At 42.4% G+C, this 72,089-nt stretch overlaps 2 protein-coding genes across 2 annotated transcripts; both read left to right on the top strand.

Moving 5' to 3' along the window:
- The first annotated feature begins 42,082 nt into the window (after positions 1 to 42,082).
- Positions 42,083 to 63,204, top strand: LOC128711928 (serine/threonine-protein kinase MARK2). Its single transcript, XM_053806820.1, has 6 exons — positions 42,083 to 42,204; positions 55,841 to 56,404; positions 57,633 to 57,827; positions 60,102 to 60,767; positions 60,843 to 62,273; positions 62,730 to 63,204. The coding sequence occupies exons 1-6, from the start codon at positions 42,083 to 42,085 to the stop codon at positions 63,202 to 63,204; spliced, it is 3,453 nt and encodes a 1,150-aa protein (XP_053662795.1).
- Positions 63,205 to 66,835: 3,631 nt separating this feature from the next.
- LOC128711840 (ADP-ribosylation factor GTPase-activating protein 1) lies at positions 66,836 to 68,991 on the top strand. The gene is made up of 6 exons (XM_053806726.1): positions 66,836 to 66,895; positions 67,006 to 67,580; positions 67,648 to 67,762; positions 67,828 to 67,938; positions 68,189 to 68,248; positions 68,395 to 68,991. The coding sequence occupies exons 1-6, from the start codon at positions 66,836 to 66,838 to the stop codon at positions 68,989 to 68,991; spliced, it is 1,518 nt and encodes a 505-aa protein (XP_053662701.1).
- Positions 68,992 to 72,089: the final 3,098 nt, after the last annotated feature.

Here is a 72,089-nt window from a genome sequence, read left to right as displayed (position 1 = left end):
ATTTCTGTTGAAGACCACTGCTGCCCTCACCACTCATGAGAGTGGTTATTATATCACTGGAGGAGTTGGTTTGATTTTAGTGTCGGCAATGAAGAAACGCTAACCTCGATCATCCCCTATATGAAGCAATTGGGTCATGATCGTTCTCTAGATTTGTTTGATGCACTTATTTTTGAGTACTCAGACATTCTACAACAGACGGGTATTGCACTGCGTATCGATTTCCTTATCAAGCAACTTCTACAGAAAACAATCCGACATTCTTCAAACTTATGTCTTCCACACCGAATAAACCTGTTCCGTTGTCATTTTTTATCTGTTCTTGAGTTGCAGTTGTGCACCCCTAAATTCCTTCGTCGCTGTATTCGCTTTCAATGGGTGGGATTTCCCTAGTTACCTGAAGCGTTTGACGTACACATTAATGTGCATCACTGCTTGGTGCGAGATGCGATTGTTTGTCCGTGTGTGAGTGGGTTGTAAAATGGACAGTAAAGCCCGTCTTCCTCCACGTAGCCACACAAACACACAGACTCCGCCTAACGACGGTAAATGGTAAATATTTCGAAGCATTTTTTCTGTTGCAATTTTTGCGTGTTCATGCTGCTGATTGACGTGCAGAGTCTTCTTCCAAAGCGCATAGCTAAAGACGATTTTTATGTAGTTGCCCTTCTGCTCTGCCCTGGAGGCTCCAACCAGCCCATATAAGAGGGAAGTTATCGCTTCGAACGATGAGCTCTCCGTCTTACTGCTTGACCATACATATATAAATGTATTGGACGGCGTTCGGTTTTATGGTTTTCGTACATTTTCGTTACGTGCGAGATACGTTTTCTTCGTCTAGCGAGTCAAAAGGTTCTTGGTGGCGTTTTATGGATGTTTTGTGTTTCGACCGTTTTTGGCCAAGTGTCGAGTGGTAAGAGGGTTTCCTTCATTCGGGGTGATTTTCGTGAATGTAAAAATACCGAACGGGTTTTTTAGTGTGCAGATTTCTATAGGGGACTAAGGGGCATGGTGTGCTGTACACTTGTGAAATATTTTTAAAATCTTTAAATTTAAATTTAGAAAAAATTGAAAAATTTGAAAAATTCTACATTCCTATAAATTCTAAGGCGAGTTTTGAAAGGAGTTGATAAGTAAAAACGTATTTCATGGCTTCTTCTTGTGCATGAAAAGTGAATAAATTGAAATAGAATATGTGAGGAGTGTAAAGCAGGCTATCAATCTATAAAAATAAGCAAAGGATTTAATTCTGCATTGTAATCACTCATTTTATTTAGTATTGATAATTATAAAATCTTCCATCTCAACTCGTAATGAGGTATGATGTTTATTGATGTAGAGATACATTATAAATGTAATGTTAAATAAATGTAACTTACCAGACTAGTACGAATGACGCTGCGCATTACTTGGCCTGGAGTCGCTAAAACAGCGGAACTGTAATGCGCAGAGATTATTTATTGCTGGGCTGCTTGACTATCGAATTGACTCGCCGACGCTGCTCTCCAGACTGAATCTATACGTCCCAGCTAGAAGGCTCCGTGCTAGGATGTTACTTGACGTAGAGGAAAGTCATAGTCGTTTCGGTTCCTCTGATCCGTTTTTAATTATGTGCCCAGAGTTTAATGCTGTTTGTGATCGTTACGAACCTGACATGTCGCGTTATGCGTTTTTAAACTGTATTCGTGCTGTGCGGTCAACTTCTGTTAATTTGTTTTCTCATAATCGTCATCATAATTGTAAAACTAATCTTAAAATGCTTCAAAGGGGTCACATGAGGCCCATTGAATTTAAAATAAATAACAAATAACAAATAACAATGACCAACGTCACATGCCACGTGATGGTGGATGGTAAATTCTGAGAGCCTTTTGCTACCACCAAGATGCGCCAAGGAGATGGGCCATACGTTGATGACATAGACATCATTGGTTTACGGATCTCCTACGTAGCGGATGCTTAACAAAGGATTGAGCAGGCGGCAGAAAACCTTGGGTTGGAGATTAACGAGGCAAAACCCAAGTTGATGGTGGCACCACCAGCGGCCCTGCTAACAACATCAATAACTTTGATGTTTGATAATCAATAACTTTGATAACTGGCTACCAACCGGTCATACTACAGTCTGAGGAAAATTCTTCACTTAAAACACCTGCTGCGACGAACGAAGCTGGGACTATATAGAACTTATATAGTTCCAGTACTCACATACGCCTCTTAGACATGGGCTATGTCCAAAACTGACGAAACCCTCTTGGCCGCGTTCGAGAGGAAGATGCTCAGCGTGATTTTTGCCCCCGCATGTGAGGAAGGACAATGGAGGAGCCGCCACAATGACGAGCTTTATGAGGCTCCGATGGGCTGATCACGTCATGAGAATGACACTGGACGTCCCAGCCCGTAAAGTCATTTTAGGTTGTGCACATGGAATAGGCTGTCCACATACAAGTCACTTGAATATCGTTTTCCGCTTCACTGGTAGCATAACCCGTTGGTCATTGGCGTCCTCGGCCAGCATAGTCGAAGACTCATATTCGTAGTGTACTGCCGGACGTATACGTATATGGACGTACGATATATGCTGAATTTCATGTGTTGATGAAGTCTTCTGGATCTTGGAAGTTTGTGAAGCGGCACGATTCCCCATCACAATGCGCTTACGGATTTTGTACCGATCGTACCAAGGTATTAGAACTCTTCTATAACTCAAAATCGTCACCGTCTACTGATAATCTGCTCCCCAGCCGGACCCTATAAATAAAGCCTCCGGCAAGCAGATACTTTGTGTTTGTCGCATTGATCCTCAATTCAATCTTATCGCACTCGCGTTTCAGTCGGGTGTACGCCTCGCAACCGCAGATGTCCGTCCGATGATGGCGATGTTATCCGCGAAGCCTAGGAATGGGAGAGATCCGCTGTAACAATATGCGATAAGATGAACATGTATGAATATGAATGTGAAAATATTTTACGAATAATGGATAACAGTTACGGGGTCACTTTGCTCCCCTATCCCATACATGTTTAAGTGTTGTACGAATATTTTTGCAAAAATATAATATTTTTATACTTTTTTATATTTTTATTTTTATATTTTTATTTTTATATAAAAATATAATATTCCTTCGTTATTGTTGGTACCGGAACTCGACAAAACAGTGTGTATTTAGACCTATAACTCAGGTGTTATAAATATTCTGATATTATTTGGTATATTAATTAGTGACATTTCACGGTTCAGAAACGGTTTCACGGTTCCCCTGGGTTGTGAAATAGAAGGGGTATATCGTTGCGTTGTACCATTGGTCCAGTAGAATCAATTCCACCTTCACTACGGTTTATGGTTGATTGATTTGAAGTGCCCGTTTACAAGATTAAAAACAAAACCAAACCGATCCAATGCCATTGCAAGGAAGTTTTACATAACAAAAAAAAAAAAACAAATGAATAATAATAATTACCTCGAAACTTAATGATTTCTAGTGCCGTATGACGGCACTTGCGCACAGTAAGACAGTTGGGGGAGCAGTTAACTCACCACTGGCTGATCGATATCGGCTGCAGGCACAACTCACTAAATGTGTGCACCGAAAGCGAATGGGAGATGAATGGGCGGCGGCCTCTGGGTATTGCGTGTGCATCGTTTTATATTTGATTGAGATTGATTAGCGAGTAACCAATGTGCACCTTCCATTCCGGAGACCCACCATCATTGAACCGTGGAAACTCGGGTGCAATTTGTGTCCGTGCCACGATCTCTTCCGTGCCTCCAGTAATGGCCGGTAGAAAAGTAAAAGTGTTCTAGTTTTTTCAAGTCAAACAATCACCATGCAGTTGTCTCTTGTCGAATGTGACTCGATTCGTAAGACGGGTTAGGTGTAGTATCAGTAATAGCAGCCTCCACACCATAGCCCACCTCTCAACAAGCATATCCATAGAGCGTTAACAGCGAAAATGAATATTAAATACATTTTCTAATAATAAAACCCCATCGGTGATCGGTTTTGTGGGGTTCGGTGTGTGGTTGAGTTGGAATGTAGTTTAGAATGTGACTGTGTGGAGAGGAAGGCTTCGTTCGTTCTCTCGGTGTAGTGCGTTTGGGGTCGCAAAAACTGACTTCGCTCAACGGGGTAACAGCCGGGAAAGGAAACGGGAAATTTAACACACTCGGGGCCGTTTCAGGGTCGGAAGGGTTTTGCAGGAAGAGGAACGACGTGTGTGTATGTGTCGCGCTGCGCTTCATGGCAGTTGTTTTTGATAGAAAATCAATCGACATTTGATGGCAATCGATTTGCTTTGTTATGGACGACCTGTTTCTACAAGGCGGTTCCCTGCGGTGTGCATTATCGCACGGCGAGGGTGTGTTTTCAAGGTAGTGCTTGTGTAATATGTGTGGTGCACCCGGGTGCTTACTTTTTGTTTCTTTTTCAATACGCACCCGACCCACAATCTTGCTCAAGTGGATCATGATTTTGATTGCAATTTGGCTTAATTCATTTCTTGCTTAATGTGGTTCGATTGGTAGCGTTGTGTTGTTAAAATCTTCGATTTGTTTACATTATTGTGCCCAAATGAATTTCGTTGAAAGTTCAAGCTCGGCCGAAAATAAAAAAAAAGGAACATTTAACCCCTATTCTGCGCTGTACGGGCGCAGCACAGCAATTGTGAACCAAAATGTTTGTCTCTCGAACGAACCGTATTTACATATTGTTGAATTTTATTCTCCCTTGTTTTCCTGCTAATGGGTCTTAACTTGATGTGGAGTTTGCGTTTGTATTTAGCACCATGCTTTGCTGCGGCTTTCTGAACATCTATCGCGATGCTTCACGATGGTCCAGGAAACATCAGTCCACACCAAGAAGAACTCTTCAATGAGCGTGGAACAATGGCTGGGTGTTTGTACAGCACAACAGAAGCTTTAGCTGATATTTTGAAAGTTGAAATGTTATTTCCACCCTTCTCCTCGCGCCATTGGATTTTATGTAAATAAAAAAAACAACACAACGATATTTATTGTCCGATCGTACAATGTATGCTTGAATGAGGAATATTTTTATCCTTACTATTATGTCGAAACTTGTGTAGAAAATAATTAAATAAGTTAAAATATAGCAAAAAAAAGCAAACTTTTCAATACTGCGGACCACTTGAGTTCAACATATGCTTATTGCGGCTCACATGTGCCTGGCTATGAGCAGTGACGGCCTAAAAATAAATGGCGAAAGATTGATGAAAGTGTCAAATCAGCTTACGATTATTTGCTCTGGAGAATAAATAAGTATGTTAGTGTAAATTAAATCCAAAATTAAAATTAAAGTGCTAGCGATCGGTTCAACGACCAAACAATTGTTTCCGCGGATCACTATTACTCTCACCACGGACCACTGGTTGGAGACTTCTTTTTCTTCATCCGCACAATAACCTCAAGAGGTCTAGGTTTGCCCTTTCTGGCTTTCTTTGACTTTATTTACCCGTAACCGGTTAGTCAGTCCTGCGTACGAGGGATTGGTCTGGATGGGTTTTTGGGCCGGTCCTGTCGAGTGAAGACCGGCGCCGTTACTAACCAGAAACACAACGCTACACCACCCAGAAAATTAAACTTCAATAATAAAGAATATTTTTAATAGAAACGATTTTTAAAATTAATATCATGAAATAGTTCCTCTGGGCTATATCTGGGCTATAGTTCCAATGGCTAATACTTAGTTACCTACTTACTTATCCGGCGCTACAACATCCGGCGTCCGTTGTCATTCTCATGACGTGATCAGCCCATCGGAGCCTCATAGAGCTCGTCATTGTGACGGCTCCTCCATTGTCCTTCCATACATGCGGGGCCAAAAATCCTTCTGAACATCTTCCACTCGAACGCGGCTGAGTACTGGAACTATATAAGTTCTATATAGTCGCAACTTCGTTCGTCGCGACAGCTGTTTTGAGTGAAGAAGTTTTTCCTGTAGTATAACCGGTTGGCAGCCAGCACCCTAGCGCGTATCTCAACATTGCCTTGGCTAATGGCTAATACTATTTGGTTAATATCATTTGTGCATAACGACACTACAAATATTGATGCTACATTTCAAAAGTGACACAAGCAACTAATAATCTGTCACAGACGATATCCTGCTGACCTAGAGGTGTTCAACTGCTGCTGCTTGACACGATTGTGCCAAAACCCTGGCACCCTGTATGCTAGTAATGATAAATTGCATGTACTTTGGTGTGTGAGTAAAACCAGCCTGCACCCAGTGGTATCTCCCGATTACGAATTTGAGATCCTTTTCCCAGCCAAGGCAACCTAATGGAAAGTTCCTCGATGCCTGTACGGTTGTTGATGTTCTTGTGTGCCTTTCTGCTCAGGTATTGTTGTTATGCGCAGAAAGTGGGTGAGAAAAGCTGGTGCCAAAAATTCTTTCGCATCACCTCGTTTGATCTTGTGCTTGTGCGTGTGTATGTGTACCTTTCGGCGCAGGCCATCCTCACCCAGCTGGGATGGTCGGCAGTGCTAAGGTACACCACTGCACACCATCGGCAACGTAAGCGCATCAAGACGGTTGGGCGATATCTGATCAGGTGCCAATCGTTCTTCGCATGTCAGAAACAGAAATCCGAGCAGGAAGGAAAGCGATCAATCGCCCAAAGGATGGACGAGGTGAGGGTCGGTGTAATTATTTGACAGCAGGAATCTCTAGGCGGGGAGCACCGATTTCTCCCCCCCATTCGTGTCCTTCTTGTCATCTGATTATATCGTACTGTGTGTAAGTGCTACTCAGCCATCAAAGGAAGGATGGCGAGTTGGATATCACTGACAAGATGTCGTTGTTTTTTCTTGTTTTGTTTTCGAAAGAATGTACGTCGGGTGATTTTCTTCCACCCTCTCTTTCTCTCTCTAGATCGCCTGCTGCCCCCATCAACACCAGTGGGTGAAGCACCAACATCGGCGACATCACGTCGAGGGCTGGCAGGGCTTTGACTCTACCCGCTTAATGTCTTGTGACAAAGGGTTACAAATCGGCACCGCAGAATGACGCGTGATATGAGTGTGCGTTTTTGTTTTTTGGGGTGCATTCGTAGTACGTCAATTTTGACAGCGATACGCAACAATTTTTGGCAACTTGTCAATAGTTGATCTCATGTGTAACATGATGAGCGAATGTGATTTAGTTAATTTTCATTGTTTTTCAAAGAAAACGTTTAACATCCCAATGTTATGTGTTAGGTAAAACACTTAACAATTGGAATTTGTTATGAATTAAGTCGTATTTATTTAGTCGTGATTTCTGAGTTAGATTTTTTTTATGCATTACATACTAAAAGTCCATTGCTAACATTTGATCGACAAAATGTCGATCACAGTGATCGTTTGACCTGCCGTCCAATACCATAAAAATTTATACATTTAAATAAAATGCATTTCAAAAGAAAATTTCTTTTATCCTTCAATTATTTTCACTCGTTTCTACGCACTAGTAGAGCACTCTTGCGTAGATGGAATGTTGAGCTTGCGATACCGTGAAGAACAATGACGATATGGATTTGTAACATTTTGTTAAATGTCATGATTCTGTGATGTTATCTGAGGCTACAGCTATTTCGTTATTTGTCATTACGCCAATGGATATCAGTATAGTGAAATCAAGTTGAAACCTCTTTGATATTTTAAGATATTTCAAATGCTTTACTATTTTATGTAAAAATGTATTGTGCTATATAAATTTCTTTGAAATTATATAAACTTGCCTTAATAGCATTGCTTTTATTTGTTGAATTGTTTGACAGATGTTGGCTTTAAATTTTGGTTTCAACTTAAGTGGTAATAGATCTCTATATTGGTTTCAGCGGTACTTCTTGAATGTGCATTTGATGACGCTTGCTATTGCTGTAAAAGGGTTAGACCTTTCACTTTTGGCGCTTGTTTTGTGGTGCTTCTTTATTTTTGAACGGAACATGCTGAGACGAATGTGACCTTTTAAGTTTCTGCGTTCAAACATCTTCATAATTCCTACCTAGGATATTATTGAGATTAATTTGTGATAATTTGTAGGTTAAACTGTTCCATTTCGTCTAAAAATAACATCTTTGAATTATAAGAATTATTTCTCAAACTGTGAACAGAAATTTATATTTTTGAAGTTAATTACTTCAATGCTCTCAAGCAGTAAATAATGTTCTTTATTTTATTGATCATATTTTTCTAGTCTTGTATTGCATAAACGCATACATTTGTAGCGATGCTTCAAAAACCACAGCGGTACTCTGGTGATGGTAGCTTTTGTACGTATCACGCAACCATCCTCCAACTTCGAATGTCAACTGCGTGTGCAGTAGAAGAAGAAAGGGTTGAAACTAGTGATGGGCACAAGTGACAAAAAACTGGAGCTGATTCCGAACGATTCCAAAAAATTTTGAAAGCAGTTCCAGAAGGTAGGTACAATCAGTACCTACAGTCGGAACCGCTTAGAACCGCCTGGAATCGTCCGGAGCCGTCGGAAACTTCCGGGACCGCCGGAATTGCCTGGAATCGTGCGGAACCATTCGAATCCGGACCATTGGTTGCGGACAGTTCCGACTGTTTCAGACGATTCCGGACGAAACTGGCGGTTTCTTTTTTCCCGAATCAGATCCGGAGTCACATTAGTAGGAACCGGATCGGAACTGTGGGTGCGTTCCGGAGAACCCATCACTAGTTGAAACACGGTTAAATATTCTGTGATGGAAACGGATCGAATTCACACGATCCATCGCAACGGGCATAACTCGTAAATCTGTGTGGCAGGCGATAAAATCTCCCGGAGATGATCGCGATCTCTCATTTATGCAAGTCGCTTAGCAATGCATTTGCGAACACAAAAGAAGATGATCTTGGTGCGTTGGAGTAAAATATTGGGGCACTTTTTTTTGTATTGGTAGCATAGTGCAAGAATTCGAGTAGAATTTTCTGTTGTTGGTAAGCATTTGGCAACCTTTTGAATTATTTAATTTTTGCATAACAGGTTTTTGATGGTGGGACGGAGTTTTTCTGCAGCAGCGATAGCATTAATGCACCATAACTAAGTCAATTAAAAACCTGATTTTCTGAGAGATACTGTGTTTTGAAAGGTGATGCATGTTTTGTATTCTGTTTCTGCTAAGTCTAAAGGTTGGCTGACAAACCACCAAGATTCGTCGACAAAACCAAATCCTCCAACCCCATCTACACGGTCTGGCAGAGTTTATTTCGCTGTGTGCGGTTTCTATTGGCCTATGTTGTACATATTGTCAAATAGAAACTTCTCCGTTTACGTGTACATGTTTTGTTGTTATTCATTTGCCGGACAACAACAAACAGGATTGTTGGGACCTTCTTTTTAGTCGTTATAGGCCGCCGATAGGTGATCTTTCATATTTAAATGCCAAACGCAATATTGGGAAGCAGCGAGCGAGGATGGTAGTTGTCTTTTTTCGGTTAGCTCTTCATTTTTTTTCTCCTTGTGCAAGAGTTGCGAGGAGAGATTTTACTGATGTTGCCAATTTTTCCATCAATGACCCGAATTATGAGCTGGTTTGATCCAGTAAGATGGAAAGAGATAGCTAGTGAGCGAGAAAGAGACCGAGAAAGAAGGCCACATGCGAATAAACCTGTTATGTTTCACCCCGAAAATGGATTTAATGATGAAATAGTAGAGGTAGCAAGTCGCCACTAACACTTCTTGGAGGTCTCCTGGGTATTTGTCTGCCTTTTGTTCACGCGTGGACAGTTGTGATTAGAAAAGGCAGCAAAAATATTGCACTGAAAAAAAAGCCATGCTAAATTTGGATTGGCCTTTTTTCGGCTTTTCGTCTGTGTTGTTGAGCCACCGGAGAAAGGCCGATGGGTTATTTTAATCCTGGAGGTTGGAAGTAAATGGATCTAAACGGGTCTAAGAGCTGGAGCATATCTGATTTGATTTGAAAATGATGCTCTATCCACACGTCGGTGCCGAGATTAGTGACATAATATGCTGGAAGAAATGGCTCTACTTAAAGCATGTGTGTGTTTAAATATTGGTTTTTAATGTTCTTTTTCTTATCGTTGTAGATATGCTAGAAACGGATGTCGGTAGAAGCAGTATAGATAGGGATGAAGTTGACAGACCAATAAATTGGAAGAGCTGCCTATTGCATTGATCCAATTTTCAGTGATACTGTTTTATTCTTCAAAATTCCGTTTTTTTGTTGTTATCAAACAATTAGATAATGCTCCATGTTCCCTGTACAAGCCACGATAGACAAGTTCCTTAGGGAATGTTTCTGCTAGTATTAATATCTTTATTAGACGCGGCAGGATACATTATGTATGCTGTTCGTTCACCAGTCCCGCACGCACTTCTCAACCATAACGTTGATCTTATTGTAAATTTAATAGCGATTGATTAGCGATCGGCTGGGCCCGGTGGCATTGACATCGTCTGAATTGATTGAAATTTTGACGCATGGCTAATAAAGCTTTACAGTTGTGGCAAGAAAGAAGAAATAAGAAGAACCATTCAAGAGCAAGAGCGGCATTGCGTGCGGCCCCGATGATTAGAAAAACCTGTCTCATTAGCACCGGTTGTTTTTCTCCGATTTCTACACCACCTGTGTACCAACAATCGGGAGTGAAGGTCTTGTTGCGTTAAAAAGCTGCTGGTCGAAAGGTGTGTATACCGCCATGTATCGAACCAAAAGTGTAAAAGCGAAGAACTTCAAGACTACCGTTAAAATGATGACCGCTCCGTTGTTGGTTGTGGTGGTGTGGAAAAGCGGAACAACCGCCGGGAATATGGGGTGGCATAGGTAAAGGCCAATGGCCAATCCAAAATCACCACCACCACCATCCACGTTCCCCTTGCGCGTTGCTAGTGAGCATCACGGGTGTGTTGTGAATGTGTTTGAAAGTGGAGCACAGTTATGTTGTTTTCATCATTATCGGCTTATTCGGAAATATGTTGCAGTTTTTTTACCCCCCCTATTCGCTTACTTGACTTCGAAGATGTATCTTCCCATGGATCTTTCGCATGGTACAAAGTTGCAATGTTTGCATGGAAGAAACAACATCAGGAGAGGTTTTGTTTGAGGAAGTTAGACAGTTTAAACAAACTGCACTAAGGCAGATGTATTTGGTCCGAATGTTGTGTGTAACTCATTGTCAAATCTCGATAGAGTTTATTGAGAGTCGTCCTGTTATAAATATGCCGATCTTCATGTGTTGTTACAGTTGATCAGTTGTTGATCAGTCCAAGTCGAGATTTGAACTTAGACCGATCTTGGCCTGTTGAGTCATACTTTACCGACCCGACCGTTTGGACCGGCTTATACCTTTTTGCTCACACCAATGCAAATGGTCAAGTTGGTCATCACATCTCCATGGTTTGTCGCTGCCTTTAGATCGCATGATCTTTTCATGCATTTTGTTCCAACGAAGAACGGCACCACACTCAACTGCATTAAAGCGTGGTTATTGCATCTAGAGCGAGAACTCTAGTGGGGATGAACTTTCGTTCACCTCTCACTGATTACGGACAAAAACTTGTCGGTATGATCCCGACGTGTCTGCTGCTCTATACGTCATAGCGCTACCCCTTGGCCCCATCTCCTACACCGGTCGTCTGTGTCTATAGTTAGGTTATGTCATCGGCTACTTGCCGCCGGTCATTCTCAATCGCAAGCGCGCGCGCGCACCCAGTGAGCGCTTGCGTGTCTGTTGTTGCTATTGTCCACTCACACTAGTGCGTGATGGTGTGCGCTGTACCCAACCCCTTACCCCAGAAAGGTCTTTCTTCCTCCATTGGGCTGGCATGCGCGAACGCTTCGACCGATTGGCGAACGAAAATAACCTGCGAACTCTCTGTCGCACATACCTTGCCTCGCGTGTCGTTGCTTCCATGTGTCCATTCCGTGTACCGGGTTTAGTGGCCACCGTCCCGAGCACACCGCCAACTGTGCGCGTCTTGCTATTTCGGTTCACTTGACTGTCTCGTTGCCTGGGGGAAAGGAGGGGAGTGTGCGGGTTCAGTATCCCTTCACATCCTGCAATGGACGTGGGGTTACCGTGAAGACAGTCGCACGACACCTCCATCTTGCACGCCGTTTGCTGTGATGACAGATGGCAGAAGCAGCCGAACTGAGACTTGACCGATTGAGTTCAACTTCGAAGTCAGTCAGTCAAGGGGTGAGGGGGGCATAGAGGTGGTGTGTGTACCAGTTGGATACAGCAGGCAAAATAAAAAATAAAAAAAAAACATCTCCGTACTTTGGGTCCCATGTGTCGCGTTGGTCTCTCGCAAAACTGACGGCACCCACAGGCATGGGACGGTAAAAGCAGATTTGGATCGTTCGAGTTTGATGATGGCGTTGTCCCCCACGGAGATGGGGCTACGTGTGCCACAGGCGCTGATGCTGTCTTACTCGGAATTAGATCTTGGACGAGCGCACTGCTGGGGAATGTTGGGCTTGGCAAGCAGTTGCAGGTAGCAAAGGTTTCAGTTTTGCGCAAACTCCTCCCCAACTTGTGGATGACCTCCAGGAGGAGTAAAGGAACTGGGCTTTTTATTTTGAAAATAACTCTGATTCTTGGTGCAGTTATTTATACTATAAATATACAAAATATTTAAGTATATTTCACCTTTGTGGATTGATAACAAACTTCACAAGTAATTAATATTAATATAAATACTAAGTATTGATGAACGGGTTATTCTAAATCTTGTAAAATTCTTGTAGTTCTTGTATTGACTTTCGTTACTATTAGTTCTTCCTCTATCGGAGACCGTCTGAATGGCAAAGTGCCATCCAATTTAGCCGAAAACTATACGAACACAAACATACAGTTAAAGTCTTCCGTTTTCCACTTGCCATTCCACATAGGAAGTACTCTAATGAATTATTTATGAAGTTCTTTTCGTGCGCACCTTCGTTTTGCTTTTGACGACGATAGATAGTATCACAAATGTTCGAAAAGCGGAAGATTAGTTCCCGTTCTGTCAAAACTATGAGGCGACGATGTTTTCGAGGTTCCCAAAACCTTCTGATCACTATATTCCGTTTACGATATTGCTTAAAATTATCAACATATGTACCATTGCCAGGCCGAGATTCTGTAGAGTCAGTCGATTGTGTCCGGCCGTTATCGTGTTTCGACCGTCTTTCATCTTCAATGCAAGTTTTTCTTGTCTAGGAATTGAACAATTTGAGTAACTCGCCTCTGCTGGATTGTAAATGGTACCTGACGCAGTTGGTACAAAATAAATCGAATATAGACAGGCACTCCTCTAGCACTACGGGTTAGCGAAATTGCATACTATAAGAATACTTTATCATTCGATGATCTAAATACATGTTTTGCCAATAATAATGTGCGTGCCAAATGTTCTTCGCTATTGATTGCTGTCCATTTGGACCACCAGAGGCAACTTTCGATTGCCAAAGAAGTTTTTTTTCTGCATGTAGCCTTTGGAGTTTTAAAACTTCAGACGTTAGCACACCAGACATTATTGGTCTCTGACATTGAAATATCAATTGTATAATGTATATCAGGACAGATGGAGATCCTACACCATCATACAATCAAGTTAAATAAGATTCTCTGTTCAAAATGTACCACAGCTTGCAGTTGCAGCGACGGAAAGCAATTCTTTTCACGATTCGGAATTGAATAAAATTGAATGGTTAGGGAAAGGAAGTAAATTCAATTACTTGCTGTTGGTAGAATCTATAAAAAGAGATAAAGAAATGAGTGCTATTGGATTTCGCTACACATCATGCAAGATGCGATCAATACTGACTAGTTCGGAAACAGCTTCATTTCCATTAATTGTGCCGATTTTAATAGATTTTCCGTTTTGTCTTTTCTTCTCTCAACCGCAGGCTTCGTGCTGATGAATGGTGGTGACAACACAACAGGCAAACTGTCCGCAAACGTTTCGACAGCGATTTATTCAGCTCCCGGTGTGGGAGCGGTCGTCGCTACAGCCACCACACCGACAGCAGCAAGCACAATCATAACGAGCGGAATGTCCAGTATGACGATCGTTTCCCAGCAGCAGCAACAAACACCACCAGCGACGGTGGATTACAGCACCCTGAACGGAACCGGAACCACCACCACGGTGGGTGTTGCCGCGAATGAGACACCTTCGGCCGCCGCCACACCTGAATACTACGCCGAAGGAACCACACCGACAGTTGGCAATGCTACGACGCCCGTTACCAATGCTGCAGCAGTAGCCGCGGCAAACCCTAGTAATAATAGTTATAGCACTCCCGCCCTCGTCAGTAGCCATCCGCCGAGCAGCAACAATAATGGCGCCAGTAACAGTACGCAATCAGCGATGGTTGACGGTGGTAGTGCGATAGTCACCACCGCCGGTGTCAACGCCACCGACGTCGGTAAAGTGATGTGGGACGGCGGGATGGTGCCACCGGCACCGAACAGCAGTGGCGGTGGCGGCAGTAACATTGTTTCCAGTGATAACAACAATCCTTTAGAGATGCCTTTAGATCAGCTGAAGAACCTGTTGCAAACCCAGCTTGATTACTATTTTTCGCGGTAAGTCGATCTGTTGTACGAAATGGTGTGTAGGTGTTACTGTCAGCGGCATCCTTTTAAGAAATGGTCCAATGGTTGCAATTACCATTTTCCAATGGTTGCGGTTATTCTCGAAGTGAGATTTTGATTTGATCTCTTCTAGTATCAGATGGTTTAAACTCCATCAAGGAGTTTTACATTGACTTGTCCGAGGTTCTCTTATATTCTTGTTGCATGTGGACAATTTCTTGTGGGCATTTCCTTTGTGATACACTGACTACTCGAAGATTTTCCTATCTTTCCGATACCAGTATGAAGATATCATTGATATACCTAATAAGTCTTAAGGTTTAGTGCGTATAGTTAAAAAACGCATTGATCGTTCCTTCATGTATAAGCACTCTGTTTGTAAATCCAGTCCGTCCTATCATGAAGTTTGTTTTGGTTGTGTGATGTCCGTGTAACGATCGTTGTATCAAATGCATCGATCAAATGCTAAAGAAATATGTCTAGATATGATATCAAGGCTTCAGGCTCTTCACATGGCCAAACATTGCTCTGTTATTCTACTTCACGCGAGATGTGATTCAATATAAGGTTTGAAAGCATTAGATACAATTGTCTAACAGGAAACGGAAAAGCAACATAATTTTTGCCAATACGTTAAAGATAGATATAGAGTCGTCACACATACTTAAAAAAGATGAAAATCCACGTACCTCGAAGTAGCTTATCAGTATTTACAAGGTGAGCATTGCATCGATAGATTTGTGGGCATTATGCCATCGTCTGCAATGGCCAATATTACACGATTTTTTAATGTGCCGACATTCAATGTTATTGATGTCCTTCGTTTCGTTGTGATTGAGTACATAAGGAGACCTAAGTAATTAGTCGGTTTTCGTGTGGGCTCCTAAGAGATGGTAAAGAATAATCCTAAATAAATTCCAATAAAGCAATTTTTTAATCAATGGGTTTACACACCCACACCCGTTATCATTGCAGAGAAAATCTTGCGAACGACACATATCTCCTGACACAAATGGACAACGATCAGTACGTGCCAATCTGGACCATTGCGAACTTCAATCAAGTGAAGAAGCTTACTAAGGACATCAAACTGATAACGGAGGTGCTGCGGGCATCGCCGAACGTACAGGTGGACGATGAAGGTTTGAAGGTGCGCCCGAACCATAAACGGTGTATCGTGATACTGCGCGAAATATCGGACAACACGCCGGTCGAGGAGGTTAAGGTAAAGGTTGGAACTACGGCGTAGTTAAAAATTAGTGTACATTTACAGAATACAAATTAACTGTTTACTGTTTCTGTTTTGTATAATTTTAGAACATTTTCCAAGGCGAAAATTGTCCGCGCTTTATTTCTTGTGAATTTGCCCACAACAACTCTTGGTACGTTACGTTCGAATCGGACGAAGACGCCCAGCGTGCGTACCGATATTTGCGCGAAGATGTTAAGGAATTCCAGGTTGGTATTTGACTCATTTATTGATTCTTAGGACTTAACTCAAAGCATGTGTTTTTAAAATTACCATATTTCATGTTAACTTTCAGGGCAAGCAAATTATGGCGCGAATAAAGGCCAAACCAATGAACCGGTTACCGATCACCCCGGTTGGTGGTGTACCAATGAAAAACGGAATGAACGGTTTCAGGACGACACCGCCACCAGGGGCACCAGTTTCGGCAGTGGCCGTGGCTGGTGTCATTCAGCCGACGGCAGCTTCGGCGGCGGCTGCAGCGGCCGCAGCTGCAGCGGCAGCCGGCGTGTCTACCGCAACCTACGATCCGGTAGGATCTGCGGCAGTTAATGCATTAGCGTACTCCGGCACCCAGAGATACATACTGCAGCACAATGCTCCGTTGCAGCCGGGTTACAACCCGGCGGTTCATATGTTTGTAAGTTGACTTTTTATCGCCTGACGTTTTCATGTGCCTGCGCCTGTGCCATTTGTTTATTAAGAAGCAACAATACCCTATAGAACTGAAAAAAATACATAGAACGGCGGGAAACTTTGGTGAAGGTGGAAACTATCAATATTACGTGTAGATTTTTAATCGAATGTCTTTTTCACATTACAGCCATTCCAGCAACCGCCATTGTATAGCGGTTTTATGCCATCGTGGCAGCCCGCCACGGGCAATTATTTCGAAATGAGCCCGTACATGACTAATGGAATGCAGCCGGTGACGGTGTATTCAACCGGTGGAAGCACAAATGCGGGAGGTGGGGGTGGTGCGGCCAGTGGTGGTAAACAGCAGAACGGCAGGTATGGTGGTGTGCCGGGTGGTGGTGGTAGTGGCGGCGGCCACCGTCAAAATCCTCGCAACAAACGCCAATCACAGCAGCAGCACGGAGGCCTTGCCAATAACGATGGTCAATCGGTTACAACGAATAATAGTGTCACCGGTTCAACCGGTGCTGGTGGCGGTATGCATCGGCAGCAGTCGAACTATCAGACGCAAAGCGCAGGTAGTACTGGTGTTTCCTCTTCCGCCGGTGTGCAATCGCAGGTAGCCACTACCTATCAAGCATCTGCGGGAGCTGGCAAAAGTGCTGGACTGCTCGGCGGAAAGCCAGCCACGGTCGGTACGACGACCGGGGCGTCCATGACGGCAATACCGGCTATTAGTGGCAATACGGTATTCGTACCCCAGTACCCGCACTACGTTGCTGCACCGTTGCAACATCAACAGCAGCAACAACTTTACAGTGGCCAACAGCAACAACAACAGTCTGACGGAGGGATGGAGCTACTCGTGCGGGATATGCAACGAGCGCATTTGTACGACGAGGACGGTGCATCCGTCGGTGCCAACACGGTACTAGTGTTGCCAACCTATGCTGCCAGTGGTGGCAGTGCTGGTGGTGGCAATGCTGGTGGAGGCAGTGGAGGCGGTGGAGGTCGTAAAAATTCCAACACCAACCCGACGAATGCTACCATACTGTCAATCGAGAGTTCCCAGCAGCAACAGCAACAACAATCATGGGTACCGAATCAACCGCGACGGAATCCTCGCCGAAGGAAGGACGATATGATGATGTCAATAGAAGGTGGTAACAGCGGTGTTGCAAACGTTACCGGCATGTACGGCACTGGTGGCGGGAGCAACATGCGCCACACTACGGCCTATAGCAGTAGTAGCAGTAACAATAATAACGGTAGCAGCAACAATGGTGCAGCCAATGTGAATAATACCAGTAGCAATAAGGTTATCATGCATACAACTAGTCTCAACCAATTGACGCCTTCCACCGGTGGGGGAGGAAGTGGTGGCGGTGGTAAATACCAGGGCCGCGGGGGTGGTGGACGCGGCAGTGATAATAATGGATATGCCGGTGGTATGATGGTCCCGGATCATCACGGTAGTGCCAGTGGTGGTGGTGCATACCACTCGCAAGCACATAACGCAACTCACCATCAAAGTCGGAATGCGGCGGGATCGTCCGCAACGCCATCTGGCGCACTGCTTGATTCCAGTTCTTCCTTCCAACAGCATGGTGCTGGCGCCGGAGGAGGCCACAATAAGCAGCAATTGCAGGATATGATGCATCATCAGCAGCAGCAGCAACAGCAGCATCAACAGTATCACCAACATCAATTGAATCAACAACCTCACCTAAGCCATCATCAACAATCGCAACAGCTGCAATCGCACCATGCATCGTCTGCTGGTGCGAGCAATCATCAAACGCAGCACAACAGCAACAGCAACCACGGCCATCATAATCAACAGGGAGTGGGACAATCGCAGTCCCAGCATCACCAGCAACAGCAACACCATGTGTTGCAGCAATCTGCTCATCCAGTGCACACGCAGCAACAATCCCAGGCCGCTGCTTCGCACCATCCTCACCATTACCAGCAACAGCAGCAGCAGCAACATCAGCATCATCAACAAGCCGTGAGTGGGGGTGGAGGAGGTTCGTCGAACGTTGGTAGTAGCAATGCCAACAGTGGTAACAGTTCGGCCACCAATTCCAGCAACACAAACGCCTCTAACGCCTCCCACAGTAGTACCAGTGTTCAGTTCGATCTCGAACCAGCGGCATTTCCGCCCCTTCCGGGCCACGAAGGAAGAAGCATCACTTCCACAGGGACGTCCATAGGTGGCGGTGGTACTGCCGGAAACAATACCACTGCAGGTTTAGGACGTTCAGGCTCCAAGGGAGGAGGAGGTGGAGCAGGAAATGGTTCCTCTTCGATTCACAGCCAAACGGCACATCACCATTCTGGCGGTGGTGCTATCACAAGTAATACATCCGGTGGAAGTTCCAGTGCCAGTTCCTCATCTACCGTTGCCCATCGGAGTGATGGGCAGGCGGAAGGAGGACACATCCAGTCATCCAACATTGCCGTAACTGGTGCGGGTTCCGTGGTTTCCAGTGGTGCAGTACCATCAGCTGCCGGCGCACCACCACCACCGCCAGTCGTATCGGCTTGGGGTGAAAATCATCGATTAGCGGATGTTGTTAAAGGTACGGCGAAGGGCGTCCGGCCGTCAGGTACCGCAACGGCAGCGGCAATCGTGGCCGGAACTGCCACTGTGCCGGTGGTTTCCGCCAACAGTAGCAGTAGTAGCAACGAGCTTAGCCTGGGTAAGAATAGTGCGGTGGAGGCGAAATCAAACGAATCCGGTCCAACGAATGGCGCTTCTGGTGTGTCGGGAAACACTAATAATCAGCATCAGAATAATCATCTACCTGTGATAAAGGGCAGCACGAATGTCTCAACGAATGGTGGCAGTCAAACTGCTTCCTCCGCTACGACACCTTCGGTTGCCGCCAATACTTCTGTTTCAACAGCTGCAAACACCGCCGCCGCTGCTTCTACAGCTGATAAATCTACAAAGACTGACGTATCGTTGTTGCAAATGGCACCCGCTAGCACCGCGTCAACGACGACCCGGGCTACTTCCACTACTACGCTAGACGCTACTAGCGGATCGTCCTCCGCCTCAGTAGTAAAGGGAGAACCAGTGACTGTCCCTGCACCGCCCACGACGGCCAACGCGGCCACGATGACATCGACTGATTTCACTACCACCTCCTCGACCTCCGTTACACCGTCTGCAACGACGGTTTCGTCGAAAAAATCGACATCATCCGCTGCCACTAACACCGTTCAGCATCAGCAGGGACCCAACACTGCTGGAAAATCGTCCAACACCACGGTACCACCTCCACCACCGCCGACATTTTCACTGCAAAACCACCCGCCGTTAGTTCCGCACGACAGTGCTATGAGCAGCAGCGCCGGTACGACCACTGTCGCCACTCCTCAGGTACGGCTAAGTTATGCACAGGTAGCGCAGCATTTGGCCGAGCAAAGCAAGGACAAGGAACAGCAGCAGCACGCTGTGACTCTTTCGTCCCATAGTCATGGTAACGATAAGGCGACTGTCTCTGCAATGGGTAGCACTAACAGCACCCCCACCGCATCAGTATCGGGTGGAGCGGAGAAAGAGAACAGTAGTAGTGGAACCGTCGGTAGTTCTTTGTCGATCGCAGAAAGTAATGGTTCGTCGTCCGGAATGGGTCCCACAGCAGCGGCATCATCTACCACTGGTGCTACCGTTGCGCACGGTACTACGAGTGGTAGTATGGCTGGTGGTGCAGCAGGGTCAGCGAGTAACAATTCCGGAGGATTTATCGGAGTTGGAAGCAAGCGGAAAGATTCAGGGTCTAGGGGCTCGGGTCCGGGCACGACAGCGCACCACCATCACGGGGATGGTTTTCGAGAACAACGAGGTGAGTTGAGGGTCGTGTTTGCTTTTGGGTGGTTGCCTACTGCAATGGTGATTAAAAATGGACTGTTAACGATGCCAAATTCTGTTTGTGCATACTAGAATAGCTATCATAAACGATGCCCAGGTGGATTCATTATTAGCGATAGGGAATGAGAATGAAAGAAAACTCCATTTAGTTCATTAAGTTAAGACCATTTTCTAATGCATATATTATGCTATGCATTGCGAGTTATAGAAGCGTTTTGTTGTTGGTTAGCTAACACGAAATTTAACTTTCCCTTACAAGCGTTAGGAGGACAATTTTCAAACATTTCATGACACTTGCATAATCATAATATTAATATACTTTTGTCGTTTTGTAGATACGCGCTACAATCAACAACACGGTGCAGGTGGAAACACTAATGCACGCAACTCCAAAGATTACCGTCAGTCTTCCGGTGGTGGCAGCCACACCAATGCCGTCGGATCTTCCCTCCACGCGGCCGCCGGAGGCGGTGGGTTGAGAAATGCCACTGCAGAGCAAAACAATAATAACCACTCGCAGCATCACCAAGGTGGTGGTGGCGGTCGAAGTGGCGGAAGTTTGGGCAACAACAATAATCATCATAACAACAACAATAACGCCGGAGCAGGAGGTACTGCAAAGTCTCTTTCTGCTGGTGGCGGAGGTGGTGGTGGTGCCAGAGCGGTACGCTCACATCAACTTAAAGACTATCAGCCACACCAGCAAACCCACCAGACACACCCGCGCAGTCCCAAATGATGGCGCTTAATATGGATCTAAACGTGGCACCGAAGAACTTTCTCTCACTCATCACAACACAACGCGCAGCATGGTGGTGCGTGCACGGTAACATGCATCACCATAGGAAAAACCTCAAATGGTACAGTTTTGAGCATTGTTTGATGAACCTCGACTCGGTGGGTCTGTATGAAAATCGTATCCTCTTTAGTGAGAAAGTAGCAATATGGTAGTGTATGTGTGTATATTGCGGGGTTAACCTAAATTGGCTAAGAAGCAGAGCACGATGAGGGTGTACGTGTACTGAGATCGCGTACTTTTCTTTACCATATGTTTAGCTTGCCATCACGGATAAAAGTAAATCATAGCTTCATGGTTTCTCAGTAGTTCGTATGTGTGTGTGTGTGGCAAAGTACGGTTGGCAATCTCATAGACGTACTGCAGCATTATGTTTTCTACCAGCAGGCAATTTTGTGGTAGGACTACACGATCAAATGACTATGAGATTAGTAATTATGCACAACTTGGTTTTGGTCGAACGTCATGCAAATGATATCGACGTCTCGTTTATTTTCGGTTCATTATAACTAAATTGCAGATCTGTAGTAGATCAATACAGAATACAACAGCGCCGCGGGTAAGCAAGTAAAATAATGCTCAGAGTGTTGTACGAGAATAGCAAAACCAGACGAAAATAAAAAAATACCCTCACTCGAATCTCAAAGCAAAGAAACAGCGTATAAATACGTGGTACGTAAGAAAATTAATTGGCACATGGAGAGTTGTCAACATAACTTTATAATGCTGTTTTAGAAACAACGATTATAACTCAGTTATATTTGATAACGTATACTTCCCTCGTCTGTGTTTTTGTTGGTTCAAAGGCGCCCTGCTTGTTCGTTAGTTAGCCGGCACTCAAGACAGGGCTTAAAAGTTAACGGTGTGTTAAACACACGCGATATCCTTGCATCCTTGCAATAAATATACCTATCTTTGGTGTGTGGTTACTTAACAATAGTAATCCTACCCTTGCAATATACACAAATACCAAAGCCATACTACCATTAACCCGTACGAACAACGGGCATCATTTGATTTCTAACAGCGAGAAAGAGAGAGAGAGAGAGAGAGAGAGAGAGAGAGAGAGAGAGAGAGAGAGAGAGAGAGAGAGAGAGAGACAGAGTGTGCACAGTAGCAAGTCCATTTGTTTTATTGTTTTTCTTTTTGTTTAAATCATTTCACTGTGCGTGTGTGTGAGAGAATGTGCTTGAGTATAAACGTAATGTTTGTATCCAGGCATGTAAAGAATAAAGCGAAAGAATTGCGTATTAGCACTTTCGGGTTAGAAAAATTAAAATGTTTTTTTATACGACAAAATCATTGATATTTGATAAAACTCTTTCGGGCAATAACGCTACACACATAAAAAACAGGGAGCAACACGCACACGTATAAAAATGAAAATATTTGTTTTTTAAACTATTATTATCATTATTAATATTATTTTTTGTTTCTACAGTTGTGTTACGTTTTTTTGATTCCTCTCTGCAATTGTGCGCGATATAGAGTAGCGAAGAGGAACATTCGATTATTATCCGCTTTGCAACTTATCATTATTTACTTTATTAATTATTAATATTATTTTTATTACTATTCTTAATTCGATATGATTGGTGTAACATTTAAACTTATTGATACCTTTGTATTGCAGTTCGTTGTTAATTTGTTGATAATCGATAGTGTGAGGGGCAAAGGGGGAGGGGGGGGGGGTGACATGCGGAAAAGGATTGCGTGCGAAAGTGAAGAAGGGGACGGAAAGGTGAAGAAAAAGAAAAGGCATAGTTTGAACAAATTAAAAAAAACAGCAGTACGTGAACATGAAGCAATGAGGGAAGGGAAAAGCAAAACACAAACAAGAGCGCAAAGTGGTGTTCCAAAACAAAACAAAAAACCAACAAAACAAAACAAAAAAAAAAACTGTTACTAAAAAGCTGTGTGTTTTATAGTGTTAATGTTGCGCTACACAGAGTAAATTGAATGAAAGATGATGATGCACACTCAATCCAGACACGCTATGCATATAAATATATTCTCTGTTCGTTATACCTGTATATAATCAAAGCAAAGGATTGCGATGCACCCTGTTTGCTCCCGTTCAGTTGCCCGGTCTAAACCAAGTGCACTAGTTAATAGGAGAATCCTGGATTTAGTTTGTAAGTATCCCTTTGTGTAAGTCGTTTAAAGTAATAGTTTACGGTGTGCGTCTGAAATGAAGTTGCCTGAGTTTTGTATGGACAAGAAAAAACTAAGACCCAGAACAGGAAAACAGCAGAACAGCAGGTGGGGTAGCGTTTAAGCAAACTACTGCCGTCAATATTGCTAACACACACACACACAGATAGACATAAACATCAGGAGGCGAAATCATAGTTATAGATGGAAAAGTAAAGAAGTGCGGTGAGGAAGTAGTAATGAATATACTAAGCTAGTGAACCATCTTCGGCTTAAAGGTTACGAGAACGCTATTGCAAACTTACGTTTTGTAATCGAAAACACAGAAAAGTAACAAAAAAATAGAACACTTCTTTTAACAAGAACCAATAGCACCAGATGTAGAACCAGATTACCAGTGTACTAGCGACGTAATAAGATCACTTGGTTTGCATTGTAACAGGGTCGTTATAGAATGCCCTACATATAAAGCCTGGTAGCGGTAGGATCGTAGCGAGGGAACATACACACGCTTCGAGTTACCAATCCGTTTTTTTATCGTAGTGGTAGGCCGAACGCCTTTAAAAAGTGTAGCAACTTGCAATCTACGTTTCTTACTCGGTTGTACAACCGTTGTCATCCTAGCCTTTACCACCTGCTCTAGAGACTGAGTGTCCTTTCACATGGTAGTAGCTAAAAAGGAGATACCCCACTTTTCAAATGTTTTCTTATCATCATTCATTCGTGGAACCGTTCTACAAGCAGCCTACATGAATAATTTTGAATGACAGACGATATTTTCTAACCGTTCTTAACGGTGGTCCACAGATGTCATAATGTCCAATAAACTCTCTCAACGGCGATGGGCAGTAGTGTTGTTGTGATTTCCAATTCCAAGCACAACCATATCGCGAACCTCGCCCGCATTCAATAACCTGGTTGGGAAATTCATATAGGTAAACACGTCCACTAATAGTACATTTGCGCCCCTCCGATCCCGTATCTATTAGTTCCTTTTCTGTTTCTCGTTAACAGAATAAAATACGCACATCATTTCATTGTTCAGTAACGCATGTGTTAGAATGCAGTTGAATTGGTTGTCTTAGAAAACAAAAAAACATAATAGCTTTTAAGCAAACCAAATATGGATTTCATTATTTCTTTCTGTTCTCGGGTTAATTTCTCACGGAAAAGCAAGCAAGACGTGTGTGTGTGTGTATGGTTGCGCTGTGCCGTGCACTCTGTGGTAAATGTACCATGCTCCCGAAAGGGAAAGGAAAGGTTTTTCAATCATTGGTTTTGTTACGCGCCTTGTGTAGAGATTATATGCACGCGAACATTTTGTTTTTATTTTGTTGTTGTAACTTGTTTGTGGTTTCGTTATTATGGCCCGGAAATAAAGACGATGCTTACAACGACGAAGATGGCGAAGAATATCAATATTGGAATAGCGGTATCGATTCACACGTTTCGAAAGAGACACGATAATTTGTTTTGCCTTTATTAGTAGTATATTTTATGTCATGGTTTTTCAACAAGTTTTGTACTAGGAGTTTTAAATAATCATGATCATGCCTTAGATTTTTTAGATTTCTTCGAGACTCTCGAGACTCTTCTTCTGTTGCACTGTCTGGATCGATCAGCAGTCGGGGAAAAACACATCCCGTACGTAGCTGATTAAAAAAAAACATGATTGTAGTTAAGGTATAAAATCCTTGGATAATGATCATTGCTGGATGATGTCCTATTGCCGGTAGTTAAAGCTTTAGCAAAAAAACAGAACGGTATGAAATGAGAGTATAACTGCACACGATATGTAATGCGTTCATTTACTTGTCTGGCATTGAGCAAATGATCCTATACACGATCGTCGAACGTTTTAGATAGATGCGCGCTACAGGATATGCATGCGTCTTTCTCCGCCAGCGAGAGATAATAATCGCATGAAGACACATTTTAGAGACTGCAAAACTTACATACGAAACACACTAGCGAGACAATGCGAACCTATTCTCAAATGTTTGAAAAGCATCGTGCATGGCGGCAATGTTGGTGTGTGACGGGGTCGGGTCACTTACAGTGCTGTAATAGCTAGTGATTGTTTTTTTTTTCCTTCGCGGGCACATAAATCAAAGCTCACCAATGAATCGATTGGTTGCGAGACAATTTGTGACACCTGACAGACAGAGGAAAATCGTTTGGACTGCAGAGTGAGGCGAACGACAGGTGAATGAGCAAAAAATGAGCAACACAAACAACTATGATATACAATTGTAGGTTAGCTTTGTAATAGAAATGTCGGTGTAGCTGTACGCGCTACACCTGGGCGTGATGATCAAGGAACGGCAGCAGCACAGCAGCAACATACATGCAGTCGTCCTGCAAGGGGAAGTTGTCGAAACGTTCGACTGAACAATGCAAAACAGAGGGAAGAGCTGTTACTAAATCGAGTCAAATACATGTTTGCTCACTGGCGCTAGCGACAGTGAAGCGTAAAGCTGTGCTGATGAAGCGGTTGAAGCGTAAAGTAGGAAACTAAAGAATACTTAGATTTAAACGCGGAAGAGATACAATATCGACGTAGACAAGAAAGATATATGGATTATATATATATACATATAAATATATTAAAGTAAGGGAAAAAGTATATACATTATATATACACAATACTATATACACAACTCTAATGATAAAAAAAAAACAAATGGTTAAACATAAGCACCGTTGATTTAAAACAAGAAAAGGGATATGTTAAATACGAAAAGAAACAAAAACAAAACAAAAACCTTACCTGCAGGGTTTCTTATACGCGCGGATTATGCAGAAAGTCTGGGAAAGACTGAAACTACTGGGGAAATTGGGAATGGGCTCAAGGAAGGAAAGCAAAAAAAAATCCTTTCGTCCTTTGCGGAACGTAGGAGAAAGATATAACGTGCTGCCACAGATACTAGTTCGGTAGTCGGTAATGGTGATAAAGTTACTGTTTGTGAAGAAGATAAAGAAAGTTAAAGAAAGAAGATGGGGGTACAAACCCTGTATACACGAATGCATTAGGGAAGTAAAACAAAGAAGACACGGAATTAAAAGCAGAACAAAACACACACACACATAGGTGTTTACAAAGTGGAAGAGTGATTAGATACGACGAAAACACATTGATCAACGTTAAAACAAACAAACATTGGCTAGAAAGACTGCAGCAAAACTGTAACAGAAAAACAGGCTAGATGAAATCGGGCAAGAAAGGAACTCCCAAGTGATTTGCGACAATTGTTTCGTGTTGTTTGCGTGCGTAATGTGCACCGCGAAGACAAACGCCGCAAAACGTACGGAGCGAGTCGGGCCGGAACCAAAATATGTTTAAAAATATATGGTAGCTTAAAAATCAAAAATAAATAGGAGCGAGATGTGTCGTAGTGCAGCAACAGCCGACACCGTTGCTGTGCTGTAAAAAATACTGTAAAAGGTAACAGACACACACACAGAAGAGGTAAACCTGATAAACATCGATAGAAAATCGGGAGCAGTATGTATGGCGCATGACGATAAATGGCCACATGTGGTCGAGTCTTCTACCATCCAAAACATCTCCACCAACCCCCTAAGAAATGCGATACTATTAGACGACCAAGATGGGAAAGGCGCCGTGTTAAGAATGAAATAATGTCAGGTAGCGAGGGCATGCTGGGAAATGGGAAAGTAGTAAATCATGGATAAGCGAATTTGAACGTTGATAATACCTACACTCTAGTTGCTAGAATTGAAAATGTAAAACACAAAAACAAATTGGGGTGACAATTGAAGGGCGGTGGTGACCGCGTGATGCTAACAAAACGATAAAATCCACAGCAGGAATGTAAAGAGGAGAAGAAACACTAAAAAGAACATGTGGAGCAAAAAAAATTGTTGTAAAATAAGAAACAAATAAACACACACACACCGACACACACCCCAGAGCAAAGTTACACGGACGAAAACAAAAACGAACCGTGCTATTGAAATGTGAAAAGGGAATATGCCGCGCAAGAAGGATGCAGGAGAAAAAGATTGCGGATTGTAGACAGTGTGACCGAAAAGAAGGAAGGGATTGAAGAAAATGGTGTAATACGCGATATGAAACATAAAAGTAAAAAAAAGAGTAAAAAACGAGAAACTACAAAGCAAACACAAAAAAATACAAAAAAGAAGAAACACAAATGGTTTTTTGCGTGGTTTGTAGGTGTTTATTTTTAACTTTCTGTTTGTTTTTTTGCATACGTGTGAAAGAATATAATTATTTTCTGTTCTATTTTTAGTTGTCTACCTTACACGCTGGAATGGCTCTAGACCTGGCTCGGTTGTTCCCGTTTACTGTGGGTCTTCAGCTGTTGTGTTGTGTATGCCGCCGGTGAAAAGGCCGAGGGGCGTGAGAATTTTAGTATTCATCCTTGTGTAAATATCACTATGAATCTTGGTTACTGCTTCTGGATAGCATCTGGTACTTCTGCAAGAACTGTTGATAAAGGTGGCATCTTCAACTCCGAACACTGTCCGATTGACATCTCAGCTGATCGCCGTTGCCCATTAACCTTACGACCCTCCGGTTACCCTTTCCTAATCTGATCTGTCCTAATCTGTTGCCTCGCTCCAGTACAGTTGCTGTTCCGTTCCACTCAGAAGCGGCCAGCGCCATCTCGATCGATCGATAGCACAACGCGTTACATATTGTTCTTACATCGTGATCGAATCGACCACTAGATGACTGCTGGTTGACAACAACATCCGGCCGAAACGACACAACCGAATGGTGCCAACAACGAGACTTCGGAAAACTTCGGAGTCCTAATGGATGATTAGACCTTTTTGTTACTGAATGGCCAAATTGTAAATAAAGCGTACAAAATCATTGGTGTTATACGCAGATTCTCTGCCGATTAATCGAACCTCCTGTGCCTGAAGTCGCTCTATTGCAGCTTGGTTCGATCAATCCTTGAATACTCGAGCATCGTCTGGTGCCCCTCGGGTTCCAGTTTGGGTCTCTAAGATGGAACAAATTCAGCGCTACTTCACCAGGTTAGCTCCTTGGTCAATCCGTCCAGCCCCTTCCCTCGTATGATATACGCTGTACGTCACTTGAGAAACGGCGAACCGTGGCTACTCGGTGGCCTCGTTTGAATCGCTGGCTTACTGTTGCGTGTGCTGTAGATGCACCAGCGCTCCTTTTGCGTCTCTACAGAACCGAACCAGAGCGTACACAGAACCAGCGTAACTATCCAGCTACAAGTAAATAAAGTCAAAACAAGCCATACATGAAAGGCGTAGAATTCTTGGCATTGTAGTGCCACTAAAGAAGAAGATTCTTCGCGCAATTTGCTGCTTGTTCTTGTTATGAGAAATTCTATTGTGATGGCACTAGAAGGTAAAAAATGGCACATCTATTGTAGATCCAGATTCCTGATATCGATTTAGTTATTCTGACCATTTCCTGTCCAGTACAGGCACTTATGAATAAGCAGTAAAGGTAGATAAGCAAAATTATCGTCATAATTGGTTTCCTTAAATTATGCTGGACTATTAATGGAAGTAACTATGGATAGAACTAATAAAAAGAGTTCCATATCGTTGGAGAGTGTTGGACATATCGTTCACGAGTGTTTGGATATGCGAAAGCTCTGTGCAAAATGGATGCCACGCGAACTCACATTTGACCAAAAAACAACAACGAGTTGATGATTTGGAGCAGTGTTTGGAGCTGTTTGAGCGAAATAAATCCTAGTTTTTGCGTCGGTATGTTACCATGGATGAGACTTGGCCTTACCATTATACTCCAAAGTTCAATAGACAGTCATCCGAGTGGACTGGACGCGATGAACCTGCTCCAAAACGAGGAAAAACGCAGCAATCAGCTGGCAAGGTTATAGCATCAGTTTTTTGGGATGCACAAGGAATAATCTTTATCGTATATCCTATGAAAGGAAAAAAAATTTACAACGACAAGTTTTTGGAGGAATTTGAAGGACGAAATTGAAACAAAAAAAAACGGACGCATTTGAAGAAAAAAAATGGTTTAATCAAGACAATGCACCGCCCCATAAATTAGTGAAAATAACGAACAAAAAATTAGGAATTAGGCTACGAATTGCTTCCCCACCTACCGTATTCCTCAGATTTGGCTTCCAGCCACTATTTCCTTTTCTCAGATCTCAAAAGGATGCTCGCTGGGAAGAAATTTTTGTCGAATGCAGAGATGATCGCTGAAACTGAGGCCTTTTCTGAGGCAAAGGACAAATACTACTATAAAAATGGTATCGAAAAATTGAAATACCGATATAATCGGTGTATCACCATTGAAGGCATGTATGTTAAATAAAAAAAATGCAAAAAAAAGTTTTTTACTATCATAGACCACCTGTTAGGCTCAGTGATATCGTACTAAAATTTTTGCTATCATTTAAAAAAGTTCAAGCATTATATGTGATTCACACTGTGAGATGTTTATTTGCCAAAACCCTCTCCGCTTGTAAGAAAAGCAAACGATCGTAGTATCGCTCACTTCCGCTGGAACAGGTTCTTTTACGACGATCGTAAGCAAGAAGTATCCCTGTTCGCGTAAATACCACCTGCAAAAAAGGCAAGCATTTGACTTGGAAGGCAAAATCGGAGGTCCGCGTTTGGCCGGTAACAACCGTAATTAAAACCTGCTGCACATGCGAGAAGTGAATCTCGGGTTTCGGTGCGTTTCTGTTCCCATGCTGTGCGGCACTGTGTTCTTTCCATCCCGACGGTGTTTGCCTGAACGGGAGCGAAAGCGTTTCCCGAGCCATCCAGTCAGCCAACAGCGTAGCATCGTGTTCGGAGGGCTTGTTCTACCGATTGATGACTCTGCTCTGGTCAGTTTCTTCTGCAGCATTGGGTGTGACTCATCATCCGTTAGCATCGTACGAGTCCATCCTCGCCGTATCGATATACACATCTCACCACTGTCTTTTTTCTTTTCTCTTTTTAGCGGCAGCAAAGAGCGTACCGAATGTGTGTTGCTGGTGGTTCCTATTATTTAATATTCCACCAGTGATCAAACAGAAGAACGAGAACGACTGATCAAACAGTAGAGCAAAGTGTTACGAAATGATGTTGGCAGTTATACCGAAACGGAGAAGAAAAGAACATCCCATCCTCCGTACATGGGAAAACGAAATTGAAGCACGCAGCATAATCAAAGCTAGAAAAAAAAAACGTCAAGAAGACGGAAGAATGCTTGGTAAACAAATGCCGATAGGGCTGAGAACCGAACCCGAAACGGGGAAAGATACAGTGAAAACACCACATGATGCAGTCAAAAGTAGGGAACAAAGCACACAACAAACGGCAAGAAATGGGAACGAAACCACACACCGGCAGCCAACACACGGGGCGATGCGACCATGTTCTTTCAGGTGGATTCCGTTTCAAAAAGGTCCTACCGGAGGAGTTTTGTTGAGCTTAACAAAAACAACAAACAACAGTTCCGAAAATCTAAAAGTAAGAAATAAACCATATTAATGTGTGATCGAGTTCATGGATCGCTTGCACACAAAGCACACAGCCGGCGGAGACAATCTTCTTCTGGTCATCCGTTCGAATGACTTCGGTGCGTGGTAAGGTGACGAACCTTTTATACGGGCGGGGGCTTGGTTGCGGAAGCATTTATGTTTTTCGTCGATCATGGTGAAGAAATGGATTGACAACAAGAAAAGAAAGAGTGAAACGAGCGCATAAAACAGGAGTAGCACGATCGGGATACGTGCGCATGAGTCATGAGCGAAGCATGCGTGTATTGGCCACAAGAGCTTATCGTCGTTGTGTACGCACGTGTGTGCCAAGTAGAATAGTGCCGATCGTGCCCTCTCTTTGAGGTGTGTCGCACCGAACTGGGGATATTTGGTGCAGGAAAGATGATGAGATCTCAATGTGGTTTTGTTTAAAGTTTGCGAGAATTCACCGTAAATTATGCAAATTATTGGAACCGGAAGGACGAGAGAAAGAGAGAGATCCTCCTGATCTTTTGATGCTGTTGATTAGTCATCATGTTAAAGCTTTGTTTTATGGTTAGAAATAGTGCAATGATTCCCCACATATAACTACATCATAGGATAGCAGTTATTTATTAACGATTCATGAATAAATGCAAATCTTACAGCAATAATACATTTACATAGTAATATGATGAACTTTATGTTATATTTCCTGTGAAATAGTTAATAGATAGATCATCTAATTATTCATTTGTTTTATCTTTTTCTTTTCCCAATCGATTTAATTTTAAAATGTTTAGAGTATCGTTTGTTTTTCTTAACTCTGTACTCAATTTTCATGAAATTCTCCATTTGAAAGCAATACGGTGAGAGTAATGAAAAATTGGTGTAGTGCTGCATTCATAAAAAATATGGTAAATTGCTTTTTTACAATCACAACTAAAACTCCCATACACTGACCAATATCGTTTCTATAAATGATTTAGTCAATGCGAGCGTATTGGGAGTGCGGTTATAGAAACTGAGTGTAGAAACTGATACAATGAAATAAACTTAGTCATAATCGTAACATTAAGTTCAAAAAAATCTTAATTTATTGGCGATAATATTTTTTTATCGGAAGAACGGCCAGGCCGTGTATCTTACAAACATTTTTTTTTGTTATAATATATTATATTATATATTTGTTTTTTTGTTGTTCCATTTCATTCTAGTATGTGCTAATAATATCAACTTTGTTCTAGTTTCAACCAATCGGCCTCTGTAATGTAAATCTGCATCTGATTAACATTTAGGAATCTAGATGAATCTTTGAAATTAATGAATTAATCTGAATATCTATGTCAAAGAACTGGAATCTAGGCCAGAAATGGAAACCTTTCCAGGTTGTTGTGCTGATAAAGAAAAAGAAGAAGGGGCACGTCCGTCATGTACAAGGCGCTCCTCTCCTCTCTCCTGTACGGCCGAGTATCAGTTGCCAAAAATGGGCCTCAATTATCATTTCGCTTAAGGCCTTAAGCTACTTGATCCATCACTCCTCTGATGATTCATGGAACTTTTTTGGGAGTCGATTTCTGATTTGAATGACTTCTCTCTTAATATTCGTATGAATGACTCTTCTCAAAAAATTCTGTAGGCACAACACTAATGTTTACCGATCAGTCAGTTTGCCGTGCCTTGTTGTGCCTTGTTGTGCAACTAGTGTACCAGCCGAAGGGGTTCCCCGAAATAGATAACAAAAACTCAGTTCAGTAGCCGTTAAGCGACAGAATTAACTAATGAATTCCACGTTTGTCTAACATTCATGGGTATTTTTAACTGCTCCAATATTATGATTTGTTCCTGGCCGTCAGAGTGGACTATCGCCTGCAACATTTATTTATTTCTTCAATGATTGTTAATTACTTTAAATATTTTCTTCAAAAATAAACTTACTGAACAGTTTCCTCCTTTTTTCTCTCGGGAATAAACACGGATCCCCATGTAACATAATTTTGGCTGGGAATTGATACTTGCCGCGGCAATGAATGCAACCCTCGTTCATCTCTACAACACGCATGCCCGTGTCGTTCCATCCCTCCGCTCCGTCCGAATGGTGAAATATCCTTCAAATGGTCGTATTTTGTTCTACCGTGAACAAGTGAACAAATACACCTTCTTCCGGTCATTAAGTGCAGTCGAAACCGGTTTCGAGAAGCACCGAAACCGACACAAAATAATGCAAACCCGAACAGAATGAAATTTGTTGGAACACTGGGAACGTATTGCAATTTTGGGCAATTGTCTTACCCACTGTTACAAAAAAAAATACAGCGAAAGCAAGCCATGGAAAAGAAAACATAAAAACCCTTCAAGATGATTTTTCTTTCCCTGCTTTCTTGCTCGCATGGGACAATTGTGCCGGTTAAAGTCCATGGCGAGTTCAAATTGATTCCCTAACATTACTTGGTGCTTTGTGGCCTTTTCTTGTTTTCTTTGAATGGTGCTCTTTTACACCGGCTTTTACTGCATTGTACCTGCCAGTCCTACGTGCTATTTGTACCCTATTCATGACGAAACTAAGCACAATAGGAAAGTAGCCTGCATCGTGAAGGTTCTCACAGCAGAACTTATTGAACCGGCATTGGACGATATTTGAGCTTTTCAAATTCTTCCCTAACACCAAAGAAATACTTTACTGTGTGTATTCCTCTCATGTCGAATGTGATCTTCGTATTTCCTACAGGTTTTATTTTATTTTTGTGTTTGATCGAATCGTTATTATTTGATGTAACGATTTTATTTTATTAATACAGCTCTACCATTCATTTTAATTTTACATTAAACTTTAAAACCGGTTTTCTTCTTTTATCTTACTAATTTTAAAATGTAAATATTATTATTTATAACTTTTTATAACGTTTCTCTTTCATTGTTTACCGATTATGTTTATTGTTCTTTCTTTTGGCAATTTATTTCCATATTTTCATGGCTGTACCAGTGTTTTTAATTGGATTTTATTATTTTACTATTTTATTCTTAAACTTTCATAAGTTCAAACGGCTTTTATGAAGCACAATTAACACAGATAACACGTGACATAGAGAGTATCATAACAATGCTTTTATTATTTTTACAAACCTCATAAAATGGCAACCCTGTAGTAAAAATTTGGAATGAAATTGTGAATTTCAATAATGTGTAAACAATATTTTATAAAAGAATAGAAAATTGGCCAGATAATAATAAATATTTTGATTTTTAATTAGAATTAAAATTTAACCTATACACTTTTTGACTAACGTAAAGAGTGAAATTGAAATAAAATAATAACAAATAAAAAAAAAATAACACGAGAGATAGCGAAATTGCTTTTTAGGCGTGAGTGTATGTAAAAAAACTATCTCACTCTGTTTCCATGCAGCCTCTCTCAACCCCTACAGCAAGAGAACGAGAGAACAAAGGATACAAATGGAAGGGATGAAATTGTTCCATTTTCCACAACCGTTCCTGTGCGATGGTGGTGAAGATGGTGAATAGTTGGCGATAGTGTGTGCGTGTGAGTAAGTCAACAGAGCAGCCAGTTTTCTCGCTCTACCGAAATGGTTTCGCGAGCGTGAAAGAGAACGGTTATATCGAATCTCCACTGTACGTGATGCTGATAGCTTTTTTCAACGCTTCCATCGTATTCTTTCGCGAGCAGTCGGATCGAACGGGTGCGTGTGTCCTCCGGTCGTGTGGAAAGTGTTGGCGAATTGATCGCACGTGAAATATCCTGATGTAGTGTTTTTTTGTTGTATAAAATGAAAATTTATATAAAGTGTGAGTGTGGTGTGAAGCAGCTATAAGATGTGGCAAAAGGGGTAATAAAAGGATATTCGTTCAGAGTTCAACACGGCAGGGGGAGGGTAACCTGAAAGCAGCAAACGACGAACGTGTTTTAATTCGATTGAAGCCTGCAGCAAGTGTTATTTCAGTGTACGTATGTGTGTGTGTGTAAAATTGTGCGTGCATACAATTTGCGCCTGTATTGAAGGTGCTTCTGCACACATTCCCCGTCGGCATGTGAGTCGCGTGTGTGTGTTTGGAAAAGAATTAACCATATCTCCTGCTTAGGAGACACATCAACCATCAATATACGAATTGTTTAATAGTGCACCCGTCGGGATGTGTAGGCAACCGTGTTTGCGGAGAACTTCTACAAGGTAAGATAAATGCGAATGCTTAACGAATGAGGCAAGGGTACACAGTGAAACTGGGGGCGAAGCTTTCGGCAGCCATTTTGAGCCCCTTTAGCGTAAGGGTAGCGCGTTTGTGTGTTTTTTTTCTCTTTCTTCGTTGTGTTGTCGAGCGAGGAATCGTACCAGAAAAGGGGAGAATTATGCGCAGGCGCACGAACGAGTGAAAGAGAAGATTCGGCATTCATAAAAGCCGATACGTGCGGTAAAGGGATGTTGGTGGGTCGCATAGGGCAAAATAATATCATAGCAAAACAACCCAAAACAATACGATGATCTCCAGTGTGTTGGGCTGTGTGCGTGTTTTGCAGTAGCCGATGGTAACCGCGGCGACCCCAACCCAACGTTTGCTTTGATGTGTGAGGTATTTTGTTAGACCCTAAATGTACCTAAAACAAGGAAATTAATTTACTGGTGGTTTGTTGATGTTGCCATTTGCGGTTATGGCCACCTTTCAAACAAGTGCACAAATAAACAAAACTGCACTGCGGCACCCGTGTGTGTGCATGTGTGCGAGCGTCATTTTCCCTTTGCTCGATTTTCCCTCTCGGCGGAGGGAGGCGCAGTAGAAACGAGGGGAAAGTGGTGCTTGATGAGGAAAATGTGAGAACAACGTCCAAGCGAGACGCATTTGCTCTAGTGTGCGTGAATGTTTTTCGATTTCCATCGTGTGGTGTGTCGCGCAATGTACGGTGGGTTTTTCCGCGGTTATTTTTCGCCCACCCCTTTGCGTCGTGCGTAGCAAAAAAACAAAACGCAGAATTTCCCTCACCGATAGCTCTTTGAAAGTGTTAAGGAATCTGTGAGGAAATATTGATTCTAGCTAGAAATATGTTGATGGTCTTCTCAATTTAAAATATTTTTTAAAAGTATCAATCTTTAATTTTTCCGTGAAATAAAATACATTTTTGCGTTTACATTTCTTATGCGGAAACTATTTCGCTTCTAGTGATTACATTTTAAAACCCTCTTTATGACTTTTAGGCTTATAATTAGTTACTATAATATCCGTGTACTCTTTTACGTTACGAAAGTATATAATTACGTACATATTTTTTTTTTCATTTTTGTCTGCAAAGTGTTTCGACCAGCGTTGGTATGCAACACAACAGCAAACCAACCCGAACCACATTAAAGTACGCGTGAAAAGTAAATAAATGCACTCTTTCTTTAAATCATTCGTAAACGCAAACACCAAACATCTAGGCCCTAGAAAAGTGACAGAGGCATTAAGCGACGAACCGGCCTTCGTCGTTGCGTTGCGTAGTGTTGGTGAGTTAACGCCGTGGTGCGGACCCCCGCGGTGGATATGATCGTGTTTGATCGCGTTTAAGCGCATATTTCAATCTTGCATGTACAAAAGTTCGATGGTTGGTGGTTTGAGATAAAATAGATATCAAAATCATTTTCAACATGAATTCATTACCATTAGTTATTATTTTTCGACTCGACTTAAAACTCAATGGATAGATTAACATTCAAACCTGAACAAACATTTTTAAGCATTAAGTTTTAATTGTGTTTTCTTTACATTATTTATAGTTTTATTTTTCAAACAAATATTCATACAGTATTTACCTATATTAACAATTTTTACCTACCCTATTTTACCTAAATATTGATTTAATTTTTACCAAATTTTTAAAAAATTTTTAATGTAAAATTTTAAGTGGTTTGGAGGTCCGTTAAAGTCGTAATAAAAACACGCACACATTATTTGTGATTTTTCAAATACATTTCTAAAAGGTTATTGCACTCGCTGGATTGGAACACAACAGAAATCAGGCACACTGTGTGTTACATTGATAAAAGTTTAAAATTTACACTTTTACTTGGTTTGGAATTTTTAAAATGCTCCAATCATTCTAAGCTCGAGAAACGATCGGTCGCCTTGTGCTGCGGCGATACAACCCATACAATCACTTCTATCACATCTATGGATCATTTTATGAGCTCCGCCATTCACCAGTATTATGTATGTGTACGCACTCGACGGCGACACGTTTGTCTCCTAAGCCCCAAAGCTACACTACCGCATCTCGTGCGTCACAGTTTCATCACAAAGAGTGTTGGTTGGAATGTATGCTCTTCTGCTACGATTTCTACTCACCTTGGGCTGGAGAGTGGAGCGAATCGAACGGAGGAAAGAGCACCCAAGAGGTCTCCGAAATCCGGCTCCACTGTCCTCGATAGCGGCTCGATACACGGCGTATACTAATACACCACTATGCTCCTCTCGTGTTTCGGCTATGGGCTGCGTACGGCCTGCGGGGTCTTTCCACTACCGCGAGGTGATGCAATAGTAGTTAAAAGAGGGAAAAAAAGCTATTACATTTGCCCGATGCCATTGCCGGAGGTTGAAAGCTTCACGCGGATCGGGCGGCGCCTTGAACCGGTGCGACTGAGTGTGTGTGTGTGTGTGTTTATGGTTTGATTCATAGTAAAGATCTGATCGGTGCCAATTCCATTTTGCATTCCATCGAACAGGAATGCATCAGTGTTGGTTGCATTTGTGAAATAAAGAATTTCATTTCATTTCCTTATCATTCAATTTGAAAACTTATATTAATGATTTTATTCATAAAACACGGCCAGGCCGTATCGATTCTTTTTCGGTTTGTAGTCGAAACAGATAGTTTGCAAACAGCAAAACATCATCAATGAAAAAATATATTAATGTTTGAATCTCTATTGATCTGATTTTGGTTCCAAACAATATGATAAGTATTTAATAATAAGACGATTTAATTTTTCACTGCAAAAGACTGAGATTTTCATAGAATTTTTAGAAAAAAAACCTATTTTTTATGTCACGTATTTCTAAAACTACTGGTAAAATTCGTTAAATACGTATGAATTTATGAAATTAATTTACGACCATTCGAATTAATTCGACCATAGTTAACGCAATATTTTTACAAGTCTGTTCTATAGCACTAAGTTGAAATAATTAACAATACCATGTTCTACCTGGAGCTAGGATGTTGATGGCGTTAAGAATAGACAGCGCGACATTGGTCTCAATTATGATTTTGTGAAGGAATCTATCTAATCTATCGAATCTAGTTTGTTGTTGAGGAGACATACTAAATACAAAGTTTTTTGAAAACAAAGCGTCCTTAAAGTCTCTTATCAAACGGAGCATAAATCCTCACACAAGTAGAGCTTTTGAAATTGTCAAATCAAAATGAATGTGCAGCGTTAGTCCGCTATCAACGATCACACCAAGATCGCGGGTTTCGTGTGTACAAGTCACAACTATGCCTGCTATTTTGTAGTTAAAGATTATTAAGATTAAGATTTGTTAGAAATGGCTCAATTTGTGTCGCCAGAGTTGTCTTCTATCTCCTGTCTTTAAAAACTGGTTGCAACAATATCATTGGTTGACAGAATTCTCTATCAACAAAACAAAACATCGCGAGTGTAGTGGTACATAACATCGTCTGATGAGGTTGTGTTGAAGTGTTAATTCATGAAGCGTGATCAAAGCTGGGACTTTCAGATATACATAAGATACTGCTCTTATTAATGCCATACGTAAAGGAAAGTCGGAAAGGAAAAGTAGCTACACTTGCTAGCTCTATTCGATATACGTCTCTTGCTGATAGGCTGTCCACATTATGAGAATGGACTCAAGGAATTGGTCAGCCAGTTATGGCAAGCATGACTTAATAGGTCTTTACATCAAGAAGAAGAGTGGAAAACGGTTAGAACTGTTTTTAAATAGATAAATGCAATTTAAATAGTTCAAATACCAAGTTAAAAAGTAGTAAAAGCTTCACAATACTATAAATAATGACCATTTGGTCATAAATAATATAATTTGACAGTCACAATCAGTGTGCATGTTCAGTTGGGTACAAAATTTGCATCAAAAAACGCTATTCTAAATTCAGACTTTTTTGGTAAAATATTGCCCCCCCTACACTCTCGTTTAATTGAGTTCGCAACGAAACATAAATCTTGTTCCAAATAAGTTTCCAATAAAACCTGACTGCCGTCCGGGTCTGATTTTGCCTCCATGCCGTTGGCGTGCGCAAATTTTTTGGCATGGTTTATTGTTTTTCCTAACCTTTTGCGCCAGCAGTGGAGGGGAGGAACTGTAACGACGGGGTACGACCCGTACTAATGTTTCTGTGTGGCGCCCTATGTGACTCCGGCAGCGCATTGCATTTTGTGTTTTCGCCGCACAGCACGGCTGGCCCCTCCTGCAGAACCGTGTGCGAAGAAGGAAAAGCTCGTACACGTGCGTGCACGTTGCATTCTAATAAACCACCCTTTGCTTGCTGACCATGCAAGCCTTCGTTTGCAGCCCGATAACCCCACGAATCGTATCTCCCTTGCCGTGCTGTGCATTTGTTGGTCACCGCCGCCGTGCTGTGCGCACACGTGGAAAGGAACAGAAACAGCTGAAACGAAACCCACGACCACGAATGGGGGAATCTCCTCGAATTAGTGGAGACCCTTAAATGCGTTTTAACCTCCCAGGTGTGTGAGGGGTTTTTGCTTTCGTTGTTGCTTTTGTTGGAAATGGATTAGCGCGCGTTAGCCATTGCGGCAGGCGTTCAGGCGTGCCGTTTGGGCAGCGCTTGTTTGCTGCGTTGTGCGAGCCACAAGAAGGGGTGCACTCAAGAATGACCATTCGACCAACAATAACACACACTAATGGGGACAGTTGTGAGGGGTTTGTTTTTTTCGGTGCCCACGCCACGCTCTACGGGGTCGCGCGAATGGAGTGTTATGTTGTTTTGGCCAGGGAAAAACGAGAAAAAAGAAGCTTGACCGAGCATCTTTTTTCTGAACTGAACTGCAATTATTTTTCACTCCCCTCGCATCCCCGGGGTGTTCCGTTGCAATTGCGTGCGATCGTTATCGGGGTGTACAATTGGGTGGCGGCGCCCATTTACTGGGCTTTGGTGGTTTCGTGTGGTGAGAATGTGGGTTTTAGGGTGTTTGTTCGGTGGGGAATTTTCGTAGCTGCGTAGAGTCGCGTTGCTGCTGGCTTAGAGTTGTTGTAGAGTAATTGGTAATCAAATGTATTGGAAAATTTCAAAACACGGAATGTTCCTACAGGATGCTTCATACGAGCTCATTGATAATGATAGTGAATGTACCCGGTACTATGTGTAGCATTGATGAGAGCATGAGGGATTTCCAGCACACGTATCTGTACTCATTTAAAGATATCTCCTTAAGTTGATGGGAATTGGATCCTTTATTTGAAATTGAAGATGTGTAGGGAATGTGACGTAAGATGGTTAAATAGGGACTTTATTTCCGACAATGAGACCAACCGTTATACAATGTTGAATATCCTTCGTTCATAGATTATACCCGATCCAGTGCATTATCCTTTTCAATTCTAGGGTTTGATCTTAAATCTCAATAGTTGTGAAGATACAGTGGATGTCAATTAAATAGGGTTACATAAAAGTTATCACAAAATTACGACAGTAAATATTGTGTTAACTCTTGACTATTTCAAACAATCACTCAAAATTAATAAAGCTGTACACAGTATAGCATTTTTCGAGTTTTAGAAGTTTAATACTTATTGCATATGAGTCTTAGAAAGATGGAGACGAATGGAGTTAATAAGAACATAAAAAAAAGATATTACAAGGAAGAAGTAAAACAAAAATTAGCTATAAAGTAAAGTATCTTATTTTAGCGTCTATACGGACCTCTTTTTGTTAAAAAATGACCAAAATCACATAAAAGGGGTCGTTAAACAAGGGTAGTAACTTTTCTATTCTGGCACTGGGTTTGATGTAAGTTATGTAGGTAGTGATGAAGAGGATGAAAAAATGAAATGAAATGAAACAACAGTATAAACACAACGGGTAAAATTAAGAATAAAAAACTTCTTTCTAAAAAAACATTTAATTATTTATCCGAAAAGTTTTAGTTTGGTAAAAAAAGAAATACCATTAAAACATTTAAATAAATAACATATATCAGGATAGATGTGGTAAGATGTATGCTCAGCATCGATTATTCCATAGCGACTTGATTCGCTCTCGCCAAGTTGGCAGTTGGCCAACCTCTCATGAAAGAAACGATTTAATCTCCTTTCAAATGGAATCCAAACCGTCTAGCAGACATCATAATGTCACTAAAGTCACCGTCTCATTCCAAGACACAAGCCAGTGCATCGCAGTGATTTGAGACGTACTGGCGACAAACTTCTGAAATTGGCAAATTGCTTTACTATTCTTGTCTTTATGCGGAAAAGTTTAAACTCTGATGCCATAGACGAAGCGGAAACTATCATTGCCTGTTTCCGGAAGAGTTTTGGTATAAAAATAATGACAAAACTTGTTCGGTGGTATAGGTTCTTGGTAAGAGCGTCTCTACTATATTGGAAAGGGATTGTTTTGAAGAGACATTCAATGCGATGACAGTATTGGAAAGTGTATAACAATTTAAATTGTGCCTTTATTTGTTTAATACACGTATTTTATGGAATAGATGTACAACCAACGCGCTTTCATACCTTTATTCATTCTCTCTCTCTCTTTTCTTCTATTTGTTTTCAGCATTTGGGAAAAGCACTAAACGTACGTAAGTGCCAACTACATCACACGTCAGCGAGTAGAATCAACGAAACAGAACATCTATCGAGATCATCCCATACACCGGAGTGGAGATTCAAAATCAGCGGGAGAAGCAAAAGTGAAACGAGCGCATAAAGTAGTTTTTTTCCATGATAAATAGTTGTTTTTGCGATGCGTTATTGATTGTACATATAAAAAAACAACAACCATCCAAACAGGTGTGAAGTGTGTGCGTCTGTGAGCGTATTACGGTAAGAAGCTTCGTTTGTAATCGGAGTAAAAATTGGATGGCGGCATCATCCGTGGCGTGAGAGCAAAAGTAAGTGCTTTCGTGCTCACACGTCAGAAAGGGCGCAAAAGTAAAAGTTCTAGCCTGCCAGATGCCGATCTGTGCGAAGATGAGTGATGGTGGATGAAAAAACGCTGCTGGTCAGTGGTTAACGGTTTCCGCGAAAGTGTGTGTGTGTGTGTTGAATCCAATCGTAATAAATCGTGGTTGTTGAAGGTGGGAAAAAGCGGCAGTAAAGCAATAAGGCACGTAATAACATACCTCGGTTTTTGGGCAAAATGGATCTTGCGGGTGAAACTGGAACGAGCTCGAGGCAGGGGCGCTTCGAGGACTATCAACGAATGAGTACCTCGCTGCAGAACTTGGCCACCGATCAACCAGACCATCATCATAGAACAAGGTAAGCTAGTTGAACAATTCAATTTGTAGTAAATAAGGGTATGAAATAAGCTTCAACGTCATATTTAATCGTAGCGGAATCGCACTCGATTTTGACTCCGACTTGATTCTCAACTATAAACCCAGGAAGGATCGAGTACATGAACGAGCTAGCGACGTCGCGAATGTTCGGCTCTAGTTGATGATAAAGGGAGAATTCTCTCTTTCTCGCGGTTTAAGTTAATGCGTGTTCTCTTTGCGTTATGATTGTGACTTACGCATGCGCTGAGAAAACAGCTGGAATGCAGGGAAGAGCAACCAGCATTTGTTATGAAATGACCGTTCAAACATCGGTGCTGGACGCTGATAAGACAGACTTTATGGGTACAAAACAAAAATGACTTACCGCAGAAGATTCTGAAGATGATGTTCTTGTGGTGTACGGTTTTCTGTTATTTCCAAACCTGACTTCCCGATATTGGAAATATTATGGAAAGATAAATGCACTTATGGAGAGCGAACCAGCGTGTTTTGGTGCAATTATTATGGCAATTACGATAGTATTACACAGGGGAGTTTTGGGGTAATCTTGGTTGATAGATTATCCCAGTGCGACCGGACAATATCCCATCCAGAACTTTCCTCTGTAACAAGCACTGACTATTCGGCTGAGTGACTAGGCTAGAAACCCTGAAATGGCTGGTATGGCCAGGTAGGTCCGTACGGTAATAAAAACTGTAACAAAGTGTTATACGAAATGCTTGGTGCTGTTTCATCATTTGCAAATCATTTTAGTTGCAATGTTTTGGTTGCTTTGAGGTGAATCAGCTGTTGATTTTGGTTTGCGAACCTTTGTTCTAGTTTGTCCCAAAGAACCTATGCTTCAAACGTTTCATTTTGTTCGCCTGTATGAGCCTGCTTCTTGTGAAAGGACTATTAGGGGAAATTTCTTTAAAGAACAGATAACGAAATGTACAATTCTTATGAACAAGGCATGATATTTTTTTCGTAACGAATAAATACAAATAAATATATTTAATTTAATTCAATTACAACGGCCGTATTATATTATATTATTAATTATATTATTTAGCGGTATTATCAGTCATATATTGACTACGGAGAGTATAAATTCCTCAAGGCATTTCCTCCTTGTCTTTTGCCTTATCCCGGGCAAGATCGCTTGTAATAAATAAATAAATATATCCCTCAACTTTAATTATAATGAACAAGAAAATCCCATTCGAACTGTGGTATTGTTCAAAAACTGGGGTATTGGTACGCATAAATGGTTATCTAGCATTAACAGCGGATTAACAAAGACAAAGGAAGTCTGAATTTGCAGGCCTTATACCTCTTGTGGTTGTTGGTGTCACTAAAGACGAAGATAAAGAAGAACCTGATTTTTTTGTTTTATAGTGCTTCGAAGAAGGGCCTATGACAAGTTCAATTTTAAATGAACCATTTTTTTAAACCACTCTCTATCTAATATATAAAGCTTGGTATAAAGTTATAAAATGTTTTTATTTTCGATTTTTTCAATGTATACCTTTGCTTCACTGAAAGGTTTTGTAGTGAAGAAAGATCGAGATCGTTAACCACGATCGTTAAGGTAATAAAAAATAACATACACCGTACATTGCTAATTGAAAATGTACCCTGATGGCAGGTTGTTTACCCCTGCTCTAGAGAGTAACAACCTCTCTCGACTTCTCTCTTGTGGTTACCATTCTCTCCCGTACCGTACACGTACCGTTAGTCCAAGAGCACGCATCGAAGCCTACTGCAGCAACCGAGAGTAGCATCCCCAAACATCCCCAACATTACGGACGAGTGTTTCAACAGCGGAAGGCGACGATGCCGCTCGTCGTCGTGAACTACAACGTCGTGTGTGTGTGCTTGCCAGTGCTTTGTGGGCCAGACGCGTCTGTACGTCTTTACTATTCCACCCTCGCACGGTACGTCCTCCCACGATCAGCTCACCACCGTACGCGGATGACTTTCTCTGCCCGTCGTGCTGTGGCAGATTTCTCGATCAGCAGCGCGTTGTGCACGAATGGGCCACCGTGTGGAGTGGTTGCCTTTCGGGTCGCAGATACCCTTGACGTGGTGTCGCTCAAGGCCTTCCCGGTTGTTTTCGGTTGCTAGAGCGACCCGCTGTTTGCTGCGATGTGATTTCGCTGTGTCTGTGTTCTAGTTGGAGGTGGCTCCACCAGTCGACGAGACTGTCACCTGTGCGCTGTGCGCTGGCTGTGTGTGCGTGCATGAGAATCAATATCCGCCCAATGTGTGTTCGCTTCCTCTTTCGATGGTGCGTTGCTGTGCTTAGCAGTGCGTGCGATGCGCCAAGTGGTGTGTGATGCGTGCGTGTCGTCTCCCTTTGTGTCGCACGCTGGGTAAACAACGCAGACAAGCGTTTTTTTCTAACTTTAAACAGGTACGCGGTCCGGTATCGTGCGCTCACACACAAAAGAAGGTGCGATTAAGTGCGTCATTTTACTGCCACCCGCGCGTTGCGAGATGATTTACAACGTGGAAGCCGTAAAACATACGACAACAAAAGTAAAACCCATCGCTTGGTAACGGAATTTCGTGACCCTTACCGCGATCCGAGGTGTGATAAACATCCGTCTTTTCTAACGAAATCGAACATATTTGCGAACTGCTGCGTGCGAAGCCTCCCCAAAGGTAGAGAGAGAGAGAGAGAGAGAGAGAGAGAGAGAGAGAGAGAGACAGAGAGAGAAAAGGAGGCTCTGAAATTGGGACTAAGAGCAAGATTTCGCATTTGCGAAAGGTTGTGTCCAAAAAAACATATTGCTTTTGTTTCGAGTATGTGTTCGTGAAGTTGTGTATGTGTGGGGATGTGGCCTAGATTAAGTGCTTCGATGGCTTCGTTTCGCCTGAGTGGCAGCTGTGCGACCTTTGGGCTGTGAAGACCTTGCGGAAAAAGACGAGTGAAGTTGTTTTTTTTTACGATTCCCCTTTCGAAAACCGTATAACCTTTGAATGATCTTCTCTTGATCGATCGATGCGGAAAGCGGTCCTTCTGTGTGTGTTTGTGTGTGTGAGTGTGTGTGACAAAAGGAAGAAAAGAAGCTTTCACTTACTTAGGTGTGCGACGCAAGTGCAAACCACCTGTCAAATAGTAGTGCATGATCGTGCGAAACGTCAAATGCGGATCTGATTCAAATTGTTCAGCAATAGTTGAACGATTCGAGAATAAGAATATTGTAAAACTTTAAGTTTGTTCTTGTCTTGGAACATATGGTTTTCCTTTATGGTAACTGTTTCTAATTTGAATAATTCCTTCAAAAAGATTAAGATGAGTAAGGAATTACGATAAAAATGATAATGTTTTATGATTATTTTTGTAGGTTTTTGAAATGTGCTTAAGTTAATGGCAAACTGTTTGTTTTATGCAAAAAAATATCGAAACAATTACTACTTTCAAACAAACAAACAAAAAACAAAACATTACAGTGAGTAACCTTTTCGTCCAAAGTGTTAGTGTGTGTTTGTGAAAAAGTATATCTTTGTGGTCCTTGCGGGAGAGGACACAATTCTTCCTCTAGCCACGATACACGATACGCAGCAAAATTGGATAAACAAACGTGTAACGCGATCATTCAACGGCAACCGAAAGCGACAGAAGGCAACAACAACCGAAGCGAAATGGTGTTTGTCGGATCGCTATTCGAACGCTGCTGGATGGAACCGCCGGACAAGCCAGCTCTCGAAAATGCCATCGTTAAGAAAGGGTGTGTATTATATTTGATCCATTTGAACTTCAACATTGGACGATGCTTCAAGGTTTTTTCTGTTGTCGGGGGTGTTTTAAAAGGTGAATGGAATTTCACCAGATACCATTGGATTTCTTTCCCAGAGATCTGAGTTGTATTGTTTGCTTAAAGACATCTTTATTAATTGTTATGATACTTTAAAACCATTGATTGAATAAATCTCAAAAAGTAATTTAAATTCTGAAGGTCAATTTCGGAATTCCTGCTATGGTTGATAAGTTGTTGTTACAACGATAGTTGTAAAAGAGCTAAAGCAGTAGCTTTATTGAACATATATCTAGTTTAATTGAATTAGATTGAATCGTCTATTGATGAGAATGTAGGGATCGATAGACAGATCTTTCATCGAAATGTCTTCCGTTTGTTTCTGCAATAATGTAATTATGTCCCCGCATTCTATACGATGACGTTTAGATAGCAAAGTCCTCAAACGTGCAAAGAATAGGCAGCTCTTATGTAGCAAGTAATCACGTACGACGGAAACACTCTGCCCGTTGCAGGCATAGTGACGATGTTGGGAAATTCCCACTTTTAGTTGTTTGTGGTTTGCACATATCACGCAGTCAGATACGTTGGGGTGCTGTTGAAGTTATTCTTATTGACGAAACACTACCTACTAACGGCCTGGCAACCTTATCAGAATAGTTTACCAAAATTGGGAATAAAAATATGGTCCAGATGAGATTTGAACTACGCCTCACGGTGTCAAAGACGAGTCCCAAGTCCATGGGATCACACAACAGCGTAAAAGCAAAAATCCCATCACAAATAAGTTAGAAGTGCAGTGAGATATCGTATTATTAGTCTATAAAACGTTAATTTATCGCTTATGAGCTTCTCAACCTCAACACAAAGTAGTTATTAAGCTACACTTGAATGCCTCCGAGAGAACACTCCAATGAACACTAAGGATGCCAGTCAATTAGCCTCAGCGAATGCAAATGAGACGGGGCGATAAGCACAGCGGCGATACAGCCAGCCGATCGTCGCTTCCGATCATACCGTCCCTTCCGTTTCGATCCTGTTTGCACGGAGCAACTGGTGCAAAGAAAAAAAGATTTCCTAAGCAGTATTGGAATGCGGTTAAATAAAGACCGCTGGTTGGTGGGCCTTGCCTTGTACGAACGAGGCGCGACCTATTCGGGAGGTGCGGATTATTTGCTCGAAGTTCGACTGAAAGTGGATCGACCTCAGCTCAAAGTTCCGCATTATCTCGTTATGTGTTCTTTTTTCCCCCATTGCTCTGGTCGTTGTTGTGTGTGTGTTTGTTCGGGGGCCCTCTGTTTCTCTGCCCCGCACATGAAGGTTTCTGTACGTGAGATTGTCTCGTCACTTCCGACTGATAAGAACAAAACCATTCGCAGGGAGAAGCGAGCCCTAGATCCCTCGGTCTCCCCGCCATCCATTACCTTCATGGGACCTCGTACCCTAGCAGGAGTTTTAATAGACAGCAACAAGTCCGTGTGTCTTAATCCGATTGCCGGTGGTGATTTGCTAGAACTCTAGTGTCTTTGCTCTTTTCCCAATATGTGTGCGTTTGGATGTGATTTTAATGACAGATTGTCGTTACACGTAACAGGCAGGTTTTTAATTGATAGAGGGCAGCCATCGTTCTATTTGTCGCATCATCAAACCGAGGGCTCTATTAATCTTTCCGTTTTAATCACCAACGCCCAAAGGAACGGGCACCCTCATGCTGTTTAATTAAGACAAATCAAGTAGAAAAAAAAAGTCATAAATACACCCTCACTCCTCCCGACACTGATCTGCCCCGTCCCCACAACTAAAGACACCCACTGACCGTCCAACAGTACGATAAAGATACGCCAATTTTTCATTATTTACCGGAAACGATCAAAATGCGAGGTTCGTTTTTTTGTGTGCTGCTTTTGTTTTGAAGTCTTTTAAGTCACCTTGCGACGATAATAAATGCAAAACAAATACAACAATTTACACACATTTGAAAAAAAAAACACAGAAAAATTCGAAAACCTTTAACGAGGTCGGGGTCGGCCCGTGGCGGCGGGGTTTTGGAAAATGCTGCGTGTGGCGATTTTGTTCGAAAGAAAATATGTTTTCATTTTCTCAAACACTGCTGATTGGGCCAATGGCCAACGGTTGCGCTTGGTTGAGTTTTGAAATTTGATGCCGGTCGCTTCGCGAAGGGATCGAAACTTTTGGGGTGCTGTGGGTTTTTGGGTGGTTACATTTTGTTCCAGTTACTTTTAGCAGTTAATAGCAGCAGCAGCAAAGGTTAATTTTGCTTGTTTTTTTTTTTTTTGGAAAAGTTTCTACAATTTGTCTCAGTTTTGTATGAAACCACACCACTTGCATCCTTACCCTTAACACCTGTGCCTGCGCTGCCTTGACTTCGGTCGATCTAACGCTGAAGGTCATTCAACTAGCGTTTGCCCGTTTGAAAAAGAGAGCACCCGATGCATCGTTTTTCCACCGGTTGATGATGACAAAAGAAAAATGCATCACACTGGAATGGAGGAGTGGAAGGAGCAGCAGTTTTGAAGCGGGTGGTTGGCCCATGTCGAAATATCAGTTGCGGGTGCACGCACATGGACAAACAACTGAGACAACATTTAGATAGTGTTGGGCACATGGTTGGCCCCCTTTTTTCTCCCCCCCCCCACCTGTAACATTGGGGTCAAGTGCAGTGAGTGAAGTTTTGTTGCGGAAATAAGTGTGAACATATATCTTTTTGATACGGATGTACCGTAAGAATATAGAGGGGGTTTCAGACCGTCAGAGAGTTTTTAGTTGGATTTAGAAATTTGCAATATCTCATGCCCATTTTTATTCTTAAAGAATAGCCAGGTCGTATTACGTATTACCAATAGATTTGGAATCTTAATTTCATGTAAAAATCACATTAGTTTGGAGACTTTTCCTTCGCCAAACAGTGAAAGAACATCTTATTCCGGGTGTACTCTCCCGCCTCAATGGTCTTTAGTAATATAAAATAAGCTTAGTAAGTATGTCTTAGTAAGTCTTCATGCGTAAAAGTCTGAATAGGAGGACTCCTACAGCAGACCAAGACCGTGAAGCGGTTGTAGCACCTAATAAGTAAGCTAGCAAGTATTCATACTCAATAATCTGCATAAATAGTTTTGAAATTGTTGTGATTAATCTATTGCATATGTCTTTTTCAAATTGCAATTAGTAAAAATATGAAGCTAGTAACTCTGCACGTGGTGCATCAATTGGTGGATCAATTGCCGTGTTCAATTATCAATAATTGTGTTTGTTCATTTATTTGTATTCGTATAGTTGAGTTATCTAGCATAGATTGCCTAAATTACATTAAACTAGTCATAAAACTTGTCTTAAACAATTCCTAACTTGGTTAACCGTCATATTCAAATCAATTGAATGACTTACGTTATTATATGTCGCCGCCATTTAAATTATATGGCCATTAGCGCTATGTGTTGTGGATCTAAAATCAGACCGTAAAAATTGTCTAACTAAAACTGGAAAGTTAATTTTACTAAGAACATCTCGTCCGGTAGTTAGGACAGGAGACATTCCTGTACCAAGGTAATCGATAAAATAGTGCTTTCATAAATTTCCGCTAAATAGCTTCAAGTCTTACTATCCTATCTTGTTGCCGTGGTGACCAGACTATAAAAGCAAATTCAAAGACGGGACGAACTAACGACAGTGATACAGTACAGTGATTTTTAACAAAAAGAATCCTTAAAATGTCTATAGACACGAACGAAAAAGCCTAGTACACGCAAAGCTTTAGAAATTGTCAAGTCAAGTCAAGAAGGCGTGTTGTAGAAGTGTTGAAGTTTGCTATCGAAAAACAATCCGAGATCACGAGCTTCATTACTACGTGCAACAGTTATATCAGCAACCCGATAATCTTAACTCATAGGCGCCTTTTTTCGTGGAAAGTAACGTCAATACATTTGGAGACGTTAGCGTGTAAATGATTCCTGCTGCACCACCAACTGTATGCAAACAATTTCGAAGGGAATAGCAGTTGGATATATTAGATACTTGCAGGTAGACCTTAAGATCGTCGGCGTATAATAATTTGCTCGCGATAGGTAGAAAGTTTACAATGCCATTAATAAAAATTGAAAAAAAGCAGCGACCCCAACACGCTACCTTGCGGAACATCTGATGTATTTGAGAATGCTTTGGAAAACGACGCTTCAATCTTTACTTTCATTGACCTGTTTGATAGAAAACTTTTAAACCAAAGTATTAACCGTAAGCTTCGCCAATAAGATCGTATGTTTGATCTTATCAAATGCCATCCGGAATCCTTATCATGGAAATCCGTGTATACGCAATCAATCTGCATGTTTTTGTCAAAGCTTGAGTAACAGTTGCTGAAAAAAGGTAACTAAATAAGTCTCAATTGAACGGTTTGCAATGAAACCATGCTGTTCAGTGCAGATAGTATGACGAAAGCCGTGAAGCAGGTGTTTGCTTATCAGTATTTCGAACAGTTGGCTGAAGGCACAAAGCACAGAGATATCTCGATAGTTCGCAATTTCAACTTTTTAAAGACTGGAAACATTCACGAGGTTTTCCATAGAATCGGAAAGCTTTTTGACTGAAGGGATTCGTGGAGGAGTTTGTGATAAGATGTGATAAGACCTACAAATGACCGGACAGGTTACGGTTTCAGGTTTTTGTTAGAGATCATAATATCCGTGTGCTCAGATGATATGTGGAGATGATGACTAGAAGAATTTGCCAATTGGACGAGCGAGAAACTCACTGACTGAAAACAGTTGTATTTTTCCATCTTTTCTGGCCTTCCTGGGCTTTGTGAGTGAGAAGAAGAACCATCTTTTTGAACACTTCTAGTCAATATTACAATTTAACGTTTTGATTTAAGTACTTGTAGTTAATAATATACCTACAATATAATAATATATATAATAATATACTTACAAAGTTGTAGTTTGAATATGTGCATTGCAATTTGAAATTATCGTCCAAACCTTTTTTTAATAATAAAAAATCATTCTTCAGAAGTACAAAACTTACAGTGTATAAATTTTTTAAAACATTTTTGAGGTATAAAAGCATTAAGACTTCCTAGTAGTTAGTAATTCCACAAGATTCCAATTCCAATCTTTTAATCGTATAATGTTTAAGTGTTTATCACTTTTCGCCTATTCTTGGTTTCAATTGACTTGCAACCGTGTTGTGATATTGTTGTTGAACTTCACCAATAAACAATGGTCAATAAACACGTGATCCCAATTGCGTCGCACCCCCGGACGCTGATTGTTTTGCAGGGTAAGGAGAGCTTTCGTGCGGTCAAGAAATGGCCAACAAACAAACAAACAAACAAATAAACACGCATAATCTAGCAGACAAGCTTCGGTCGCGCAAAATGGCGTTCAACGTCTCGTTCGATGACCGATCCCGTGCCATGATCGTGGTTTCCGTTCGCTGTGTGTTCTGATGGTCCAAAGACAAAGAGTAGTCGCGCTCAAATCGCACAAGGTAAGAATACGCGCACGGTGCTGGAGCCAACCCCGGAATCAGAAAATCACATTAGATCGCATGTCAACGTGATCGTAACGGCTCAACGGCGCATCGCGTGGAAGAAAGGAGTGCAAAATAGACGAAGACCGATTGTCATGCCGTATTGGTTGTTTGCAAACAGGAACCTTGGTGAGAGCGTTCGAGAATCACATTGCGCGACAAAGAGATCGAGGCATTACTGGCGAGACTGACTGTGGGGGGCGAATTGTGTAACTAACGGTAAACTCGCGTGGGGATGGGGAGTTCCTGTTGCAATTACAGCATTCGCTTATCGATCGACAGCATAAGAGGATGACCTGTAGAGAACGGGTGGCGAGAATAAAGGCTCGAAAGCATCAACCATTAAATAACTCTAGATCTGTTGTGTTGCAGCTCCACTGGAAGTGTTAGTGTGCGGGTCACATAAAGGAACTTTGATTCACAGTTGTACATTAAGCGAGAATAACGCAATTTTTGCTGAGCTTTGTCCTTTTGCAAAGAGGTTCGGATCGCATCTTCCCGTCTATGATATATCGGCAATAGGGGCAACGGTCATACAATTCAGTCACCAATGCAAAGGTGTTGGCATTGTTACTTCCAAAATTATTTTGTTTTTTTCAATAACAAATGATGATGATTAGTCCCACCTTATAATCCAACACAAGTTTGAAAAGGATGAAATTATCTTTATAATAACTTTTAAAATCTTTTTTTTTTTAACTCTTGCACATGTTTTTGCCCAAATAGACACATAGAAATACCATAGACGGCGAAGATCACAATGTTTGTCAATTGATTGATCAACATTTTAGGTAAATTAAGTATTAGTCGACATGAGATCGGCGATCAGGATCGATTAAATGTAAAAAAAATCAAGCGAAAAAAAAGGAAAAAGGAACTGAAAGCAAACAAATATTGTGGCTTACTACTTCTGTTGCAGATTATATGAATGAAATGAATAAATTCATAACTTTCACAGGAACCTAATTGTGATATCAACTGACAATGATGTCTGTAACGCATACTACAGGGTGGTATCGTAAAAGTGATATACTTTATTTATGAAATAAAATTGAAACCGAGGCTTTGATTTGTCTTCGAAATTGATTTAAATGACATTTTTTTAACTAAACTGGCATTTGACTTAATTTATTTCAAATCTTTCCCCTTTACATTCGATTACCTCCCGTAGGCGCTTTTGCAAATGGTGACAGGTCGCACGCACAACTTTATTAGGCATTTCGTCGTGTGTCTTATGTAACCCCCTTTTGAATTCATCCAAATCTAAAGGTCGCCCAATTTCCTAGCATGTATACCCACATGCGGAAAACCAACGGATTCAAATCCGGAGACGCAGCGGACCATTCCGATGCACTAATGAAACATGGCAAATGCTCCTTGCACCACTCCTGAACGCTCGAAGCCTTAGGGGCTGGAGTTAAATTATGATGGAAGCAAGAGCTGTCGTTGTCAAAAAAAAAGCTTCTTAGCGTGTATGGTTTCAAGTGGCCAAATGCGCCTCGAGTGCTCTTTTATCGGCTGGTATATCCCGTATAGATGCTCCATAAACACGATCATTCTGCTTATTCAATTCTGCTGCCTCCGGACTAAACAATTTTTCGTCCTAAAGGATGATGTTGTGGCCTGCGTGTGTTTTCAGCAGCAAGCGAGATCTGGTCACCCTGTCGGCAGGTTCTTTTTTGAGTGGGCCGTCAATTTTCTAAGTGAAAACTAAGTATACGTTTTAAACATAAAAAGTAAACTAAAATATACCCAAGTTTTTTCGACACACAGTGATAGAAAACACAATATAGGGGCACTCGAATAAATCTATCGCTTCTACGATGCCACCTGGTAGATATGTTTGTCTTATGAAGTGATTTTTTTGTCATATCAAATGATAAGCGTTTGTTAAAGAGTTCGTGTTGTTGTTCGTGCTGCAGTAATAAAGATATTGCACATATAAAACATTTTTGAGAATCTCCCCCAAACCTTACTATCGTACAAGTAAAATCCTCTGAAACTTTTCCCCCGAAAAAGGTCGATGAAATGTTTACTGCGTAGAAAACCACACGCACGTAAGATTGACGTGGTGGAGTAAGCGAACAAAAAAAAAAAATGGCGCAGACGTATTGTTGGGGGGGACTGATGATGGTTCGAACGTGCATGCAGTTTGGTGCGATGGTTCGTCTTCTATCCTTTATCCATTCCCACTGTACGGAGCCCGTCGCATGATAATGTGTTCGCGCTCACATACCGCAATTGCACACACAAATCGATCGGCCGGCTACCGAAGTTTTGGGTGGGCAAAATGGGCTCGTGTTTGCGTCGTCCCTGCTAATAAGATATCCCGGTGGGTACACCTTGCCGCTTGGGGTACGTGCAGATTAGGCAAATCAATGGCGACGGGCAAAATAACATCTACAAAAAAACACTCAAATAACAACCAAGCGATATTCGTGTGGCGCCTATGCTTTTGGCAGGTGGCATGATATAGATAGCGTCCGGAAGGGGCAAGTGATTTATGGAAACATAGTTTTCCCAGCCGGAGGGTTACCGAGAAATCCAAACTCCAATCGTACGTAGATGGGAGGAAAACTAACTCCCGAAAAGTCTAGCCAGCAGACGATTGTGGATTTCTTTGTGCGGAAATATTTTTTTTCTGTTGCCCTTAAAATCTTAACGGCTTCCCGCTCTTCAACACGGACGTTAGGGACGACGTATGGATTTCTACTTTGTGTGTGTTTCAGGTAGTTGTGTCGGAGTTTGTTGTGACAACCCAAATTATTGCGTTTAGCCGTGGGTTAACAGAGTCGCCGACGGCTAGAAATATGCAATACCTCCCTTCCATACGAAGAAATACAAGGGCTTTACCACACATCGCATTGCTGATACGCCTTTCCACATCCCTAATCATTGGCACACGGTTTAATGAGATTCATTGAAGATGTATAGGTTGAATTCCGTTTGCATTGGTACACATTTTGCGATACGAAATAGATGACGGTGGCATTAAAAGAATCGCTATCGAAACATAGTCTGGCCTACACACTCACAGACACACACACACACACGGCACGGTGTATGATGGCCATCGTACAACCTGCTTTCGCACGGTTTGCCGCTGTTGCTGCTGACGCGTTGGTTGCTGTTGGCAAACAACCGTACAGCACCACAAATGGCCAACCACGACCGAGACTGATAAGATAAAGCCAACATCATCATCAGCAGCAGCAGCAGGCACCGTACCACAACCACACAGCACGTGTGCTTGTTTGTGTGTGGTCGCTTCTGTCGCGAACGGTGCGAATCGATGCGGATATTTGTCCGTCGGCTCGATCGACGGTAATTGGAGGGTTTTGTTTTATATCCACTAATCTATTTGGGTCCGTCATGTCCAGAATCCTAATACAGCAGTTCTTTATGTTAAAAAAGTTTCTTTAATATAAAGTAACATGTTTAAGGAGATAAGGTTTTATGCTTATAAGGTTCTGCAAATGTTTATCCACATAAATCAAACAATAAACTTGTACAATCAATAAACAATCTTGTTGTAATATGAAATAAGCTTAGCAACATCTAGCAAACATCATTTTTAATTCTAATTTCTATTTCCATTCTAATTATTCTACTCTTCAATAATTCTTCTTCCTTATCATAAACAATTGAGACGACTACGCAAGATCTTCAGATTTCTGTTTTCTAATCTGGTAGCATTTTGGAATTGGCACTGATTTGGCATTTGCCTATTTATAGCCCATGTAACACTTGCCCAACACTTGCCGGCAGCTGTTTCGTGTGGACGGCAAAAAATAGCCACTGAAGGTTGTGATAAGCTGTTTATTGCACCCTATACAACACCATACAAGGAAGTGACATGTACGTTAAAGAATGTCGACTCTTCGACAGTTCGTGCATGTAGCAGAGTTAGTTGGTGTTAGAGTTCCAATAGTGTTTTTTTTTTTGTGTGGCGTTAACAATGTTCAAGGCTAATATGTCTATATAATCGATCGATGTGAGATGATCTTTTATAGAGGACAGAAGACAAAACAGCCAGACCAAAAAAACTTGTAGGTATATTAGTAAAATGACTCAATGCTCGCTAGTTGTTGAATGCACCAAAATTATTCTTGAATTAAATTATTATTAGATTTTTGCATTGATCTTCCAGTTCAGTTGAGATTAGATTCGATCCTCGGTCTTCGGTATATTTGTCTAAAGATGAGACATGCCACCTGATACGATCACCTGACGTTAGACCGTACTAGAATTATTCAAAACACTCAACACATTCAATATGTAGTGACTTTTAACTTATGCGTCAAATCTTCTTTATCGTTTTTCCTTCAGCATGATGTCCATCCAGGAGGAGCTGGATCAGCTGGGACTGAACAACGAGCATCAGCAATCGGCCCCACCGTACCCGCAGGTCATCTTCGGCGATGAGTACCATCATCAGCAGGCCGCCAACACGGACCTCAGTCCGGACTACATGCACCATCATCATCCAGCGATGTGTGCGAACGGTTGGCCCCAGCTACCGATGGGTATGGTGGCGGCCGGTGGTCCCGGCGTCGGTCCGGTAGGCGTCGGTATCGGTGGTGTCGGTGTCGGCATGTCCAACAAACCCGCGACGTCCGGTTGGATGGATGGGTTGTTCGGCTGCATGCGACCGGTACTGTCGCTGATCGGCAAAAGCCACATTATGGAGATGAAGAACAAACAGACTGAGGACTGGGAGATTTCGTACGAAACGATCACGGATATGGTGTGGTTGGGCAGCGGGGCCCAGGGTGCCGTGTTCCGTGGCAAGCTGCGCAACGAGCTGGTGGCGGTCAAGAAGGTCCACGAGCTGAAGGAAACGGATATCAGGCATCTGCGCAAGCTGGATCACGAGAACATCGTGAAATTCAAGTGAGTGTGGTAGTGGGGACGAAACAGGGTTGGAAAACGCGGGTTTGAATTCGCGACTTACTTTGCCGCGTGTGTCACGTGCTGCGGATCTTGCTTTTATGGGCTTGGAATGGGTGTAGAGGTTGTACCAATATCCGGTGTTGGTGGCCCGTGTGAATCGCCAACAAGGAGCCAGGTTTTGCGCTAGGTCAAAGCTATTTATAGTCGGCCTTCTGTCGCCTCCAATACTGGGTTTTTTTTTCTTGTTATACCCTTATGTTCTACAATTCTATTGCCCGTTTCTTCTGTCGGCAAGAGAACAGGCGTGATAAAACCCTTCGGTGTATGGCGTTATCTGGTACACGCAAAAAAAATTAATTTAGCTTATGAAAAATATCGTACTCTCGTTTTCATTTCCAAAAACATTCTTAGTAACAATTGACTCTCTACTTGTATCTCATTGTACTAAGATTTTTTTTGTAAATCAATAATTGCAGAGAATTAACGTACTTTTGTGGATTTTGTTATCATTTAACTACATTTTTAACGTTAAGCTACACGTTATTTTTATAACGAAATAGCATCAGGAAGGAATTATGAAAAATCACCCTTGTTGTAATAATTTATTTGTTTATTTCTCAAGAACGGCCAGACCATATTGCTTAAATCTATTGGAATCTTAACCTAAAATACAATTCACATTAGTTTTGTAAATATTTTCTTTTCCAAACAGTGAAAGGGCACTTTACAAGGATGCTTGGCCAAACTGGAATTATGATTAATTATTTTAAGTGACTTAAAACTAAAAAAATAAATTGTGGTAAAAGAGCTAAAAGCTTTAGAGCTATTAAACCATAGCTCTCAGATATTATTTAAAATTACATACTTTACAATTTTTTATAATTACTTTATTTCACCATAAAATAATGGACTTTAAATTAATGTTCTCACTTTTGTGCCATGAAGGGTTAATCGCTAGAATGGCTGCATAATTTATGTAAACCCCAGTGCACTAGCGTGTCTCACGTGACCTACCGCACCCGTAGTTCTAACCATGCAATGCACCTTGCACGACGGTCTATCGTCACTTTATCGCCATGATAAAACCACCAACTTCCGGTGCAATTTTTCAAACAAACCCCCGTGAACGGTATTACTTATTCTCTTTTTGCATTTATTGTTCTATTCCATTCCATATGACCTGACCTGAATATTCGACCGTTCCAACGTATCGTCTTTGTGCCGGCAGAGGAGTGTGCACCCAGGCGCCAGCATTCTGCATCATCATGGAGTACTGTCCGCACGGTTCGCTGCAAAAGAAGCTGCAGGACAGCGGTGGAATCATATCGCCCCAACAGCTCGTATCCTGGTCGCAACAGATCGCGCTCGGCATGCAGTACCTGCACACGCACAAGATCATCCATCGAGATCTGAAAAGTCCCAAGTACGTATAGCATTGTCCGTGGGAGTGTGGGGATGATACTGGAAATGCTCCGCATCGTCGCGGAAGTGTAACCCAATCGCATGGCCCGTTAAGACTTTCCAACCGCACGGAAGGTCCCCGTCTCACTCTATTTGAAAGTTCATTCCATTCACCATCGCAAAGCACACACGTAGAAGGTACACTTAACTAGACTTAATTATCTTGTCTTCGTTGTTTTACAAACCCATGACGTTTGGGTACGGTGGGTACACACGTGGTGTTTTTGTGTGTTGTTTTTTTTTGTGGACGGTAATAGAGGCAACACAGTGGGGAACAAAACCCGGAATAAAGTTTGGAAGCTACCGAGTACCATCGCCAGAGGCGTCAGCAGGGCAGAGAGTGTGCAATTTTATGAGTTTTCGTTTGAGTTTTCACGGTTTTCAACGGTTAGGCGTTGGGAAAACTTGCGAGGGAAAACTTCATGAAAGTACAAGCTTTCACGGCAGGGTAGAGACTTTTCACGAAACTTGCATCTACCTGTGAGATAGATGATTGGTTTATTCGAGGAAGGGTTTTGAATGTCAAGCGATTTGTTTACTGGTTGCGGCCCTGGTGAAGGAGTTGTTTTAAACATACCTGGTTCAGCTCTGCTGTTTGCTAATTGTCAAACTCGGTCCTAATGGTGGATATTTCAATGTCAAACACTGCCTAAAAATACACCTTCTCTGGACTTCTCAGATTGGGTCGTACGGTTTCATTTCAATAACATGATCAATCCACCACAGCCTAGAGAGTAGTGATGTGCACAATGATTCAGAATAAATGAATGATTTAAATCTTACTACAGTATGAATTACTTTGGGGTGGCTCCGTGGGGTATTTGATTGGGGCGTCGATCACGAACACGACAGGACCGGGATAAAATCCCATCCAGACCAATTCCCCGTACGCAGAAATTACATCTAGCTACGGGTAAAGAAAGCCAGAAATGGCCTAGACCTTTTGAAGTTGTTGTGCCGGTAAGGAGGAGGAGGGAGTGAGTTAATTCAAATCTCCAAGAAAGGTGATTTGTGTAACTCTTTTGGGATTTAACTTATTTACAGTGAACTTAATCATTTAATAAAACTTTGATTTAACTCGCCCCAGTGACCATCAACTCATGATGTAAAACATGATTTAGTCCACGAATGACGATTTAATTCATGCATGAGTTATTTAACACATGAGTGAGTTACTTTGGGAATTGATTCTTCACATTCTCCAACATTATTGACAATGAACATCCCCCTCGTTACTAAAACTAATGTTAATCTGTATGAATGAGTTGAAGAACTAAATCTTTATTCTACCTCATTGACTCAAACGCAAATCCTTTCAATGAGTTAGATTGTTCACCTCTAGTAGAGAGTTCAACTAATTGCAGAATATGTCAGTCATCATATAACTCGTGGTGCTTATTATTTGTCGTATATTAACTCAATAACACCTCAATAGCTCTAAATTTTAGAACAATAAACCAAGAAAGGTTGCTTATGTTGGTTAAACTATTCCTTTCACTAAACCCATCTGCAGCTTAGTTAACCTAACTTTATTTCTTTTTCGAATGTGAAAAACTCTACGCGTCCTTCACATTGCCACCGCAAGAACGCGTTCCTTTTCCTACAATGTCTTATGATATCTTCCAAGGCCGGATCCGTTCAAATGAATCGATGCCACCATTCCTTCGTGCGTCTTTTCCAATTTTTGCGCGTACTTTTTATGTGCCGCAGTTGTTGGGAAAATCCAAAAATTGATCCACCCGGAACTATGGCATGGCCGTAGCAGCCGTTTTTTTTTGTTGTTGTTGTTATGACCTTTCCGAAACCGGCAACTTGAGCAATCGTGTACCGCATGATGCGTGGTAGATGCTAGTACAAGGGAGCAAGTGAGGAACACATACCGTTAACTGCTTTCGTAACGAAAGCGAAACGCATGCGTATGAAAAGCCACCGCCAGCGCTATGTACGCGAGGCAGCTTCGCGTGCTGTCTCGAGAAGGGCAATGGGGAACCGGGAGAGGCCAGTTTCTTTGGTCCAGTTTCCAGTGTTGTTCCTTTGCGTTTACTACCATCGAATGACGTCACGAATATGCGTCGTTTGCGGGGAATGTTCTTATGCAATGCCATTTTCAAACAGTGACGTAATAGCAACGGTTCTCGGTTTCGTTCGTATTGTGATTCATTCATCCTTGCAACCGCATGGATATTCACCAGATGCATGTTAACTAATGTGTACATTAAATCTCCGTTTCTTCCAGTATTCTAATCGGTGAAAATGAGGTGATCAAGATCAGTGACTTTGGTACGTCGCGCGAATGGAACGAGATCAGCACGAAGATGAGTTTCGCCGGTACGGTGGCATGGATGGCACCGGAAGTGATCCGCAACTGGCCATGCAATGAAAAGGTCGACATCTGGTCGTACGGTGTGGTGCTGTGGGAGCTGCTTACCGGTGAGGTCCCGTACAAGAATGTCGACTCGTCGCAAATTCTGTACGGTGTCGGTAGCTATATGCTGCACCTGCCAATACCGGACACGTGTCCGGAGGGATTCAAGCTGCTGATCAAACAGTGCTGGAGCACGAAGCCCCGGAATCGGCCCTCGTTCAAGATCATCCTGACGCATCTGGACATTGCGGGGCGAGAGTTGTTGGCGCTGTGCGAGAAGGAACAGTACGAGGCGTACTATCAATCGCAGCGCTCCTGGCGCGAGGAAATCCGTGGCCAGATGCAAAAGATAACGAGCACCGGCATTGACTTCCAGAAGTTCGAACAGGAGCTGATACAGAAGCGGAAGGACGAATGGAAACACGCGCAGCATATACGGATGACGTACGAAAGGAAGCTGGAACGGACGAATATGCTATGTCTGCAGCTGTCCACGTTCGTCGCACTGTTGGAGCAGAAGGAGCAGGAAATTCTTAAGTAAGTGCAGATCGGTTGTTCTACAAGCAATAATTGTCTTAGTATGTTGTACTAATTTCTGCTCTTTATTCTCAGGCGCGAAAAACAACTTGCACCAGAGCAACGGAAATGTGGCTTCCTCAAACGTGGTTCGGACAAAACGAATCGCAAACGACCTTTCAGCTTTCCCTCGATGGCTGCTTTGCCCGGTCGTGCTTACGGTGAATCAACGACCCCGAGTCCAACGGCGGCTGGTGTAACACCGGCGAAAGCAACGCTATACGCTGAGCTAAACCCTTCCGGCCACCAGGGTGCAAGGTCGGTCGTTGTAACAGCAGCACCACCGCCACCGTACAGTACACTAACGCCGCTCCAGCAAGCATCAGCTACGCCTGCAATTGCCACCATCAATCCGGACACGACACCACTCCCGTCACCGATGGCGCCAACGACAACCTCTTCTGGCAGGGTAAAAAAGCTACGCCATCGGCGTGTTGGTTCGGGAACGATAAACTGTAGCCCAAAGTGCAGCCCATGCCGGGACCGGCGAGTACAGAGTGAACCGGAATCGCGCCACGTGAAGCTTGTGGACACGGAAACGCAAACCGAACCGATGGACATCAGTGAGCCGGATGTGAGTCCGAGCCCGAACGTGGCCACCAAGCGTATGTCGGCAAGTTTGCGCGAAGAGGAGGAGGAGGAGAAGGTGGAGACTGAGGTGATTGAAGAGGCGTTGAAACGGTTAAGTGTTAGCGAGCGGCTCGCTGGGGAACGCCTTCCGGTGGAAACGCGCGCCAGTGCGTACCGATGTAGCAGCAAGCCCCAGTCGGAAGACGACGGTGAAGTGCCTGAGGATGAGGAGAACGGTAATTCGATTTCGATCTCGACGATGACGAACAGCCGCAGCAGTGACATGATGACGACGAGTGGCGGTGGTGTCCCGGTGACCGGTTCCGAACAGAACTACCGATATATGCGGCGGCAGCAGAGTGCGCAGCACCAGCCGCAAGAGAACCTGCAGGAGGAGGAAGCCGACGGTGATGTGGAGGAGTATGACGATGAGCGGGAAGATTCGAGCCCCGATCCGATAATGGACGCTATGAATCGTAACGAGCGGTTCGACCGGGTTTGCAGCGATGACGACAAGATCGATACGCTCGATCGGAAGGTGAACATCATCTCGGAGAAGCTGCAGCAGAGTGCCGCGTACGGGAATCTCCTTAACGACAACAACGTCATCGTGTACCGGGCTGCCATGAAGCAACCAAACCGCGACGGTGGAAAAACGATACTGCTGAAGCATCCGGCTGCAGGAAGCAATTTAAAACCGGCCGGTGCCGTTGGTGCCGGGATCGGTGCGTACCTGTATAGTGGTCCGCATGCCGGTGGTCTAGTGGCGTCACCGGTAGGTGATGTGAAGATCCACGGCGAGATAGTGGACCATGAGCCAAAGGAGGAGGAAAGCTGGACCGATGAGGAGGGTGAAGAACCGGACCAGAACACATACTATGTGCTACGCCGTAAGAGGTAAGCGATATTACACGCTGTGACTCAGCGTCACGATAAGATGTGTCGGATGATATGTGGGTCTAACAATAGGTCCATCTTGTTAAAAAGAAGGAGGCAAAATGGCGAGATTAGATGTTTGCTGAAAGTAATCAGCGACAGTTTGTGGTGTAGGTGTTTTCTGTTATCAAACTTTTGGAGCATGTGATGATGACTACGTATGGGCAATCCCGTGCTTGCAGAAATGCTATTTTGTTCTGATATGATTGAATACGATACCGCATATAGGACAATTTAGGTTTGATTAAAGTTTGCAAGCAAAGGTTGCAAGGTTGCAATTGGTTGCACACATTTTTCTTGGGAAAGACAGTCTTTTGGGTTATTGTAATCTTTGAAATATTAGCTTTTCGTAATCTATGTAATTGGTACAATAATCATTATACACTAAATTAATGTTATCCCCTTCTTGCTCAACAGTATTGGTCGTCTTCCAATAAAGCGTGGTCGAAGGATGAAGCACTCTGTTGGTTCGGGTCCATCGGTACCGCACCATCCGGCACCTGCTGGCGGAGCTGATCACCTAGTGATCGTGCATCGGAAGATCCACTCGAACCTGACGATCTCGGATGAGGAGAACACGTCAGAGTATAGTCACGCACCCTCGAGCCAGCGATCGACGCTCGAATCCAATCCGGATCTACCGTCGGTCGTGCTGATGAAATCCGGTCGACGCGTGGATCGTATCGTGCAGCAGCAACCGATGCATAAGAGCACCACTTCCGCAAAGGATACCGACGATGACGATGGGGACGACGATGATGACGATGCCGATGACGATGGCAACGTGCCGGACAGTGATCTCGAGCAGGACTCTAGCGATAGTAGCTCGGACGAGGTGGGCCGGGTCGCTCGGCAACCGGTGGCGGATGTCGTCAACGGCAATCGGCTGTAACCGGCGCGTTTGTGCCGCTCATCTATTACTGATGCCATGATGTAGGGGTGTGTTTACCATATTTTTGAGATTATGAATGGGAAGGGTAACCGTGTAAAGCGTTTTTTCTTCTTCTACCGATTCAGTCGATCCATTGTTTATATTGATAGCAATGCGCTCAACGCTCTCAACGCGCGTTGTACGTATTTACGTTGTAAATTTAATTCCAGTTACATGTTTTCCTTTGCTTGTATTGTGTTACCGATCTGTTCCGTCCTTCATTCTGTTTTGCTTGTTTTGAGTATTGTTTTCTTTACCAATACCGTAAAGACGGACGTATGGTAGTTTGCTGAAAGCGGCACCATCTCTAGCAGAGGGGCTTTTGCTGCCGGTATGATCTATAATCCATTACAAGAAAGAATCCAGTCCAGTCGCTAAAAAAGATATTATACTTAGACTTAAGGTACGCTCAGGAAGGCGTATGCGAAACGTGCGTATTTGTGAACGTGAGACTGAATCGATCGATAGCTCTGCTATGTGTTTGTCGTGCTTGTGCTATTGTGGGTTTATTTATTCGGAAACCACTTTCCGTGCGCGTGTGTAGTAAGTGGTAAGTGCATACTGGAATGCAGGACGGCAAAACAAAAAATAGAAAAGAATCACAATTTCAAACGGTACCACGAAACAATCTTCGACTATGTGGTGTACAAATTATGGTGGCCTATTGAAACAGACGTAATCTGTCGTATTTAGTTTTTAGCTGTTAGAATTTAAATAGGACTCTAGGCGAAGGGAACAACGGCTAGGAAGAGTGTGTTTTTTACGCGAAAGCACGAGTCGAAAACTCGAGTCGAAAGGAAAACGTTGGCCATCATTCTTAAGATTTTGGTATGATAGCAATAGAAAAAGCAAGGGCAATGTATGAATGTTTAATTGTACATATTTGTATTGGTAATTTCGTTTCCCGTTTTGAATGTTTGCTCATTTGCTACCACTGGAAACGTTTCCTGTTTATGTTTTGGTTTTTTTTTGTTTACTTTTTGTTAGTTCCTACAGTGTATTTTCTTGATATTTACTCATTATTTGAAAGTCTCATTCGCTTTACTGTATACGCCTGTTACGTATTTTACACTTACGATACGTATCTATTTATTTGCCCCACGATATACATTCCTGAGCCAAAGTAAAGGAATGAATGGACAATTGAAATGATTAATGTGCAATTTGGCAAACCCAGGGGACAGTCACACGCGGGTGAATTAAGGTATTCTTCACGGATGTAAACATTCCACCCTATAGCTCATAGTAGTTTAGAAACCCCGTAAAGGCAACTAGCACCATAAACAACCCTTGACTATGCGCATGTAAAATAAACTAAATAACGAGAAAGCAATCAAATATTCATGAATCGGGATAAAATGTTTACCCATAAAACACGCCTCAGAAGGATTACCCCAACGTACGAAGGACAGAAGTGCATTATTAGAGGAGAAATGAGAAGAATTCGTACACAAGAAAAAAGGACACGTTCATGTTCGATGTTCGCTTCACAGTTTCATGTCCTTAAGGCATGAAGTTGTGAACGATGAATGTTTCCAATTCCGCGATACTGTTGCCATTGCCTTAACTGTCGGAAGCCCGCAGCATCACTAATTTATAGAGAAAAACAAAGGAAGCAAATAGTTGTGCTCTATTTGTTTGTTAGCATGTAGAAGCAAGCAGCACCATACAAACTCATTGGTACCTGGCTAGAGCGTTCATTGAATATGTTGGCAAGCAAATGAAGCATTCATCGGCAAAAAAAAATACACACAAATGAGCGCAACTCTGAATGCAAGCGCATAATTGTAGCGTAGCGTCACGTTGCAGCTGCAAGAGATATTATTTTTGATGCATTTTACTCTATTCACCTCTCGCGCTCTCCAGCAGATGCGATCGTAAAAAGCAAACGTGGTTTAAAATTGCTATCGACGCTAAAATTGCAGGAATTGTAAATTGGAAAAAAAAACAAACACTACCTTTAGTGCGTAATATGCAATGAAGCAAAGCATTATAAATATACAGCTGTAAGTATATGTGTCTACACGCGGCTTGTACGACATTTTTAGGCCTTTTTTCACCCTTCCCAGAACTGCTGATAGCAGAAGTCGAAGAGATTCGTTTATTTTTGCAACAAACAAAATAGCGTCATCGTATCGATAGAAGTGTAACGTTAACCGAAAAAGCAACTCCAATTAAAAGATAAGGTAAAGCCGGTTAGCCAGCAGACATAGCTATAATAATCGTTGTTCAAAATCAAACATTCAACTAACACACACTTGGTGCAATTCAATCGTGAGCACAGGCGCTTAGTAGAGCAGTTCAGGAAAGACAAAACAGAAACGAATAATTTACAGGAATGTGCAGGATAAAAAAAAACTATAGGAACGGATTAGTTCGTCGGAGTGGCAAACATATAAACCTCGTGTAATAAATCCACTATTATTAATAACAATACTTAAACGGCAGGAGAGTCCCCGGATGGGGAAGCCAATACAGTTTGGTAACAGAATGTTCAAAGAGACATGCGAGAGCTAAGTTTGTCGCGCGAAATAAAGAAACATACAAATGAAAATAACAGTTTTGCTTTTTTGTCTTCCGTTTAGTGTTTGTGAGTGCATTAATTATGAGTTTTGAAAGTGTTTTTGTTTTGAATCGAGACGTATGTGGAATTTGTGGTAATTTTGAACGATGAACGTTTTTCTTATTTGCTGTTCTTTGTACGAATGGTTTCTATTTTACTATTAAGTGCTAATACAATTTTGTGCAATATGTGTTCATGCGTAGGTTATGTCTGTGAAAACCCTGTGTGTACTAAATTTTATTAGCACATTGAACAGTGGAAATCCCATCCTGATTGGATATTTACTCTAATAACAAAAAAAGATAGTGCTATGCGGATATATTTTATGATAAAATATGAAAATAAATCACTTACCATTTTCCGCAGCTTAATTTGCAAGAATTTCATGCAATTTTAATAATTTTGACGAAAACTATGTTTCGATTCCGCAAACCGTTGGTTGCGTTTACCCGGTGCGGATTCAGTTCTCGTATATTTTGACACGTTGTTTGACGTTTCGGTGTGTTCGTGTTCCGAATCGCTTTTTTGTTGTGTGTTGTGTGCGTGTGTGTGCGTTTGAAGAAAATTGATTTTTTTGCCACAAAACAATCTGCGCTCGCGAAAAGTTTAATACACCATATTTTATGAAAAATCCAACACCTAGTATGACCGCAAACGGAAAAAGTGCTTTCTCTGGTGTTCGGTGAAGAAGCGTGCGTGCGTGCGTGCTTGCTGGTTGCTGCTGCGCCTGTTATCGCTGTTGAACGTGTTTGTTGCCGTGTGGAGTGTGGTGAAAGTATTTGCTGGCGAAGATCCCACACACAGCGCCGTGGGAAACGACGACAGCATCCTCCTTTCAACCACTTCACTTTTCCAAGCCCTTTCTCGGGTTCTTCCGGGCCAGGAATTGCAGTTTTAGCGGTGATTGTTCGACTTTGTTGTTTTAGTATCTGTTTTTTAAACTGTCCTCTATTGTCAACATTGCACCGTGTTGTGGTGGTGCAACGTGTACAAGTACCGCAGAGTTCGTCTCAATTCCTCTCGTTCGCCATGGCCAGTCCACGTACACGTCGTGTTCTGAGTGAGCTGAAACCGTCGGACGGAAACAATGTAAGTTGCCTCTAGCAGCCGGTTACTCGCGTCATAAACCTCCAAATAACAATCCGCTTTGCTTTTTTGGTCCCCGTCCCTTTTTTGCATTGGTACTGCGTGCACTGTAGAAATGCTTCGAATGTGGTACCCACAACCCTCAATGGGTCTCCGTGACGTACGGCATTTGGATCTGTCTCGAGTGTTCCGGCAAACACCGTGGCCTTGGTGTGCATCTGTCCTTTGTGCGATCGGTTTCGATGGACAAGTGGAAAGACGTCGAACTGGAAAAGATGAAGGTCGGCGGCAATCGGAAGGCGCGCGAATTTCTCGAAGCGCAGGACGATTGGGACGAAACGATGTCCATCCAGAGGAAGTACAACACGCGTGCAGCGGCCCTGTATCGTGATCGGATCAGCACATTAGCCCAGGGCCAGCCGTGGGACGAGTCAAGTGCGCTGGCACGTATGAAGGGGTCGGGCTATGCTGGTGGCACTAGTGGTGCTGCTAGTAGTGGTCAAGGCGGATCGACCGGCTCGATGACACATTCCAGGAGCAGTGGGTCGATGGGTGGAGGATACCAGAATGGGGGCGATACGTACTACCAGGATGGGGGAAGCTATCAGCAGTACCAGACGCCGGAGTTTAAGGCCCAGAAGGAAGATTTCTTTAGCCGCAAGCAGGAAGAAAATGCTTCCAGACCGGAGTGAGTAATTGAAGGAATGGTTTCTTTGAAAGATGGAGGAATAATGTGAAATACCAAATATTTGTAGAAACTTGCCACCGAACCAGGGCGGAAAGTATGCCGGTTTCGGTTACACGATGGATCCACCACCAAGAAGTCAGTCACACGAGATTTTCGATACGGTTCAATCGTCGCTTGCTACGGTAAACAAAAAAATACTTATTTTTTTCTGATGGCATACTAATAATACAATTTTTTACTTTGGTAGGGCTGGAATGTATTCTCCAAGGTGGCAAATGTGGCTAAGGAGAATGCCCTCAAGTACGGGAGTATGGCATCACAAAAGGTAGTTGAAGTTTCTAGCACCGTGTCGGATAAGGTAGTTGTCGCACAAATACAGCACTATTTTTTTGGTTCGCTTTTTTATTGCTAGTCTAAGTATTTCTCTTATTAAGGATTCGTTTATTAATCTTTTGTTTCTGTTATTTTCTTTATTTGTTGAACTTCTGTTTTTTTATGTTCTTACATGCACCTACATCGAAACATTCTCAATCGAATATGCTGTGTATCGCCGGCATACTCATCTCGTTCATTGTTTTTGTGTTCGTCTATTGGTGTTTGTTGGCTAGGTTAAGGAAGGTTCGCTGTTGGAAGGAGTCGGCTCTCAAGTGTCAAACCTGGCGACGAAGGTTCGTATTTAACTCAGGGATAGTAATTAAGATCTCTTTTATGTATGCTTCTTAACATACACAGTAGTTGGAATGCTCCCATATCGTATCGGCAGGATGCCTAGATGTATTTTTATTATAATCGTTTTAATCCTTCCCATTTGTAGGTTACCGAGGTGGGTCGCAAAGGATGGGGAGGATTTGGTGCCCCGGGTGGAAGCTACAGCATCCCATCCGGTAGCAACGATCAGTACAGCAACATTTCCTCAGACAGTGGCGTTAGCAGTCCTATAAATGGACGACAGGGTAGTGGAGGCTATCAGCAACGTGGCTCATCCGGGTCCACGCGCCGGGACGAGTCCTGGTCGAATAACGGTTGGTCCAATGATAGTAATTCCAACAGTTTGCCCCAATCGTACCAGAACGGTGACAACGATGATGACGGTTGGACCGGTTTCGAATCGTACTCGGGATCGTCATCCGGCAAAGCTAACGCATCGACCGAATTGATGAATAATGTTGACATGCGTAACGATAATTTCGACCGCCAAACAAAGTCCGGTGGTGGTGGAACGCGTCGCACCAGCAGCAATGGGACGAGCAAACAGTCGACCAAATCACCACCTTCCAGTATCGATCAGGACTTTGCTGCACTTGATATTAAAAGCAACCGGGCACCAAAAGGCACCGGCAGCACTAGCACCACTTCCAAGAAGGCAAATAATAATCCGGAGGACGATCTGTGGAACATGCTGAACAATTAGGCAAGTCTGAGATGGAGTGATAAAAACCCGACCGCAAAATGTCGGAGTTGATGTGAATTTTAACGAATCATACTACTGCTACCAGGAAACAATTGCCAGATATGACTTACTGTGGGGGATTCCCGTTTGACCGTTTCCCCCCATTCCCGTACCGAGCATGTAATGTGAATGTGTATCCAATCCAATCCAATGTATTATAAGAGGTTCAAAACCGGCCGATCGACTATATCCCGGGAGGTTCCGCTCCTATTCAGATCTGGTGGCAAATAAGCGTTAGCGTGAAGGTTAAAGATATAGTAATGGAAGAAAGCAGCCCCTAGATGGAGAGTGAGAGACAGCAAAGTGTAACGGTACAGGTATTGGGAGAGATATATTATATGAGAAGACGAGAAAAATAGTGGAATATATATATATATACACACATATTCTATATTCTAGTAGAAATCCTTGAAGAATGCGCCGTGAAAGTATACGGCGATGATTGTTTTTCGGTCCCCGATCCCTACTCTCCTGCAAACCTTCATTCCTTCCGTAAACAAAAAAAAATCCTTTAGCAAAATGACCTATGAATACGAAACTGAGAAAAGAACTGGAAGCATCTCTGTGCTACACAGATAATAAAAGTGGTCCTAATTGTAATCGCAAATCTACAAAACATGAACCCGAAGCATGCGTGCGACGTGTGCAACAAAGGCAGAAAACATCCGAAGATTGTGCTTCCGTTTGTTGCAATGCAGTTGGAGTGGCTTTTAGAACCCTCTTCCTTGCACGATACCAGAATGACAAAGGAGCTTTGTATGGAATACCTATGGAGACTATTCTTGCTCTGATCAATTAATTTGAAGGAAATCATCCACCACCAAGCAAAACACAGTAAAGCTTTGATAAGTGATGAATTCACTCCTACGTTTGGGGTCGCCAGGAGGACGCCAGCTTTGTAAGGTGAGTGATTGAAATCATTTTTGATATGGCAAAAAGAGAGGCTGAATTATGTGGCCTACCAGAAATCATAACGAAGATAGCAAGAAGGATTTTCCAAAGGACCTGATGTTGCATGTACCATCGAGGCTCTAAAAGGTAAGATACTGGTGATGGAAATGTACTTTTTTTTTTAGAGAGTAAGAACATTCAGAAGATTTAGAGTTATTCTTTCATAACTATTTCGAGGGATCTGAGATATTAAAAACTTTTTTCAAAATAATAACCTTGTGCACTCACTCGGTACGAGATATTTGAATCACTTTCTCTGTTTTCGCCCTTTCATAAGGAACTCGTATGTGATGATGCATAATAGAACCTCCGTTGTATTTCATCTCCTCAATGTTGTTTACTTGTCCGATACGTTCATTATCCTTCAAGTTGAAAACTTTTAGCCATTCCATCGAACAAATTCCTCTACCCACTATCAAGGCAAACATGGTTTACCCAAATTGGACGATCACCTTTAGCGACGCGTGCTATACCAAACAAAATGTGTAGGATGGTTATAAACTTTACAAAATATTGACATTTATTGATGAGTTATTAATAGCGTCATCTTGTAGTAGATTGAAAACTAATTAAGTACAAATAAGACTGAAAGTTTTGCCTTTGGAGACTAAATAGCTTCTGAGCAGACGCTTCATAACAACAGCAATCTTATCCGAACAAACTATTTCAACCTATGTGCTCATGTCCACGAATGATTATGGTACCAACGTCTCGACTGATGAAAGAGTAACGTATGTGAGCTTTTGAACTTGGACTTCCGAAGATGCGACTACTGTTGTATCTCGATGAATGGAATGATCGTGGATAGAATATTGTTTTTACTTTATTAAGCCGAGGGCGTAGGTTAGCTCCGTCGGGCTATTCGTTAGGTCCGGGTCTGGTCGTGCCAATCCGACGAGAGTCGTACGCGTATGCGAGTTTTGCATTCATGACAGCGAATAAAAGCTGACCTGCTACCGTCTTGGCCCTCCGGAGTGCTGATTTGTTGTTTGAATGAGTAACTTCGGGTGGCAGTGTGGTGTGTTGATAGGCCACCTACACCTACATCCTACCGGGTCGGGTTTCGCTGATGTAGGTGCTTTATGGGAATAGATTGATCTTCAGTGAGTGAGTGATCTTCAGTGGACAACCGTGTTCCAAAGTCCGGTGGATCGTAAATAGATGCAGTTAATGGCAGTACGATGGATCATAGAAGATCTCCACTGTGTGATGTACGAATGCCATTCGTCATCCCGGAACTGGAACTCGGAATGCGTTAATGTCTTCGATGCCTCACAAAAGTACAAAATAACAAGTGAATAAGACATCACTTTTCCGGTATTAGCAACCAAAACAAAGCATGTTTTCGATTGGCAATGTGGAGTACGGTTCTTTATAGCCGTCCATTGCAACTAACGGTGACATGGTTGGGACAATCTTCAGGACAAAAAAATTACATCCTTGCGTCTTCTGCCAAGCGATCCTCACACACGCCTGTATATAAAGGGCCATTAAATTTAAAGACACCCGTAGCGATCCGACTGTAGCTGTAACTTAGCGGTGATTGGGAAAGGATGATTGGAGATGCAGACAGGTTTTTATTTCCTATTAGTGATCCATCGTTCAATCTGTAGAAGGTGGGGCCAAATTTAAGGCCTGAGCTCCCATTCTCGGTCCCATAAAGACTAGGTTTTGAATGATCCACAATTGATTGAATTTTGCTAATCACTTGCAAGGGAAGATATACAATCCTGCTTCGTCTGAGCTTTGATGAGTCTTAGCAATAGTCATTCTGGACGGGGTGGACGCCGTGGTTGTTAAGATGGTTTTATGGCATTTGTTTGCCTCTTCTTGGAATATGCTTCTCCAACGAAACTACCCCGCTGTGTGGTGATATTTAGTATGGTGATGGACATCAGGCAGTAAGTTTCGATTGATTATAGAGATTTTTTTTCAACAGATTCGATATAGCGACGAGGTCAGCTTCCCGCGTATTCGATAGACGCGCTATAATAGGGGATTAAACTTTTGGTAATTGCCGTAGGCTTTTAATCGGAATTATTTCCTATTAGTTCGGATCAGTGTGGGCGTGTGATGGTGCGTGTAAATATAGTTTTTGTTTAACTAAC

The sequence above is a fragment of the Anopheles marshallii genome, chromosome 3 (genome assembly GCF_943734725.1).
Source record: "Anopheles marshallii chromosome 3, idAnoMarsDA_429_01, whole genome shotgun sequence".
NCBI classification, from domain to species: domain Eukaryota; kingdom Metazoa; phylum Arthropoda; class Insecta; order Diptera; family Culicidae; genus Anopheles; species Anopheles marshallii.
This window is presented reverse-complemented; position numbering and strand designations above follow the sequence as displayed.

Coding starts and splice junctions, on each gene's coding strand:
- LOC128711928 (XM_053806820.1), top strand. CDS start 42,083: ATGGATCTTGCGGGTGAAACTGGAACGAGCTCGAGGCAGGGGCGCTTC. Junction 42,205..55,840: donor GACCATCATCATAGAACAAG/GTAAGCTAGTTG, acceptor TTTTTCCTTCAG/CATGATGTCCATCCAGGAGG. Junction 56,405..57,632: donor GAGAACATCGTGAAATTCAA/GTGAGTGTGGTA, acceptor TTGTGCCGGCAG/AGGAGTGTGCACCCAGGCGC.
- LOC128711840 (XM_053806726.1), top strand. CDS start 66,836: ATGGCCAGTCCACGTACACGTCGTGTTCTGAGTGAGCTGAAACCGTCG. Junction 67,763..67,827: donor TTCAATCGTCGCTTGCTACG/GTAAACAAAAAA, acceptor TTACTTTGGTAG/GGCTGGAATGTATTCTCCAA. Junction 68,249..68,394: donor TGTCAAACCTGGCGACGAAG/GTTCGTATTTAA, acceptor TCCCATTTGTAG/GTTACCGAGGTGGGTCGCAA.